This window comes from Ctenocephalides felis, unplaced genomic scaffold (assembly GCF_003426905.1).
Source record: "Ctenocephalides felis isolate EL2017-DRISC unplaced genomic scaffold, ASM342690v1 CF-g0.4_SCAFFOLD_01886, whole genome shotgun sequence".
In the NCBI taxonomy this organism is placed as follows: Eukaryota; Metazoa; Arthropoda; class Insecta; order Siphonaptera; family Pulicidae; genus Ctenocephalides; species Ctenocephalides felis.
The window spans coordinates 104,347,239-104,419,327 of NW_020538040.1; positions in this window are offsets into that span (position 1 = coordinate 104,347,239).

The following is a 72,089-nucleotide window of genomic DNA, read 5'->3' on the forward strand; positions in this document are numbered from 1 at the left end:
CCATTTTGATTTTTTTATAGACAGACTTTACAGGGCAACATAGTATTGTAATAGTTCTACCTTGAAAAAAATCTTAGTCCTCCTACTAGTAGTTGATTATGTGGACTTTGAATCGGAGATTTCACGCTCAATCAAACAATACTGACATTTCAAAGTAAAAATAGCCCTTTTCCGGCATTTCAGTATCAATATATTCATTATTTAGTGAGCTAAAGCGGGGCTTAAGAAGCCACCATCAATATCTCAAAAACAAGCAAAGTCAGAAAGTTTTTAACAACAATATTTGAAAGTAGATGAAATATGTTATGTAATCAGCCATATCGCCTCAAATCAAACAACGGCGCTATCAGAAGATAAATGGCAATGTTCGAAAATCTTTAAGAAAAGTATTTTCTTTCGTTGTTGATTTTTTTGGTTTTAAGCACTGCTGTTTGGTTTACAGGACCAAAATATAAATTTTAGTTTTATAAGATGTATTCTTAATTTTAAGTTTCATTAAACAGATGTTTTTATATAACCTCTATAATAGCTCACATATAAGTGGGGTAAAAAGGACCGACTAAATCTTTATCCTGACAAAGGCGTACACAATAAAAATAGTAAATAAAAACGTAATTTTGTTAGAAAAGGGATTTCAAAAATTGTAATAAAATAATAACAATACATTGGACCAGTTTGCCATCTAGTTGTCCCATTTTAATCCGTCTAGGAGTAAAAAGGACCGGATGACAAATAAAAAAAAACATGTTTCGACAATGATGAATTAGCTGGAAGTATTACTGAACACAGCCAAATGTTTGTTTGATATGTGGTATTTGTTGTATTGTAATTGGTTTGGTTTTCACAATATAATTGCTTCAAGTCAAATTCGAACTTTATGCCCCGCCCTACCCTATTACAGAAATGGTAGTAATTGTAGTAATAAAAGTAAAAATAGAGGAAGGACAACAGTTTGGATGGCTGTCTATAAAGTCACGCCATTTAAGAAGTCAGGACAATAGCTTATCATATCAAAGATCGACCAATCATTGATCAAATTTGCACAATTTCAGAATGTTATTTTTCCAGCTAACAATATTTTTGCAAGTGTACTAATTAGAGAAATATCGTCAAAGATTAATATGTTTTTTTAATTGGAATATAATTATAACATAGTATAGACAGTTTCTCACAGAACAAACAAGTATTTTTGTTATTAATTTTTTTTCAAAATATTAATTTTATTTGATACATGTTATAAATAATTATCCACACACTCAACATTGTTCGATAAACGCTCGATAGAACGCAATAAATATTTTAATTAAAATATACGAAAACATAGCGAGGTCATACTCAAAATATATAATTATTGTTTCTAGTTTTTTGTTAGTTTGCTTCGTATTTCTAATTACAAATCATCGTACTGCACATGAGTGCAATTGAAATTCAAATCGTTTACGTTAATTAAGTCACCTCATTTTTTTGTTTAGTTTATATTTTCGGTAATAAATCCAATATCCTAGTTGTATGCTCTACGTTTCAAGCCATTCTGAATTCTAAATCGTTTAATACCAAAATTAGAAATAACTAATGGTGTATGGCATTGTGCCTTAAAACAAATTGCTGGATCTTCCCGTGCCGTAATAAAATATTAAACAAATATTAAATATTTTCAAATATATTATTACATTATTATAAATAGTGTAACTTTCATTATTCGTATTTTATAGAAAAAATATGAAATTCTGTAAATCGGCGATGATATTTTATATATTTATAGCATTTTGGCATACCTTATAAAAAATAGATGTATGTGTGTGTGGGTAAGTGTGGATACAAATTTTTGTCGATGATTTCGGGAACACGGATCAATCGATTGAAATAATTTAAAAGAACATTCGATTCTAACTGTTTGAACTGTTTGAAGATACGGGGCAAAAAGAACCAAAAATGGTGATTCAGTTTTTGAAAGAACGAAGCGATTTGAATAATTCAAAAAAACATTTTATTTATATTGGCTAAACAAAGAATTGATCGAATTTTTGGAAAAGCACGTCCAGCGGTTGTGGACTCTCAATAGAAATAAGTTAAAAAGATGCCATTTGGCAGCCAAAAATGATCATTGGACATATGCAAACATCAAATTATCAGATATTTTATAGAGATTTTAATAATGTGTACACATTTTGTATCAATTTTTTTTGGGTTTTTCAGAGAACAGATCATCCGAATAAATTAATTCAAACACATAAGTTTTTTTGTAGAATACGCTCGTCACCCAATTTAACAAGCACTTAGAAGAGTACAGTATGTATTAATAATAATAATCTATTTGAAATTATTCAAAACAATTATTAATTATTTGCATTCCTCGATTATGTTACGGGAAGTTCCAGAAATTTGCCTTATGCCTCGATGCCATACACCCCACTAGTTTATTTTGTTTTCAACTAACGTGGGGTTATTATTTTAGACTCTCAACAACTTTAGTTTATATTTTTTTTATTTGGTTTTATGAATTACAATCTGTCGTTATAAACAGGAAACAACATTCATTAGTTTTGATGGTTAATTATATTAGGAAAAAAATTCGAAAGGCCAGTGGGTAAACCGTTTTGATGTTGATTATGTATAGCCTGAAATAATCTGAACGCATTCAAATATTATCTGAATATATATCAAGTGATATATGCAAGTATATATAAAGAAATAATAAATTCTAAAGATTCAATTATGGTTTAATGCACGACATGGCGTCCAAACGCTTGTGATTCCTTTAACGTCTCATTACAGAGGCTCCATTAATATACTTTTGTGTCCGATATTAATGCGACCTTGCCCGAATGCTGATGTTATATATTATCATAAATTTATTACTCCTATAGTATCGTTTTTCTTGGGTCGTAGGTTTACCAAGAGCTAACTACGAGCTTTTAGATAGATGAATATTCAACGCACATTTTATGTGCAACTCAACATGATTTTCAATGGCTGGTTGGTTTTGAACTACATTTTAAAACAAATGTACGTGATGAGTATAAAATATTTATATTAGTAATAATTTCATATTAAGTTCATATTAATAATAAATTTATAAATAATTTAAGTAATTACATAATTTTTAATTTTGTAAAGCAATTACGAAATTATATTTTGTAATTATAAAAGCTAAACTTTGTAATTCTAATAGCTAAATTTCGATTTAAAGGCTTCGGATATCTGATAATATTATATAAACCTAATATGCTTTCAAAACTCTGCATATATTTACGCTTGAGTGGTTTCTGAACATTTGTTTTGTATTGATATATGGATTAAATTTTTTGTCTGCGTTTTTGGGAGCATGGATCAATCGATTTGAGCTTTTTTTAAAGCATTCGATTCCTAATAATAAGAATACGTGCTGAATAGTTTTTGGCAAATGTTGGTCTGTTTAAAAAATACGGAGCAAGGAGTGTAGAAAATGGCAATGAAGTTTTTGAAAGAACGGAGCAACCGATTTGAATGATTCAAAAAGCAATTAACTTGTTTTGACGTAACAAACTATTGATTGAATGAAGGCAGTGGTTTTGGGAATCAAAGAAAAAAGTAATATGCAATGCCATTTGTCAGTCAAAAATTATCATGAGAGATATGCACAACAAATTATCAGACTTTTTATAGAGATTTTAACAATAAGTATAAATTTTATTTCCATTTATATGGATTCCGTATCAAGATTTTCAATGTTTATTGAAGTTACCTCAATAATTCAAACAAAGGTCCTCGACATTTTTGACAGTATGAATCAACCGATTTGAATGGGTATCAAAACATTTTAGGAATTTTCAAAAAAATCAAAGATTTCCAAAATTGTAAAATTTCCAAATATCAAAAAAAACATAACTGTTTTCAAATTTTTCAAAAAAATCAAATGTTTCCAAAATTTTCCAAAACATTCAAATTTTTTCTTTCTAAGCTTTGCAAAGTTTTAAATTACGGTACGGAAAGTTCCAGCAATTTGCTGAAGGCACGATGCAGCACCACTAGTTTATGCCTTTTGTTTTATAGCAAAATTTTTATGAATGCAACAAAAATGCTAATATCAACAAGTAGTGTATGACTACTCAAATATACAGATATAATTTCAAATGAAATGCTATTGTAAAAATATTCATATAAAAAATAAATGTGGTCATTCCTTAAAGCAGGGCTCTAAGTACCAAAATGATTGCTTTTTAATGATGGCTGGAACTGATTACTTTTTGATTATCCAAAATTCATCAATTATCTAATTATATTTTTATTATAATTACATTGAAAATACATTTCAGGCGATTGTTTAATAAAAATTTATCGTAAAATCTGTTCTCATGAGCAACTCCATGTAAATTAAATTGGCTCTATGAAGCTTTTGCCTCAATGTTTCTGATACATTTGTAAGAAGATTTGATATATACAATTTTACATGTCATACTAATTGAATAATTTTATTTGTTTCAGGTGAAAATTGAATATGATGGAAACGTACACGCAGCGATGCAGGAGCATTTTGGTAAGTGATTCTAAAATTTTATTTTATGATGTAGAATGATTATTCTACATTATGTCTAATTACAAGTATTATAGTTGCTTTTTCAGACAAATGACAGTAGTCAAATTTTTTATACAAAAATTACCTAATTATAAAAATGCGAGATTAGTACATCATACATATAGTAAAGTTATTATATGCATTTGATGTTTACAATTCAATTTTGTCGGTCGAAGTTGATTTAAAATAATATATTTAAAATTAATTATTGACAAAAACTAAGACAAATTTGCGTGGAAATGAAATTATGACATTAATTTAAGTAATGTCTACTTATTAATCATTTGATATCTATTCTGTACTTATAAGAAGTGTAATCGGTTTTTTGTAAAATTGAACTTCATTAAAAAAATATTTGAAACTGTCGATATTGTTATTTGTAATAAACGCAAAACTCTGGTAATATTTTGCTTTAAGTATTTATGATAAATATAAATTGGCGTTCTGTTAGATTAAACGTCATTAAGGGAAAAGTAATTGAAACTGTCAGTATTTTCATTCCTAACATACACACATCTATGGAATCAAGAAAATTGGCTTTTCTCTATAGATAAACGCGCAAAAAAATATAATACTAAAATTGCATACATCACTTATTCTTACCTTAATTTTATTTAAGACCATGTCTAGATAAAATATTTTACTGAATGCAAATAGTGTTTACAATTCATTTTGTGACGCCCTTGTTCATTCGTTCCAATGCGTTTTACATTAACTGCACCCGGAATGCAAAATAGTGCACAAGAGGTGGCATTTGGGCAATATTAGTTTTGCACCTCGATCAAAGCGTTGATTGAAGGTAATGAATGTGAATTCGTTCACATAAAATAATTAAACACCGAAATAATATAGTGCCCGATGTGCATTGTTTTATTTAAACTTAAATGATAGTTTGTATTGAAAATATACATATTTTTGATCAGTTTTATTTACCAAATTGAACGTTCGAAATAAAATTACGTTCATCAAAATTTATAATTTAACATTTCAGTCGTTTCTATTTTGTTAACCATATATAGCAATTATTTTGAACTCTGTAATTTATATTTTATATTGACGAACAAATTTCATAAGAATACAAGGCTGAATAACGTTTAATTTATCAAATAAAATTATCAAGTAACAAAATGAACTAGTGGTGTATAGCATCAATACTAATAATATCAAATGTTTTCAAATTAATTTTTATAAGAACTAATTCCTTCATCATACGTATTTCATAGAAAAAATAAAAGAGTTTATAAATAGTATGATGACGTTTATATAGATTTACATGAAAAGTAAATGAAAGGTACTTAATAAAGGATAGTTAGAATAAAGGATCTTATCTCATATTCCTAAGAATTCTATAAACTGAATTTTAAAGTTAAATTTATTTATTTCGAGTATACCGGTGAGCTTTAGCATTAGCATTTTAGCTAGAATTAAAATTAAAATCTAAATTATTTTTGATATTCAACAAAAAATTCTTTTTGAAAATAAATTGAAATATTTTTTTACTTTTCCCAATAACAATTTTCAAATCGTGGCTCCACTAGCCTCGTGCCTTAAGGCAAATTGCTGGAACTTTCCGTACCGTAATTAAACACTCGAGAAATTAAAATAATCAATAACTGTTTTGAATAATTTTAAATAGATTATTTATTATAAATACATACTGTGAATATATAACTGTTTTTTAAATTAGGAGACGAGCGTATTCTTTTTTTTAATAATTTTGTTCATTTTTTTAATTTGATTTTATTTTTGATAATTTAGAATTTTTTTCAAAATTTCAAAATTTTTTTTAGAAGTTTGAAATTTTTTGAATTTTTTTTTAAATAAAGTTTTTTTTAAATTTCTTGACAATTTGGCAATTTTTGAAAATATTAGGTTTTTATAAAAATTTCGAAATATTCTCAAATTTTTGTAAGAAATTTTTCAATTTTTTTTGAAAACAATGAAAATTTTCGAAAATTTGAGTTTTTTGACACTTTGAATTTCTTTGAAAACTTTGAATTTTTTGTTGAAAATTTTCAAAATTACGAAATTATCTGTAAAAGCACTTTTTGCACACCGTTTACTCAAGCCAAATGTTTACACATTATAAAAATCTCTATAAAATATCTGATAATTTGATGTGCATAAGTCCAATAAACATTTTTGACCGCCGAATGATATTATTAACTTCCCGTAGGGCAAGTTATAGCAATCGCTAAAAATTCGAAAATGAAAACTTTTATATATCTTTACGTTTCAAAGGTTTCTGAATATTTTGGCATGCCTTAGAAAAAATGGATGTGTGTGTGTGCGTGTGTGTGTGCGGATACAAATTTTCGTCGACGATTTTGGAAACCCCGATCAACCGATTTAAATAATTTAAAAAAAGTTTGATTTGTATTGATAAGAAGACGCGCTGCTTAGATTTTGGCGAAGGCAGGTCTAACCGTTCCGAAGATACGGGGCAAAAAGTGCCAAAAATGGTAAACCAGTTTTTAAGAGAACGAAGCGTCCGATTTGAATAATTCAAAAAACATTTTACTTTTATTGACAAGATGAAGAATTTTCATGAAGGCAGGTCTAGCGGTTTTGGAGATCTAATGAAAAAAATTGAAAAAAAATGCCATTTGGCGGTCAAAAATGATCTTTAATGATCAAATTATCAGATGCACACCAAATTATCAGATATTTTATAGAGATTTTAACAATAAGGTTTTGTTTACATTCCTATGGTTACCGTACCAATGCTTATTCGTTAGCCGCCGACGCGGCGCTTACGCGCTTTCACATATCGTCTCTATGCAGTTAAAGCAGTATAATTGCTTTGAAAAAAAGTCAGAATTTCCAAAATATGTCAAATTAAAGAAAACATTTTTTTTCAAAAATAGTATTTTTTTGTCAAATTTATAGTTTCTCAAAAATCTAATTTATTCGAAGTAATTTTTTTTCAAAAATGTTAATCGTTTTTTAAAAAATAATAATGTTTGGTACGGAAAGTTCCAGCAATTTGCCTTAAGGCACGATGCCATGCGCTCCACTAGTTTGAATTATTAAAATCGGACGCTCCGTTCTCTTAAAAACTAAGTTACCATTTTTGGCACTTTTTGCCCAGTATCTTTGGAACAGCTAATGTATGCCAAAATATTCAGAAACCTTTAAAACGTAAAGATATATAAACAAAATATTTTCGATTTTTTTGCGATTACTATAACTTGCCCTACGGGAAGTAAATTATTTACTCACTGTTGATAGTTATTAACTTTATATACGATATAATTACTTACTTACTCACTTTGTGTAAGTTATATATGTATTTATACGTTCTACATTATATTTTTGAACTTATAACAGGAATTTTTAAAAGCAATATGCATTACTTCATCGCTTATCTCCACTTTCTGATTTTTGGTCATTACGTCAGAATATCAAGCTAATCTGATATTGTTTTAGTGATGATGTTTTTGTTTTGATATTAATTTTAAAACCATCGTCATGTTTTCAAATATTACTGATATTATCTTATCCTTTTTTTATGATTGGGGTGTTTTACTTTTGATAATATGTCAGGGATGTTTCCTTCTTAATATGATATACGAGGTAAGTGAAATTCAAATACATTTATTAAAAAATAATTTTTAGACTGAGCATTGACAAATTCAATTATTTTTAACGTCTAAATTGACAAGATAAATTAATATTATACTATATTATACATACATTCAAAAGTCTTCTACGATACTACTAAAACTTTTTGCAATCTTTACTCGCAATAATAATATTAAATTAATTCAGAAAAACATTTGTTGAAACATCGAAAATCTTAGCAGCATCGTATTCGTTTAAAATTTAGTATGAAAATATTCGAAAACATTTTCACGGCCTTTTCCTATTATTTCTAGGTGACGCAGAGTGAATTAAATTGCATAAAATTAGCTAAAGCCCAGAAAGAGGAAGTAAAGGAAATACGAGCCATCTACTTACAAGTAAAACGCCACAAGAAAAATATTCGTAGGCAAAAAAAGATTATGAAGCGAGCACGAAAACTTCACAGTTTCTATTGCCAATTGCTTCAACGAATAACTAATTTGAATTTTATGCTTGATGCTGATGAGCAGAATTTGCTTCCTGGTTTATAGAAAATGTAACATAATAACATTTTTATTATAATAATAAAATTTATAGTAATATTATTTTTAACGATATTTATAAATAAAACTAATTGAATAATTACTAAACATTTTATATTGAAATGGGATATAAATAAATACGTAACTTTAATCTATAAATGGGATATAAATAAATACGTAACTTAATTTAAACAAATCGTATGTATTTTTATTCGAACAATATTTTGTTTATAAAATGTATGAACGTCATTTCTACTATATCGTCTATCTACCATACAGCTTTCTAATATACTGCGGCATTCTATACAAAAGGATTACATATATTAACATTATCATTTTGTTCTATATTGTTACGTATTTTATGTTCTTAAGCTTCGTTTAAATGATTATGCTGTGTTGTGTTACACAATAACTTTCTGTCTAACTATAAATTTATGTCAATAAAAGTCGTTATAAACCACTTTATAGTTCATGTTTTTAACTTCCCGTAGGGCAAGTTATAGTAATCGCAAAAAAATCGAAAACTAGCTGTAAGTGGAATTCTGTCTTAAGGCAATTAGGGCATCGTGCCTTAAGGCAAATTGCTGGAACTTCCCGTACCAAAAATTATTATTTTTTTTTAAAACGATTAACATTTTTGAAAAAAAATTACTTTGAAAAAATAAGATTTTTGAGAAACTATAAATTGGACAAAAAATTAGTTTTTTTTGAAAAAAAAAAAAATTAAAAAAAATTTTTTTTTTAAAATTTTTTTTTTTTTTTTGAAAAAAAATTTTTTTTTCTTTATTTTGACATATTGTGGAAGATCTGAACTTTTTTTTCAAAGCAATCGTACTGCTTTAACTACATAGGGACAAAATATAAAGCGCGTAAGCGCCGCGTCGCTGTCTAACGCATAAGCATTGGTACGGAACCGATAGGAATGTTAACAAAATGTATACTTATTGTTAAAATCTCTATAAAATGTCTGATAATTTGATGTGCATATGTCTAATGATCATTTTTGACCGCCAAATGGCTCATTTTTTTACTTTTTCCTCTATATCTCCGAAACCGCTGGACCTACCTTCATGAAAGTTATATCGATTCTTCATCTTGTCAATACAAATAAAATGTTTTTTGAATTATTAAAATCGGACGCTCCGTTCTCTTAAAAACTGAGTTACCGTTTTCGGAACTTTTTGCCCCGTATCTTCGGAACGGCTTGACCTGCCTTTGCCAAAAACTAATCAGCACGTCTCCTTATCAATACGGATCGAATGTTTTTTGAATTATTCAAATCGGTTGATCCGTGTTCCCGAAATCGTCGACGAAAATTTGTATCCGCACATACATACACACACATACATACATACATACACACACACACACACACACACACATACACACACACACACACACACATACATCCATTTTTTCTAAGGTATGCCAAAATGTTCAGAAACCTCTGAAACGTAAAGATATATAAAAATTTTCATTTTCGATTTTTTTGCGATTACTATAACTTGCCCTACGGGAAGTTAAAAAATTTTTATATATCTTTACGTTTCAGAGGTTTCTGAACATTTTGGCATACCTTAGAAAAAATGGATGTATGTGTGTGTGTGTGTGTGTGTATGTGTGTGTGTGTGTGTGTGTGTGTATGTATGTATGTATGTGTGTGTATGTATGTGCGGATACAAATTTTCGTCGACGATTTCGGGAACACGGATCAACCGATTTGAATAATTCAAAAAACATTCGATCCGTATTGATAAGGAGACGTGCTGATTAGTTTTTGGCAAAGGCAGGTCAAGCCGTTCCGAAGATACGGGGCAAAAAGTTCCGAAAACGGTAACTCAGTTTTTAAGAGAACGGAGCGTCCGATTTTAATAATTCAAAAAACATTTTATTTGTATTGACAAGATGAAGAATCGATATAACTTTCATGAAGGTAGGTCCAGCGGTTTCGGAGATATAGAGGAAAAAGTAAAAAAATGAGCCATTTGGCGGTCAAAAATGATCATTAGACATATGCACATCAAATTATCAGACATTTTATAGAGATTTTAACAATAAGTATACATTTTGTTAACATTCCTATCGGTTCCGTACCAATGCTTATGCGTTAGACAGCGACGCGGCGCTTACGCGCTTTATATTTTGTCCCTATGTAGTTAAAGCAGTACGATTGCTTTGAAAAAAAAGTTCAGATCTTCCACAATATGTCAAAATAAAGAAAAAAAAAATTTTTTTCAAAAAAAAAAAAATTTAAAAAAAAAATTTTTTTTAATTTTTTTTTTTTTCAAAAAAAACTAATTTTTTGTCCAATTTATAGTTTCTCAAAAATCTTATTTTTTCAAAGTAATTTTTTTTCAAAAATGTTAATCGTTTTAAAAAAAAATAATAATTTTTGGTACGGGAAGTTCCAGCAATTTGCCTTAAGGCACGATGCCCTAATTGCCTTAAGACAGAATTCCACTTACAGCTAGTTCAACCTATATTCATGCTCTTTTCACAGCTAACTTGGAAATTAGTAAAAGTATTGCTGTATTAAAAGTGGCAAAACCGTACCCAGCCTACCATAATTATACCAGTCTACCATAACTTTCCGTAGAGCATGTTATAGTAATCGCAAAAAATCGAAAATGGAAATTTTTATATATCTTTGCGTTTCAAAGGTTTCTGAACATTTTGGCATACCTTAAAAAAAATTAATGTGTGTGTGTCTGTGTGTGTGCGGATACAAATTTTCGTCGACGATTTCGGGAACACCGATCAACCGATTTGAATAATTAAAAAAACATTCGATTTGTATTGATAAGGAGACGTGCTGATTATTTCTTGGCGAAGGCAGGTCTGGCCGTTCCGAAGATAAGGGACAAAAAGTGCCAAAAACTGTAACTCAGTTTTTGAGAGAACGGAGCGTCCGATTTTAATAATTCAGAATACATTTTACTTGTATTGACAAGATGAAGAACTGATTAAATTTTTGGAAAAGCAGATCCAGCGGTTGTGTACTCTCAATAAAAATAAGTTAAACTAGTGGGGCGCATGGCCCGCTTAAGGCCCACAAATGGCTCGCTTAAGGCAAATTGCTAGAACTTCCTGTACCGTGTTTAAACATTCGACGAATGAAAATAATCAATAATTGTCTTGAAGATTTTCAAATACATTATTTGGTATAAATACATACTGTAAATGTATAAGGGCTTTTTAAATTGGGCGATGAGCGCGAACAACTTATGTGTATGTTTACAAGAGTCATTTTTTTTAATTTGATTTTTGTTGATAATTTAGATTTTTTACATTTTTCGAAATATTCTCAAATTTTTGTAAGAAATCAATTTTAATTTTAGTTTTTCAAAATTTAGTTTTTTTTTAAATGATGAAAAATTAGAATTTTTTGATAATTTGATTCAAAATTACTAAATTTTCCGTAAATGCATTTATTGCACACCATCTACTCAAGCAAAATGTTTTTTGAATTAATCTCATCGGTTAATCCGTTTTCTCAAAAACTGCTTTACCGTTTTTAGATCCTTTTGCGCTCCATACCTCCGAAACCGCAGAATTCTTTTGCAAAAAGCGCCTCGCGATCGAGTACAAACTGAATTATTTTTTAACCACATAAATCGGTTACTCCATACTGTCGAAAATGTCAAGGACATTTGTTTGAACCATATAAATAAACTTCAAAATTAAAAATCTTGGTACGGAAACCAAAAAAATTTACAGATAATGTGTACACAATATTAAAAATTCTATAAAGTATCTGATAATTTAATGTACATATGTCCAATAAACATTTTTGACCGCCAAATGACATTTCTTAAATTATTTTTATTAAGAGTCCATAACTGCTGGACCTGCCATCCCAAAAATTTTACCAGTTGTTCATTTCGTCAATACAATTAAAATGTTTTTTGAATTATCAAAATCGGACGCTCCGTTATCTTAAAAACTGAGTTACCGTTTTTGGCACTGTTTGCCCCATATCTATGGAACGGCTAGACCTGCCTTTGCCAAAAACTAATCGGCACGTCTCCTCATGAATACGAATCGAATGTTTTCTCAATTATTCAAATCGGATGATCAGTGTTCGCGAAATCGTCGACGAAAATTTGTATCCGTAATTTACCTTAAGGCATAATGCCATGCACCTCTAGTTTATATACATTAATCAATAAATAAATTATTGAAATTAAATAATAAAAAATAACCTTATTATTGTATGGCAATTTGACTGCACGCGGTATTTATATGGATACATGAATTGTCGGTAGGTTTAGTGTTAAATATAAATTTTATAATTTATTTTTAAATTTCTAATAAATAATGCTAAACGAAGTAATGTTGCCTTTTATCGTTATTTTTGTGTCAACCCTGTTTCACCTTTTCTAATGGGTTCTAATTACGTTATACCACGCGCCGCGAGTTTGTCTAAACTTTGAGTCAACAAGTGCGATGGCAATCAAAGTTCACCCTTCAGACTGTCCCTGTTTTTTGGCAACAAAACGGCACGTAAATTATAATTATACTAAGGTAACTTGTGAAGGAGACCGTTTCTTTTAGTTTTTGCTAATTACTATGTACAACCTTAACAATAATTTTCTTTATTATTATTATTGTATATCTTATATATATATATATATATATATATATATATATATATATATATCTTCTGTAATGATGTATGTAAGTATACTCTTCCTAAACGATTATTCAAATTTTTATAAATCTTTTTGAAGTTTGTTGAAAGATGTATGTGATTATAAAAATTTAATAATATTGTAGAAATAAACTGAAAAAAAAAATGCAAAAAACGACACGTTATTGTTTGACATTAAAAATATTTGTGACATTGTTTGGCATTGAAAACAAATGAAAAACGTCATCTGCCAAAAATTTAAATTTACTTATGAACCCGGACAATATTAGAATATGTATAATAAATTCATGATTATGACTAAGAAAAATGAAATGTCTACATTTTATTGCCAAAAAGCAGCTGAGATGTGTCAGAAATTAAAATAATATAATATACAGTATATGTATGGCAGATTGAATGATATACATGATACACAAGATTTGACAAATTAATTCACTTAAATTAAGAAATTAAATAATAATAAGGGCCGGTCATATCTTGAATGCCATGCATTCTTAAAATGCCCCAAATAAATAAGTAAAATGTTTTAAAAGCCAAATATTAAATAATGATAATAATTTTAATAAACTATCAAAACGGGTAAAATAATAGGGCGAAGGGCGCTAGAAAAAAATGGCATGCGGGCGCTGAGGACCTCAGAAGCGTCCCTGGCAATAATGTATATTAAATTATTACTAAAAATAATGTAATTTAGATATTATATACACTAAGATTCAGTTGAAATATGGTACGAGATCATAAAAATTACTGGCAACATTATTAAAAAAATTATTTTGAGTGGAAAAATCCAAGGAAATATTGTACTTTTACCGCGGATACTATATATTAATTTTTCCTGAATTTGTTATACCGTTTAAAAGACTTCAATTTTCTAATATAGTGTGGGAATTGAGACTCATCATTTTATTTAAAGCAGTTCTACATTCAAAATCGCTTATATTGATGTATATGTATTATCCTGTAAAGAGTTATTTTAAAAAAAACATAATTATTTTTTAGTTAAACGGTAAATATTAGTATAGAATATTGAAAATTGTAGGCGTGGGTACAGGACAACGTCTGTCGGGTTATCTAGTGTATATATATATATATATATATATATATATATATATAGTAGAATCCGATTAGTATGACGCCGGATATATTGACAACCGCTTATTATGACGCAATCGCACTAGGACGTTTGGTTTCCATATAAAATTCTTTAAAAAACAGCCGTCTAGTCGGATATATTGACATCGCTTACATTGACATGTCGCTTATAATGACCCATTTTTGCAGAAAAATTATGTCCAATTATAATGACCGACATGATTTTACATGATGTGGCCAAGTCTACGAAAGCAGTTGCTATGTCCTTTGTGCACAATAGCACCAGGGACTGTTTTCACAATAAAATTATGTAAAGAAATCAATCAAAAATCACTGATTAGACTAATTATTAATGGTCCACCACTAATATCTCATAAACAAATAAAATTAGATTTTTTTTAACAATAATATTTGATAGTAGAGGGCAAAAAATGTAAAAATGTATAACCAGTCATCACCTTTATACTTATGACTTTCTATCAGAACCTTTACTTTGGCAAAGGTGTAAGCAATAAAATAGTAAAGTTTTAAAAAAAAGCAATTTTACAAGAGATTAATTAAATAAATTGTTATTCCGGCTCTTCTGATGAATATTTCTAACCAATAGCAGATCAATGTAATATACTGTGTTATCTTTGTAACAAATGTACCTATAAAATTCATATTTTGCATTGGTTCAATAATGTAGCGTAAAATCCCTTTAAAATTTAATAGAAGAAATTGCTTCTATTTGCCCCCTGGTTGTCCCACTTGACCCCGTATATGGAGTAAAAAGGGCCAGATACCAAATTTTTAAAAAATAGTGAAAGAAATAATATTTATTTAATCAGGAAATGTGAATTTTTTTCTGAACATAGTGCGATAGAGGCTTGCTTGATGTGTGTTATGTGTTGCAAGATTCTTCATTGGGTTTAGACAGTATAATTACTGAAAGTCAAATTAGACCTTTGTGCCCCGCCCTACCCCATGTCAATTTTATTTTATATTAAATTTTAATATGTGTCATTTTTATTTCTAATTAAAATGTATGTATAGGCTTTTCTTTTAAATTACTGAAACATGCAACATATTTACATATTACAATAGTTTTACTTGCTTTGTATGACGACCGGTTAGTATGACGAGATTTCGGCGTCCCTTCGATGTCATACTAAGCGGATTCTACTATATATATATATATATATATATATATATATATATATATATGTATGTTATAGAGATTGATTGTTCAAGTGATGTATACATTATGTTTAGCTTATACGTTTAATAAAAAAAATAGCTAGTAGTGCATGGTATCGTGCCTTAAGGCTAGTTTATTTAGCAATCAGAAATATACGGCATTTCTATAAGCTAACCTGAAAGCCTTATATTGTAATGAAGATAATCTCCAATGAAATTATCTTTTTGTGTGGTCACCCTCCTTTTCTGTCCAGTTTGTAATAATTTGTGCGCTAATAGATTAGTGAAATATATAAGTGAGCTTGACAATTCTATCCAGAATTATTCGGTTTTCACAAAAACTATTTTTTAGAAATTAAAAAAAAAAATGAAATCGCCATTTATCATACATCGAATTTTGCCAAAAATTTATCGTTTTTTCACATCTGCAAAATATTTTTGAATCATTCAAATAAGATGCTTCTTTCACTCAAAAACTACCATTATTTGCACATTTAGCTCCTTATCCTTGAAACGCCTGGACCCATCTTTTCCAAAAACTAATCGATTTATAATAACTTATACTATGAGAAGTTAATAAACATGAGCAACGATATATTTATTATGGTTTGATACTAAATATGTGTTAATTAGTTTAACATTCAACTAAATTTGAAAATCCTAATGTATATCAAGATTAAGAAGCCGATTCTGATGTAAAATAGACCAATATTGTGCAAGGCTATGTTATGTAGTAGTTTTCATATAAAGTGGCTAAAAACTGTCAAATTCTTATGCAGTTGCTGTGATGTAGGCGTTTTAGGTAAAAAAAAACCTAACCTGAAAGATTCACAAACGTCTTATGCGAGTGAAGTTGCATTTTATGTGTAAAATGCCGGCATTTTGCTAGTATTAAGTAGCACTTTTTAACAAAACTGGAACGTAACATAGCATTATCATAACATTGGCCCATAAATTTACGAATACAAATTTATTTAAATAACTTTTTTTAGTTATAATTTTTGGTATTTTGAAGTTTTGAATTGAGCGTATTGACATTATAAGACAGACTTCCTGAATATCAGAACATTCTGCATTCCCTAAATATCGAAAACCATGTACAGATAATAAATATTGAAAATTCTTGAGAGTAAAAAAGCATATTAAATATATTCTTTAATATGCATTTGGAAAACGTGCTATCACTTATAGAAATATTTGTCATTCCTAACAAAATATGTATACGCATTTTTAAATTATATTAGGCTAAAAACTTTAAAATGTGCAATAGCCAATAGAATTATAAAGCACGAAATGAGATGAAAATATGCAATGCTACTGCACGATGACAAAAATACCTATCGTTTAATTTAATTTCGCGTATTGTTGAGTAATTTGGTATATACGCTATCAAACTCATCATATAAATAGTATCAACATAAAACGCCAATAGAAATTAACTTATTACCTCAATAACACATATATTCGTTACAGTCTATTTTTGCACTATCTAATTTAAAAACAGGAAAAATATACTAAGTCTATAATTAACTTCCCGTAAGGCAAGTTATAGTAATCACAAAAAAATCGAAAATGAAAATTTTTATATATCTTTGCGTTTCAAAACCTTCTGAACATTTTGGCATACCTTAAAAAAAATGGATGTATGTGTGTGTATGTGTGTGTGTGCGCGCGTGTATGTGTGTGTGTGCGGATACAAATTTTTGTCGACGATTTCGGGAACACGAATGAAGTGATTTGGATAATTCAAAAAACATTGGATTCGTATTTATAAGGAAACGTGCTGATTAGATTTTGGCGAAAGCAGGTCTAGCCGTTCCAAAGATATGGGGCAAAAAGTGCCAGAAAACGGTAACTCAGTTTTTAAGAGAACGGAGCGTCCGATTTGGATAATTCTGAAAACATGTATTAACAAGATAAAGAACTGGTCAAATTTTCATGAATGCAGGTCTAGCGGTTTCGGAGATCTAGTAAAAAAAGTAAAAAAAAAGCTATTTGGCGGTCAAAAATGATCATTAGACATATGCACATCAAATTATCAGATATTTTATAGAGATTTTAACAATAAGTATAAATTTTGTTTACATTCATATGGGTTCCCTACCAATGTTTATCCGCTAGACAGCGACGCGGCGCTTGCATGCGATGCAGCAATGTCTGCGAAAAGCGAATTTCCTTTTAATTTATATTTGAGATCTATAATCTCAAATCGGAATATCGAACTAAGCCTAAGTTGGGATCGAATCCGGGACAAGTTTGTGCTACTCCACGTTTTTATCGTTTACGCCACGGCTGGCTCATTTCGATACTTGTCATGATTTTCCGAAACTCCGAATAACAGAGGGATGTAGCAATATATTTTTTATCGTATAATCATATTATACACTTCAAATATCATCGAGATAAACGTATTTACTTGACTTGTCATAATCTCGAGTTTGTTTACGCAAAATTACATTTATAATGAAACCCGTAGACAAAAAGGTGGCGGTGCATCAGCCCGCGCAACATTCCAGCAATTGCTCGATCATGCCCGAAAAACATCAGACGGAGGTCGCTTGAAAATCACACAACAAATATAGGATTAAACATGTAGGCGTAACTAGTGGTGTATGATATCATGTCAAATTGTTAATACATTTTTTGTATTTTTTCATAATCATATCTGTAAAAATTTTTGAGTAAAACTTTGCGACTAGGGGGAAATTTATCAAAAATGCGTTACGCCACAAATACTAATTCGTCATTGGCTATTGATGTGATTATTCGAGGTATTATGATTGGTTGAGCAGTGGCGTACCCAGAACTTTTGCCGCCCGGGGCGATCTCCAGATTGCCGCCCTTTCAATTATAAGTCAGTCAAATAGTAGTTTTCGTGCCTTAAGGCAAATTACTGGCACTTTCCGTACCGAAACATAAAATTTTTAAAATGATTTAAATTTTTTTGCGATCTGAAAAAAATATATTTTTGAGAATTTAGAAAATTTTGAAATAAATTGACTTTTTTGAAAAATTTGTTTTTTCTATTTTGAAATTTTTTGAAAATTTGTAACTTTTTTTCAGATCAATCGCGCTGCGCAGCTGTTTTTGAATCGAAATATTGAAGCGCGTAAGCGTCGCGTTGCAATCCAACGAATAGACATTGATACGGAACTAATATAAATATAAATTAAATTTGTTCTTATTATCAAAATCTCTAGAAAATATTAGATAATTTGACGTGAATATGTCTAATAAACATTTTGGACCGCCAAATGTCATTTTTTTACTTTTTCTTATTGAATCTCTGTAACTGCTAGACCTATCATCCCAAAAAGAGTTCTTCGTTTGGTCAATACAAATAAAATGTTTTTTAAATTACTTAAATCGGACGCTTTGTTATCTCACGAACTAAATTACGAAGTCGAATGTCACGAACGAAAGTACGAATCAAATGTTTTGCTCTAATAGGTTGATGCGTGTTTCTACACACACACATTCATTTTTTCTAAAGTATGCCAAAATTCAGAAACCTCTGAAACATAAATATATAAACAAATTTTCACTTTCGATTTTTTTGCAATTAATATATATAACTTACCCTAATATTAATTAATGCACAGAGTAATTTTTTTAGACATATTTATATGCACTCGTTAGCATATTTATATAAAGCCCTAAGGCTTTGCAGACCTAGCACGCCGCCGTCCGCCAGCCCTGATTTTTTTTTAAAAAAATGATGATATATAAAAAAAAATATTGATATATCACTTCAAAGTAATCATATAAACTTTTGAAAGGAATGGACATTTATAGGCTGATATAAAAAAAAATTGGGAAGAATCGCTGAACGAAACCGTAAAGATGTTTATACGAGTTCAACTAATTTTAATGAATACAATAAAATAAAATTATTATCCTGTTCTTAAATTAGAATTCAAAATTATTTGTTTGTCGTTTTTGTTAAAAAAAAACAAACAAACAATTTTGAATTCAAAATTTACACTAATATACTTTTATATACACCGAGGAATAAAATTCTAAATCATATAGTTAATCATAATTTATATAAATCAAATGTTGACAATAATAACAATCATAATAATAATTTATAATTCAAAAAAGAAAATTAGTGGTGTATGGCATTGTAACTTAAGGCAAATTGCTGGAACTTCCTGTACCGTAATGATATACACCTAAGTCTGTTTTTACACGGAGATTGGTTCCAGAAGAATCCGTGCAAAAAAAAAACGTGTAAAAAAAGACATTGATCTTATACAAAAATGGGTGATTTGTTCCTAATCTCTAAAACCTATTAAAATTGGTGAAAAATAAGAATTTTTAAGAACAAGAATTAAATTAGTGCTATTCACATTTGCTTTGACCAGTAAAAATTGTTTGTACGCGCTAAAGGGGAATTCACTTAAATCTTTAAGCTAGTGTTTGCAAACTATCGATACTATAGATGGTTTCAGACATTTTTCTTTCATAAGTACTTTTTTGTGATATGAACATACATCGCAAAAATTAAATTTGACAAAAAAATTTAAGTACATAAAATTTCAAATCGTGCTAAATGGAATAAATTCGTGTAAAAAAATTAAAAATATTCAATTTTCAAATCGTGTTATATCAAAACCGTGTACAAAAAGACCGTGTAAAAACAGACTTAGGTGTATTCGAGGAAAATTAAATGTTTTCAAATAGATAATTATAAATACTGTAACTTATATATGTTCACAGAAAAGTAAATAAACAAAACTCAATCAATCAAATTTAAAATGAAGGACATTGTCTAATATTTATAAGAAATATATAAACAGAATTAAAAAGTTAAAATTATTTATTTCAAGTATATAAGTGAGCTTTTGAACTTTAGGCAGAATTCAAATTGAAATCCACGTAGAAAGTTTTTTGAATCATTCAAATCGAATGCTCAGTTCTTTCAAAAACAGATATTTTTTGCACATTTTGCTTGGTATCTCCGAAACGATTGGATCTGCCTTTGCCAAAAACTAATCACCACTTTTCTTCTTGATGTTTTATGGATCAATCAAATCGGATGTTCCATTCTCTCAAAAACTAGATTTCTATTTTCTGTACCCTTTGATTCGTATCTCCGCAATGGCTGGACTAATCAGCACATCTCCCTATCATTAGAAATCGAATGTTTTTTGAACCATTCAAATCGGTTGATCCGTGTACCCGAAAACGTAAACGAAAAAATGTGGACACACAAAACACACACACACACTTCCATTTTTTCTAAGGTATGCCAAAATGTTCAGAAACCTTCAAAACGTGAAGAAATGCAAAAAATTTCATTTTTGATTTTCGGACCATTACTATAACTTACCCTATGGAAGTTAATAAATATGAAATGAATAAGTTGCTTTTTACAACTATGTATAAGTAAACTAAAAAATGCCGCCCCAAAATAAGTGCCGCCCGGGCTTTAAGAAAACTTTAGGAACACTTTAAGAAGTTGTGGCTTTCATATAAAATTCTTGACCTTAAAAATGATTTTTTTTTTCTAAGAAATATAAAAATATGCTTTTAGAAATTACTATTAAATTGTGATCAAAACTTAAGTGAAACATGTAATAAAAGTTGAAATTCAAATTAATTTCATTACTGATTTTTCTACATTAAATTTAGTTCATTTCTTTTTATAACTTTTTAAAGAAGAGCTTTGTTTTTTTTCAGAAAATATGATCTGCTAATTTCATGATTTTTGAACGTTTTTTTACATTTCCTGCAAGTTTGCTCAAAAGCGGCTGCACGGTTTTAAAAGTTTGAAAGTGATTACACGTAAACTAATATGTATATTGATTTCTTATTGATTAACTCTATTTATTATATTTACATTAAATTGTACAAGTATAAATAAGTCATTGAATACATAATTTATCTCTATAAATACATTTATTTTTATATTAGTTGCATTTATTAACACCTATATCTATTTATTATGATATAAAGGTTTAAGACTCAATCTAATGATATGATAGATGATGTAACTATTGTCTATCATACTTTTATATTGCACTATACAATTATTTATCATAGATAATCTAACTATTATCTATAATACCGTGAGAAACCTATACCATTAACTCATATCCTTACAAATAATCTATTACCGATAGATTATTAATACTTGCTTTTTAATATATATGTATGTACATATACCCTGCATACCTTTTGTTCGTTATAAACCTAATTTTCTACTATTCATATGCTATATATTTACGTTTTATTTATTATCTCTACATTTACCCACTGCAACGCTAAAATACAAATATTAATTTTTGAATCATGTTGTGCTATATGCTTAGCGAATCGAGTGAGATTTAGATAACTCAGAAAAATTTCCAGTTTTCTCTCAAAATCATAAAAACAATTTTTTGAATAAAATTGAAGCTTTTTCATAAATTAAAAAATCTGACAAAATTAATAATATCTAGAAAAATAATCTGTAGTTGAGAAATGCTTGGCGGGCCGCAGAAAAATATCCGGTGGGCCGCTGGTTGCTCGTCCTTAGTCGGGTTAGGCATATACCTACACCAAGAGAAACTTGTAATGTAGGGGTTGTTGTATTAAAATCCAAAAATTATATAGATTTATTTTATTATAAATATTGTTTCTTTTATAGGACTATTTATCTTTAAATATCTAAAATAACGAAAATATCCACCATCATATTCAAATCACCCGAAGCGAATGCGTTAAAGTCGTGTAATTTTTTAATTTGACCCCCTGAATTTAAAAATTTTTCTGCGTGAAGCGTGCGCCTCACGTTTGGAATTACTGGTACAGTGGCTGGCATTAATAAATATATATAATACTAGTGTTACCATATTTCCAATGAAAGATATTTTAAATTTTTATGTGATAAATGTACAAAGTTTTATTTGTTATTTCGTACAATAGCAAATAAGTTGTATTTAAATCGCGCGTGTACTATGCGCAAACTCCTTTTTTTATTCTTCCAGTCTTTGGAGAACTGTTTATTTCATGAACAACTTATCTTTATTATGGTAAAACTCTTTTGTGTAGTTTTTTAATACAATTATTGTTGAAGAATGTGCGACAAAATTTTTGCTGTAGTTTCACGACACTTGCCCTTCTGATCATAACTACAATTGTATTAATATAGTCAACATAAATTATTTATTAGACAAACAAATTAGTTGATTAGTATTTAAGCAAAATTTTGGCACATTTTTTACTGCTTTCGTTAATGCATCGCATGATTTAAATGAGATTGAATCTCAGGTTCTATAATAAAACCTATTTGTTCGCTTTAATAACTTTTCAAGCTGCACGGCGAAATTGATTAATAAAAGTAAATATTAGGAATGGTGTAGACTAATATTATCTAGCAAACTAATTAAATGCTTTATAAAAATTATTCAGTTCTCCTGAGCTGATGTTGGTTTAGTATATTACGTTTTATATAAATAGGCTCTGTGTGTGCGTATTACTAAACCGGTCAAAAAGCTCTTTGAATCTTCGTTCACGTTTCACAAAATTTTACATTGAAAATTTTAAACGTAGTTGATTTTTTGTTATATATAAATCTTATGAAAACATGAGCTATTAGTATTAATATCGAAATGTTATATTTTTTGCAATTTTACCATGTTTTTATGCTTTTCTTGCATAAAATATATATATATATATATATATATATATATATATATATATATATATATATATATAAATATATATATATATATATATATATATATATTATTGTTCGTAGTATATTTTTAAACATTATTGTCATTGATTATTTATATATATTTAGCTTATTATTTTATTAGCAATTTTGTATATTTTTTTCAGTTTCTCTGTATTTATATTATGTTATAATCATGCGAATAGTATAATTGTCTTATTGACCTGCTGGACTTTATTGCTTCAAGTTTATTAAAATGTGTAATAAAAGATTTAATATTTAAAATAAACAAAAATTTACATTGGAATTCGGATAGATACAAAATTACATATTAAAATTGAACAACAATTTAGAACGAAACATTTAATCAAGTAAATGTGTATGCTTGTAATACGCACGCAAATTTGATTTTAAATGCTCAATACAAATCTTTTAGAAGCATGTATGATGGTAGCTGTACCTAATAGACAAATGGATTACATCATAAAATATAAATTTAAAGTCAATATTTGTCTACATAATCCAGTGCTCTCACAAGATCATACCCAGCATTAAATATGAAACGAGCACTTATTTCCATCAGGTGTCAAGTATACTAGATAAAATAGTGTCTAAAACTTTGCACGAATATTAGTCACAATTTTATCCGGATCTTGTTTTGCCAGGATGGCGACAAATCGTATTAAGTTTATCATAGTTTTTTAAAAAATACTATTTAAACTAATATTAATAGATAGAAACTGTACGAAAACAAATAAAAACCATGATCTTGGTTAGAATAGTATGGAAACAATACCAGTAGAATGACATAGTTTGTATAGTTTAACTGTAGCTCAACCTAGCCTGGCTTTCAATATATAAATAGACAATAAAAACAAAAAAATGAATACACATTTGATTTTTTGTCGTATTACCAATATTGCTTTGCGTGTCAAGGTTTTACCACAATGACTAAAGTAGAGATTGTAACAGAGTGACAGACAGACAGACGAATTAGGGCCAACAAATCAAAAACCATAAGATTCCGTTGGAACACTTCAGGAATGCATTCATTAAGTGTACACACGAGTGCCTCCAGAGCTGAAACAGAATCTAGCTCATCATTCCAAGCATAAAATTAGCGAACTAGCACTTGTTCCCAGCTCATGTCTAATAGACTCCAGACTTTGAACTGCACACATCTGGCAGTCTCTAAAACTTGTTATTTCTGCCATGCGTTACATACAAGCCGAGTTAATAATTAAACAGCGTTGTTTGAATCTCTTCGGTATATTTCCGGAGCGGCTGCTCGTGTTTCTCCCAAACTTGAGCGGTTTCTAACTATCAGCCGACGTTTAAATTCGGTCGGTCGTGTTTTACGCGAAATCTCATAATTGATACTGGTTAAGTGCTCAGCCTTCGGTAAATATTTACATCACAGCCAACAGCTAATTAATATATGTAAGTTTATCCTACCAAAACACGAACTTTGTGCGTGTTTATTGAAAGTTAGCACGAGAAGAAAATTGAGCCGTACATGGCCGTTTTGGAGTTACTGATATGTTTGACCAGCTAACATTGTATAATTACACCAATTAGATTGATGGATATTTAAATAAGATTAATTTCAGTTTATTTTTAATTCGGTTTACATTCGAATATTTAGGTCAAACATATATTTAGAGAATTAACTTATATTTAAGAACTGATACATTAGCATAGTTTTTGTTAAACTGTAACTTATGCATTGATAGGGAAGCTAGGGGCTATATGCTAAGGGCGTAAGTAGTGACAGGCGTTTTTCAATAGGATCTTAAAAGAAATTAAAATATTTTTTTGTCTTGATTGAACATGTTAACCGTCCTGCATAATATTGGCGCACAGGCCGATGGAATAAACAAAATTGTGCATATGTGTTATATTTAACAGGTAATATAAAATTAATCTGTCGCAAGATATCGGTTTGCGTTATTATTATCAACTAATTTTAAATTTCATATATCTTATTTTGTTTCAAATTTATTAATCTCTAATAATGTGCAATGTTTTTTTATAATTGTTAAATTGTTTAAACATTTACCTTGATTAATATAAAAAAACACATCTGGGGCTAGTTGTGTTACAGAAGACACTATCTTTTGTTTGTATTATAATAATAATTATAGTTAACGTTGATTTATGATAAAAATTCATATTGTAGGAGACATTATATATTTTATTTGCAGTTATTATAGTTTGCATTGATTTATGAAGAATTACTTAAAAACAAGTCAATTTTCCTAAACATAAATGAATTGCCAGAAGTATTAATATTGTTTTTTGTCGCTTTTTCTAGAAAAAAATTATTTGTAAAATAATGAATAACAGTAATGAAATTATTTGTGAAATAATGAATAACAGTTATGAAATTATTTTGTTTTGATTTGATATTGAAATAGTTTCCGCAACTATTCATCATTATTTCGTAGAAATTTAATCAGTATAATTAATTCGAGACATATTAGTTTAGAACAAACTAGCCTCGTTTTATCTAGGAAGCATATTTCTGCTATGTTTATTATTCACTATAAAAAAATATAAAAATAATACTTTATATATATATATAAATGTATATATATATAAATAATATATATAAATGTATATATATTGCTCTTTGCACCCAGGGGCTTAAATGCTTCCAAATCAATAGAAAAAAAAATCTCAAAGTTTTAGCTCTTCATATTAATTTTTAAAAAGTCCTCAAAAGTTTCGTATGTTATCCACATATGTCATTAAGTAAATTTTGGCGCCATGTGTGATAGCATTTTTAAAGCTAAAATATTAAGACACTTAAAAATATTGACCTCCTAAATTAAATCCATGTGGGTTGTTTAACAATATATTTATTTATCATGATACAAAAATTAATTTTACAGCAAATTATTTATTTAATAGGCAATTTTGATACTCAAATTATAAGTAATAAATTTCCATCCAAATTACAAGTGCTAAAAGTCTGCTATCACAGATGCCACAGTAATTGACTTAATGACATATGTTACTAATAAATATACGAAACTTTTAATTAAATTGCGGACTATATAAATGTTAATATTGAGAGCTAAATCTGCTAAAGATTTGTTTTTTATTATTTTGGAAACATTTGAGCCCTTGGAAGCAAAGAACTTTGACAATGTCTATATTAAGGGCCACCCTAACATACACACACATATATATATATATATATATATATATATATATATACATAATTGAAACACGATATTTGAGAACTATAAATTAGAAACTAAGTACTTAGATCACAAAATGCTAAATTTGGAAATGTTTAGGTATAAAACGCTCAATTTGTATATTTGAATTATATATTAGTAGATACAGTTTCCACGCATACAACGTTTAATTAATTATTTTCAACAATTAACTAATTATAAATGACGTTTACGGCGACATTCTTGTTCATTCATTTACTCAAAATATTTAAATATAAAACAAGTCTCTAAATTCAAAATTATATAAATCTAGTCACGTTTAAATGATATTACGTTTCTCATAATTAAATAATAACTTGGAACGCTTTTGTGACAGAAGAATAAATGCACGTACTAAAGTTACTTTAACTCACAAGAGAGAAATACGTGCAAAAATGCATTCCAACCGTTGCGAATAGAAAATGTTTTAAGCTGATTCTTACAAATGATATGGATAATTTATATAATATAAATTATCCAATGTAAAATTTAAGAAACAATTGAGATTTTGCAAATAAAATTAACAATACATCTTACAAAACAAATAAATAACGTATACTTAGACAATATATTAAGGTCTCGTAAACTAAACAACAGTGCTCACAACCAAACAAATAGTCTTTTTAGTAGTGTTGCTTATTTTACGAGACCTTAATATAATTTTTAAGAATAGGTTATTTAATTGTTTTATGAGATTTCAAGCTAAATTTAATATATTGTGTGGGGTTAGAAGGATCAACTGAACATTTATTCTGGCAAAAATATTGACAACAAAAAATAGTAGATAAAAAAGTTCATCAAGTTAAAATAAGCTATTTGAGAAGAGATACATAAAGAAATAGTTATTCCAACTTTGCTGATGCAAATGACGAAATGCGAGATTAAGGTTTTATACTGACAGTATTATATGTGTAAAACATGTTCGCATATGAGGTAAAAAATAAAAATTAAATAATTGGAATAAATTACGCAAATTCTCACAAAAATATCAATATGTTTACTGTCCGGCAATAAGGGACGACTTAGTGTCCGGTGCTAAGGGACAGACATTTCGTTCATTTCTTGGCACCTACTAAAATTGGCTAAAAGATCCAATAATATTCTACCATTTAAACAAGTAATATAGTTCTTACTATGTCGCGTATTAGGATATACTACCTAATATTTCGGCTCGAAGTTTAACACTATGCCCAGCAAATATAAGATGAATAGTCGCCTTTTACTATCCATAGTTGTATTTTCGCTTAACGACTAAATAGCTAAATTCCTATGCGGCGTTGAACAAAATATTGGAAACTATATGAAAAGTAACGAAATGGTCTGTTACACAAAGCAGATGTTATATTCCCGCTTTAGCTATTAGCCCCGTAACGGAACTTTGCCCCGAGAGTAGGTACGATTCGTACGATGCGTCGGCCGTATCATCTTCGGCACGACAATGGCGTTGTTCTACCGTAACCAGAGTAATCGAGCATGCTTTAATCCGGCACTAGGGCGGATCGTGACTGGCTTACCGCTGATTCTATTTACTATTGTTTGATGTGTAATAAAGACCTCCGCATGGCCAAGGCGGATTCCGGATGATTTGACGTGCGCCAGTTTAAAAGAAAAAAATAATACAGCCGATATCGCCATTTTCTACTTCTTCTTTGTGATGTTACTTACAGGCAGGTTCCATAGAGTTGCCTATTGTCGAGAAGTTTTGCGCATAGCTGGAGTGGTAATAATATTAAATCACATTGTCTATTATTGAAGTTGGCTATTATGTGGATATTGTTTAGTTTGCCATATGCGACATTTGGAATTTAGGAAAATTACGTTATGGACTGAAAATATGATATATATATATATATATATATATATATATAAACTAGTTGGTATTGGTATCTAGCCTTAAGGCAAGTTACATGAACTTTTCGATATGTGTAATTAGTTGACTTAATCAATAAAAAATAAATTAATTTATGAGTGATTAAAATATTCCGAGTGGAATTGTTACATATAATTGAAAGCGAACGAACACGTTAACTATGAGTAATTTCTAAAAGAACCTTTCCAAAAATCTATAGTTTTTATAATTGAACCAGTTTCCGTAGGACTTTAATGGTTTAGTATGTTCATTAAGACCAAGTACTCTATCGTTATACCAAAAAATAGTCTAATTTTAACTTTAACAAACGTCAAAAAAACTACTCATTTTCTCAAACTTTGATGAATTTTTGAAATTAAACTACTTGTTGTAAGGCCGTAATATTCCAATAAAAACTAGCTGTAAGTGGAATTCTGTCTTAAGGCAATTAAGGCATCGTGCCTTAAGGCAAATTGCTGAAACTTCCCGTACCAAAAATTATTATTTTTTTAAAAACGATTTACATTTTTGAAAAAAATTTACTTCGAAAAAATAAGATTTTTGACAAACAATTAGACAAAAAATTACTTTTTTTTGAAAAAAAAAAAAATTTAATTTTTTTTTTTGAAAAAAAAAAATGTTTTCTTTATTTTGACATATTTTGAAAGATCTAAACTTTTTTTTAAAGCAATTGTACTGCTTTAACTGCATAAAGACGAAATATCAAACCGCGTAAGCGCCGCGTCGAAGTCTAACGCGTAAACATTGGTACGGAATCCATAGTAATGTAAACCAAAATTATACTTATTGTTAAAATCTCTATAAAATATCTGATAACTTGATGTGCATATGTCTAATGATAATTTTTGACCGCCACATAGCATTTTTTTTTACTTTTTTCATTAGATCTCCGAAACCGCTAGACCTGCCTTTATGAAAATTTGATCGGTTCTTCACCTTGTCAATACAAGTAAAATGTTTTTTGAATTATTAAAATCGGACGCTCCGTTCTCTTAAAAACTGAGTTACCGTTGTTGGCACTTTTTGCCCCGTATCTTCGTAACGGCTAGACCTGACTTCGCCAAAAACTAATCAGCACGTCTCCTTATCAATACGAATCGAATGTTTTTTGAATTATTCAAATCGGTTGATCGGTGTTCCCGAAATCGTCGACGAAAATTTGTATCCGCACATACATACACACACGCACACACACACACACACACACACACACACACATACATCCATTTTTTCTAAGGTATGCCAAAATATTCAGAAACCTTTGAAACGTCGAGAAATGCAAAAATTTTCATTTTCGATTTTTTTGCGATTACTATAACTTGCCCTACGGGAAGTTAATAAATTGTATAGGATCATGATATTTTTTTTCAACAACGAATTACAAGAAAAAGGCTCGGTAGATTTTCACATTTTTACTAATCAGTATCATTCCCAACTAATGTCTTTCAAATAGTTTTTGAGTTTTTAAAATCGATTCGGTAGAATGAGCTTAAATGTGGACGAAATGTTTAACACTTTTTTCAAATTATAAAAAAAAACAGTTTGGCAGATTGTTGCACAAAACTGACAAACGATAATCCTCATTGAGATACATCAAATGGTTTCTACATTTTTGAAATCGGTTCAGGCGTTTTTGAAATTAAAATTCTAATTTTAACAAATGCTAAAAAAGCGATTATAATTTTTTCAAACCTTGACGAATTTTTAAAGCTAACCTAGTTGTCGTAGGCCCGTAAGATTGTATTATGATCTAGAAGACTATGGTATTTACCGCAAAAAAATAATAATAAAAATTGTGGAAAAAAAATTTTTCAACACTTTATTACAAGAAAAAGGCTAGGCCGGTCTCTACCAAAAACTCATCAGCACGATTCCCAACCAATGTCTTTCCAACGGTTTTTGAATTTTCAAAATCGATTTAGAACTGCGGGCTAAAACGTGGACAAAAAATTTTTCACTTTTCTCTTATTTACAAAGAAACGGCATGGCTGTTCGTCGCGCAAAATTGATAAATGCTAGACCTCATCGCGATACATCGAATGTTTTTTAATTTTTTGAAATCAGTTCAGCCATTTTTGAGAAAACGTTGATTTACTGCAAAAAATTTTTTCACATACACACACACACATACTTTTTCCAAATTTAGTCTCATTCGATTCACAATGGCTTGAAACGTCGAGTAAACATACAATTCGCGATTCGATTTTTTTCTATGAAAACATAAACTTCTCGGTCAATTCTCGTAAAATAAAACTCATGCTTAAATTTCAAATTACTTAAAATTATAAAATATAGAGAAAGGCTTGAAGCTTCGCGAGTAAAAGGTATACCACCGATATCTCATAAATAAGTAAAGTTAAAAAATTTTGACAACAATATTTGAAAGTATTTGAATGTATTTAAAAGTAGATGGAAAAAGATGTATAACACGCCATCGCCTTAATTCTTACGACGCTGCTATCGGAAGATAAATGGCAATATTTGAAAATGCAGAATAAAAATATTAGTTCTCATTGTTAGCTTTTTAGGTTGTAAGTCATTTAGTTTACGAAACCTAATATTATATTTAAGTATACGTATTTTAATTGTTTCATAAATGTATTGTTAATTTTAGGTAAGATCCAATAGTTTTTTTACGTTTAATCTTTACAAAAGCTTGTACGAGAGTGGCGTTAATAGGGCCAACGTTGACATAGGTTTAAACAATAAAAATTAGTAAACAGAAAAAAATAAGTTAAAAAAACGATTCCACGAGAGATAAATCAAAAAAATTGTTATTCTAATTCTGCTGCTGAATGTTTCTAGCAAAATACCAGATCAAAATTATGTACGGTTTTATCTCTGTAAAAAATATACTCTTTAAATTTATATTTTGCATTTATTGAATAATGTAGCTATTATTTCGTAAAATTCTTTTAAAAATTAATATATTTTATTTAAGTATTAATAAATATAAAAAAAAATTGACTCGGAATTTTCAGATCATATTTTATTTGTAAGATTTTGCATTTAATTTTGAAAGTGGTTTGCAGTGTATATATGTGTGTCAGTATGGGTATAACTGTATTCGTCTGTTCAATAACATTTAAAGCGTATCAGTAGAAGAATACGTTGCATTTAACTATTTAAATTGCTTTAACAAATTGCATTGTACAAAGTAATACGATTTCTTTTCTGAGTGTAAATCAATAGATATAAAAATAAAGACTGCTATCGCTCAAATAAACAGAACGGTGCAATTTAAATACCAACATTATTACAAAACTTTTGTATAATTTCATCAATATACAACTAATGAAAAATATATAGTTATATCTTTTAAAATTATTAAAATCATTTAAGTGCCAGGCAGAAATATTCTTTAAGACTTTACATTAGATTGACTAACCACATGAGTGTTAAAAACGGTTGACTCATAGTTTTAATAATTATAAGCATTGATACAATATTTTATTCGACAATTTTCAATAACTTTTCAAGATATTGGACTTTCGATTTATTCGACTTTCTTGAACATGGCACAGCTTTGACATAAATTATGGTACATAAAATATTTACAAATTATTTCTGGTATATAACACAGATAGGCATAATCATGTACAGCAAATAACGGGTTAATAAACTCAATTATAACATTCCATGTTTAACTAAAGTCTAAAGCCTAGAATCACTTTTTTTAACAAGTTTTGACAAATTATTTCTAAATACATACAATGGTGCAAAAACTTGTGATTCATCAAATGTTGAATAAAAATAACTTGATAAATTTGAATAAATTATTAAATTACTTTTAGTTCAGATTCTGAACGTATATAGTTCATTGATCGCATATACTTGAAAATACCCACAAGTTATATCAAAACTGTTTCATGTCAAAGTCTTTGAACGTCCGTGGAGAGAACAGACAATGCAAATTTCACGTTTGATGCGCTCACAATAATGTCCAACTAACGTCATAGCTTATTGTAATACCGCTAATAATCATATACTGACAGCAATCGTGCCATGATATGGGTTTGCATGCATTTTGAAATCCACGCTTTCAGGACATATAATGCTCCTTGAAAATGAGGGATTAAGTTTCATGCGCAGTTCTCTTTATACTACCCTTATTTGTTGGCATAATCCTCCACGTGTGCGGAGTCGGTAACTAGTAGCCTGTGGCTATAAACACTAGAAATGGTTCACCGGAAAAGAGATTCAATAATTGAGAGCATGGCACTCGATTGACGTATTTGTAGACAGCTTAAAACCATGCATGATATATAAATATATATACGACTCACATAAACACATCTATACATACGGACATACACACACACACTTACATTTTCCAAATTCGATTGAAAATGACTTGAAACGTCGAACAATCATAAAAATAGCAAATCGGATTTTTGGGAGAAAACATAAACTTTTTATGAAATGGAAATGCATTAATAAAAATATACAATTCAATTCAATTCAAAGACTATATATTTCAGTATATAAAAGTATGTACGTTGCATTTTATAACATGGGTTTTTTAATAAATTTTTAATAAAAATATACATCATGAACATATTTTCAAATATAAATAGTATTTAAAGTCATTTCTGCGAAGTTTCAAGTATGCAAAAATATAATCACGAAAAAACAACCGTTTTGTTGTCTTCTAATAGCCATTTACCAAAACTAATAAAACTATTACTTAGTAATTTTATATAATAGGCAGCTTGTAGTTCATATGTATATAAAAAAATTATATATAGTATGTAGTATATAATAGGTGTTATATTTACAAAATTTAATCTTGTTTAAATTAAAAACGATTTTAATATTTTTGTATTAAATTAATATTCATAAGACGTAAACTTATAAATTTAGTAAGAAATATGAATTCCCATGAGCTATTTAGTTTTCTTTTCTTTAAAATAATAATTATTTAATTCAACAGTATAATGATACATGTTAGTATAAAATTTAATTATTTATATCTACATTTATTAATATATACTTGTTGTTTGCACGCTGCTTAAGATCAAGTAGAGATAAATTAAGCCAAAACTAATACTGTAAATAAGTAAAGGTCTACTAAAGGTTCGGGTCATCGTTTCTTCTGATGGGAATAATCCGTTCGGCTCATGCAAACCTCTATAAACATATTGGCTTTACAACTATTGATAAAACGGCAAAGCTCGTGTTTGCTGTTCGTTTATAGTTGTCATACTTTGATCAAATATACGAATTAAAGTAGCTCTGCAAGTGAAATATTTCATGTGACAGAAAATTTTAAATAAAGAACTGCTCACAAATTATTTTTCACTTGGTTATTTTTGCAAAAAATGACTATTAGCTCTTATAATGCATAAAATCTATAAATGTTATACTTTTTATAAGTTACCTGAAATAATAGTCACCACGTCTATTAATATAAATATTAGTTTAGTATTTACAGTTATCATATATCTCAAATAAATTTTGTAATTTCATATTTATTAGTGATACGGTGGAGACGCCACGTAGTTTTTGATATTAAATTTATATCAACGAAATACCTTTTTCTTATATAGAAGTCATTAGCGTTAGGCAAATTTTGGCTTTTATAATATATATATATATATATATATATATATATATATTGAGTTGTTTGATAAAAATGAACTGCGTAGTTAAGATATTATTATAGTATTTATAACGTTACATAGTAGAACTTTTGAGTTCTTATTGTTGTATAATAATAAAACGAAATCTTCAAAACATGTTGGGTGAAAGAATAAACTATGAAAAAGTAAACAAAACTTTTACTTCGTACACAGTAGTCATAAATTTATTATTCACACAAATTAATTTTAATAGTCATCAAATTAGATTAAGCTACTCACGATGGATCATTAGTTTAATGATCATTGGATATATGCACATCAAATTATCAGATACTTGAAAGAGAATTTATTAATGAGTAAAAGTTTTGTTTGCATTTTATTGGGTTCTGTACCAAGATTTTTAACTTTTAAAGTACAGTTGTATGGTTCAAACAAATATCTTCGACGTTTTTGGACTGCATGAAATAATGCGATCCAGAAAACATTTGGTTCGTACTGACCTCTCGAGGTACTAGTCTAGCTAGTTTCGCAGATACGGAGCGCAAGAGGTGAATCCGATTAGAATGATTCGAAAAATATTTTGCTTGTGTCGGCAGTGTAAAGACATGTTTTATCAAAAAAAATTGAAATTTTCAAGACTTTGAATAAAATCGATATTTTCAATAAAAATTCAATATTTAAAAACAATCAATATTTCTAAAATTTTCAAAAATTAAAAAAAATATTATTTCTTAAAAAAAATCAAAATTCTGTAAAATTTTAAAAGACACCAAATTTAAAAAATAATGTTTTTTTTTCAAAAATATCCAAATCTGCAAAAAAAGTGAAATTTATGAAATTTCTTAGAATAAATTTCACTTTTTTTGTTTGTAGAATATGCTCGTAGCCATATTTAAATATTTATAGTATTTATAATAATCTATTTAGAAATATTTTAAACACCTGTTAATTATTGATCATTGAATCATTTTTATTGATTATTGATTATCTTCATTCTACGAATGTTTAATTACGGTATACAAAGTAAAAGCAAATTTCCTTAAAAAACAATGCCAACTAATATTTAACTTTTTACTGGATCTTCGAAACAGCGTTGAAAATTTTATCGTGACAATATAAAAAGTTGCAAAGTAACAATTGTTATTGATTGAGTTGATTACTTAACATTCGAGTTAGCTATGCAAACATGTATCAGTATGAGTCTATGCAATTCCTTAAGCTGTAGCAAAGAACATATACGTAGTGATCCTTTTGAATAGTTTACTATTTATCGACGCTGAGCGCGGTATGATTCGCTCCTTGTGTCAGCTGCAAGAATACACGTTCGCCTGATTGAATCTCATAGAGCTGCTTGATGCACAAATAACACAAGAGAATAACATCGTAACATTTAATATAGTTACAACACATGTCTGGATATATTATGGTGATTTAGCATTGTTGTGCTATGCATTACAAATGCACTGTTGTATCTAAAATATATTATTTTTTGAAATAGATAACTTATAGACAATTCGAGACAAAAGGAATATGAAGAGATGAGTAGATGATGATGATGAAGATGAAATGCGTAGATAGTAAAGAAGAAAAAGAAGTGTAAAGATGAGTGGGACAGTATATACGATAAGAAGAATAAGATTTAAATGAAGCATATAGTATGAAACTAACAACAAATATTGTACAGAATATGATTATATAGAAGTAATGTTGTAGGTAGCTAAATGCTCAAGTAAGCAAAGCCAAAAAAAATACATTTTGGCACGTAATTTTTGTACAATAAACAAAACTTATAAATTTATGTATTGGCTGTTCTGATCAAACTTCGTTTGTCATATTTCTGGTATTAGCATATTTCCGTGATCATAAATTTGTTGGTCGTTATATTTCTATTTGAGGTCATGAACTATTAAATTTGATAAATTTAAGTTCAATGAAATTTTATGTAGGGGGAAGACCCCAAGTGGCGGACACCTAAGGTTATTTAAAAATAAATCAAAAAATATTTTACCAAACGTTTATTAAATTATGACTTATGTTAGAAAACAAAGTTAGAAATCAAACTAAATTAACAAAAACGCAATCTTTGCTAAACAATAATTAATACTATCAATCAAACTTTGGTAACAAAAAATAGGATTTTACAAAGTAGCACCTAGTATCGGACATTTCAAAATAACCAGCATTGAACACATATGTAGCCATCTTCACACTGTGAAATGTCTGCACATTTGTGTTTAACGAATATTCTTAGATATTGTAAAAAATCATTAATTATCCACCCTTTTGGCTGGGCCACATCGATGATCACAGCTGGAGCATTCATCATAAGATTTTCATTCTTTGACTAGAAAATACGAAAAATGGGGGTATGTAGTGACCGTTAGCACTCATACAGAACAAAATTAAATAATTAGAATAAATTACATCAATTCTCACAAGAAATATCGATATGTTTTACTTTCGGCGCTAAGGGACGACTTAGTGTCCGGTGCTAAGGGACAGACATGTTTGTTCATTTAGTGGTACCTACTAAAATTGTTTAAAATATCTAATAATATTCTACCATTTTACGGATAACAATCAAGTACTACTTTTATTTCTGAATGCCACTAAAATATAAATGCAGAAATACACTAGAAATACTTCCATTGATATTTAGGAGACGCCGTATTTTTGCGCCTAAGACAACAAAGGGTTGCTCCCTCCATGGCCGTGTGCCTGACAGGTGAGTCTCGGCGCGTTATCCTGCACCTGTGTGCTGCTCGCGCCCCTTTCGCTCATATTTTGAAATGAAAAGATTTATACTCGCTTAAATAATACGTGTTACATAGAGTGTCCGGCTTTAGGTGCTGTCCGGCGTTACGGGACTTCTCCCTATTGGTTTTCGGCGGTTTGCATCAACCAATGCCTTTATCGCGACTTTAGCAGCATCAGCCGTACTTCTTGATCGTGGTGCATCTTGGACATCAAAATACCAAGAACGAAATTTAGCAAACCAGTTTTGGCATCGTTGTACTATGAACACATCATTTCAATTCACATCACAATTTTGTCTTGACTTGAACTGTATTTTTACCTTTTTTATAGCGAATGAGTAAACTATGTCGAAATAACGGCTTCATTCTAATCGTATTCAAAGTGGCACGCTTCAAAAACTACTGCGTGTAATTGATTAGAATTTTTCACACACAAATTTTAAAATATAAGTTTACAAATCATATAATAATTATACGGCTCAAGTATGATGTTCTGTGAAAAAAAACGAAGTGACTTTCCGAACAACCTTATATAAGACAATACTTTAATATATATTTTAATATTGTAATAATTAAAAGCACATATAATTGAAACATATATAAAATAATTGGCGTCTAATATATAAATAAATAAATAAAAGTTTTATCAAACAGCTATATATATATATATATATATATATATATATAATGTGTGTGTTTTTGTCTGTATATAGTCATATATAATGTACAATTTTGTAGTATTATATCCGTGAGTACGTGCGGGTGCTATTATCACCCGTGGGGTAGCGATTCAATTAATATGTTCTCGATTCTAGCTTGGCTATTAAGATAATGTGAGGAAAAGCTTCATATCAATCATTTTTTCTAGACGAGAGTTTTCTCACTTTTTCCCATATATTTCGTGAGCATTCGAGCCATATTTCATCAACACACAACCGAATTTCACCGTGATCTATCACGTGCTCGGTTCCGTCATTGTCCGTTACACACTTAGGCTATTGTGCCAAAATCGTCAACTAAAACACATTCCCAAGATTAATATGATGCTTTTATAATATTCTCGATTTTTGTAATTTTCATCAAATGATGATTTATTCTCACATCAAAATTTCGTATGAATTATGCGCTGCTTAACTTAAGCAAATGATTAAGTAAAATATATAACAAGATATCATTTTTGTCTCGGTTCGGCATATTGTTATTTTTACACAGGGGATCCCTTAGCATATAATTAAATTCGGCGGTCGTAAAATGAGTTATTACCTTTCTTACGCTTTATGGTTTACGATAACATAAAATTATTATTATCATTTCGCGCAAAATAATTTTAAGTGCACGGTGATACTTTAATAAAGTACGCGGCGGATTATAAATATTACATTGAGAGGATTGGTGATAAAAGATCGGAAGGAAACGTAACGAGTGATATAAGGTTTTATAGACATGCAATAAATTGATAATCATCGTAACTCTTTCATTTCATACTCAACTGAGATTTTTTTCTTGTTCTTGAACTCGTATTACACATTTTTTGGATGCGAAACTGCAATTCATCTTACTAACATATAGCTAAAATTATTTATTTTTTGAACAGCGATCGAAATTTAAGACTCCTATACGCTGTCGCGATGAATTCACTCATCTAATTTTGTTGGTTTTATAGATGGTAATCGTATAGTTGCCCTGCCTCTATAATATAAATTTTATTATTATAATTTCTGTAATTCTGGTAATTTTTTATTGACGCAGCAATGCCGGGTAAAGGCTTTTTTACTTGAAAATATTTTGCTATAAAGTAAAATAAAATGTAATTACTGCTTGACATCAGGCTGCCCGAAGCGGATATCTAACCTGGGATATCTATTTAAAATCCAATAGCTGTAACCAACTGTGGGAGAGCTCAGCCTATAAGATTTCATTTTTAAAATGTTATTTTATCAAATAAATGAAGAATAAAATAATTAACGTAATTTATAATATAACGAGCATTAAACCAATGAAGAATTATTTAATTAATTTAACGCTTATTCATTAATTTTTATTTTGATAATAAATTGAATCTAATTATCAGAATTTCCAAATTATTTTTGAATTAATTATGACCATAATGGAAAGATTTTTCTGTTTATAGCCTTCTGTGCATTCAATAAATAATAACGAGAGAAAGTATTTTTGTTAATTAAATACACGGAAAATTTGAAAGTTGTTTTATGTGATTAATTGCACTCATATATATTTATTTTATGTTTTATATATATATATATATATATATATATATATATATATATATATATATATATATATGAGTAAATAAATAAATATTTATATAAATAATAGGGCGACAAAAATTAATTACATATCAAGTATATCACAACAAATACAAATCAAATAAACCACTTTCTGGGTATGTTTAGTAAAACTCCCAGGTAATTCATACTTGTGTTTTTTTTGTGTTTTTTGAAAAAAATGTTCTTTTTTTCCTCATTGGCGTTGTAAATTGGAACGTTTAAATTGAATTTTTTATTTTAATTTTGAAAAAATTTTACAAAGTAATAGCTACATTTTCAACCAATAAAAACTATAAATTTATGGGTGCATTTTTACACAGATAACCATATAAATAACCTTGATTTGGTATTTCGTCAGAAATATTTATCAGCTGAGATAAAATAACTGTCAATTTCATTTAGGACTAACAAAATTGCTTTATTAAACTTAATTTACTTATTTATTTGCATTTTTTTATGTTTTACATCTATGACGTTGTAATGGTTCTGTTGGTCTTTTATACGCCATCCAGGTGTAAGCTTTTATATAAAGAAACGGTTGAATCTAACTTAGAAATAACAATACATCTTATAAAACAATTAAATAACGTATATTTAAAAAAATATATCAAAATCTTTTAAACTAAGTGCTCACAAATTAAAAAACTTGCAACGAAAGAAAATGCTTTTGTTGTTATAACATTCTCAACTTCACTAGTTTTTGAGATATGGACGGTGGACCTATTTACCCGCAAACTTTTAAGCCCCGGTGTATCATATAATTAAATAAATGAATTTATATATATATATATATATATATATATAATTAAATTATAGTAACGTTTTTCTTTATTTTGGTCCTGTAATTAGAATTTGAATCAAATATGTTTTTATTGATCAAATACATAAAAATAAAATCTGTACTTAGTTATACATATACCTAGGCTTACAATACCGGGATTTCGTGATCTTGTTAAAAAAAATACCGGTATTTCGGGATTACGAAAATCTTGTTAAAAATTTAACTTACACAATACACATACACGAGTTTTACACTTTATTTGTGTATTGCCGACTCGGCTCAGTCCAGTATGGCACATCTTGTCGATGCCGGTAAGATAAAGCGATTGTTTATATATTATATACGATCTAATGAATGAAACTCATTTATACAAATTATTAGTCGTCCACGTGCATTGTCCTCATATCTAATTCGTTATCAATGATATTTTAAACAAAATATACAGTCGACACGTTATAATGCTCTATATTGTACATCTTCCTTTCAATCATTCGTATTATCGTATTCATTATTTTTTTATAACTTATAAAAATTTACAAGTCAAATCATTGAGTGATAAATAGTTTGATAATCAATAATAATATTGGTCTCGTTGCAGATTCTTAGAAATCGTTCATATAGAATAATTTTATTTATTTATTAGGCAATCAGTAAATACAATAATTTTCTATAAGCCTTTGTGAAGTGTTGATGTCTATTTATGATTTGTTTATAAACTAAATACACTATACTAAGTACTAATTCATATCGACTAATCATGTACTCGTATTATTTCTTTATGACAATTGTGCCGACAAGTGTAGCATGAGGAAAGGCTTTTTCGGCTTGTTATATTTGTACTAAAATTCGGCCCTCAAAGATTAAGTAATTGATTGTTTATAATTTTTAGAAACATATTATAATAAACAAAGTATAAGTTATTAAATATATAATTCCATACGAGCCTATTATATGTAAAGTGTAACATAGAAGTTAATATATAATTGTTTACTTGCACGTTTTCTTTGTATTCATCTACTCTATGTGATAAAATAATTCATATGTACTCATTTTAAAACAATAATAATGTTAATATGTCAATATAAGAAATGCAGTAACTAAAAATATGACTAGTAAAATTTTCATTGATAATACCGGTATTAATACCGGGATCCCGGTGTAACAAATTTCAAATATCGAATACCGGTATTCAGATTTTAGTACGGTATTGAAAGCCCTACATATACCGCATGAACAATTTTTTTCTGGTGCATAAGCAATAAAATATGAGTATAATTTTTAATAAATTTACAAGTGTAAGTACGATACGAAAAATGCAAATTTTATCGTTACATTTTATTACGGCTCTAACTTCAAAACCATATTTTGATAAATGATGTCACGTTTGTAAATAAAAAAGAATATTTAAACTTTGTTTTTTATATCATTTCTCTCGTTAAATTTCTAATATTTTCCATTTATTAGTACACTTGATTCGCTTAATGTTTGTAAATATAAACCGAGCTTGCATAATTTATATATCGTATATATATGTATATTCCTTGAATTACCTTTGTTGTATCATTCTCTTTGGTGATTTTGTCAAAAGCATTAAGGCTAATTGGCTATAATTTATTCAAAATGATTGGAGCATGATTTTACTGGTTTTATATAATAGTTTAATTGACTGCGGCAAATCCGGCATTTATTAATCACTGAATGTTTGAAACGAATCGGTCGTTCAAACGAATTTTAACTACTGCCATTTGTACATGTCGCTTTGAGGTCTATGTATATTTGATCGAAATTTACCAATGTGAGGCAAACTGGGTGTAAAAATATTAATACTGTTTGGCTATTGCAATACATCCGCTGCTGAGCTAATCTGCTTATTTCATATTTTTTATACATTATTTTTTCATAAAAGGACTTTTTTATAGAGATAATAATATGTAGTATTTATTTTTAAAAAAGTGCATATTGCTTGATTTTAATAATATAATCAAACAATCAAAATTAAAATCATATACATTATTAACTACCAGCTTATATATATATATATATATATATATATATATATATATATAGATATAGACATATAAATGTATGCTGGTTGCTTGTGTGTGATAAATAATACGTCCAGTCGCCGTAGAAATTGGGAAATCGCTAGGAAAATCCCGATACAGGTTTTCGGATATATCGATAGGAGCCAAGTGATGGCGTTTGACCGTCCTTAAGACTTTTTCTTAACATTTTTACGCTCAATTTTTATTTCTTAATTTTTTTATAACGCGAATGTAAAAAACACACATAACCCTAAGTTTTCAAACATGTACCACCAACCCCTATTTTGTAAGAATTATCTGAAAGATTTAACAGAAATTATATCTTTTTTCTTAAACCCTACGTCCGATCGTCGTGATAATTTGGGAAATTGTTAGGCAAATCTCCGCACAGGTTATCAGATATTTTGATTTAAGCCACGTAATAGAGGTTGGCTGCCCCGAATAATTTTGGCCAATATTTATTTTTTTATATTTTTACAATACGTAATGAAAATTTTCTAATTCGTGTAAAAACACTTAAGCCTAAATTTTTAACCTTATACAACAAACCCCTATTGTGTTAGAATTATTGTAGTAATTATATTTTATTTAATTAATTAATAAATGGTAGGCTAGCAGACTGGTAGACAGGTAAACAGGCAGAGAGGTAAAGAAGTAAAATGATATATAGATATGTAGATATGTAGACTGATAAACAGGAAGACATGAAAATTGGTAGATAGGTCAACTGTATTTATGTGCTAAGCAGGTAATATGTTTGATTGATAAACAGGTTGATAGGTAAATTGATAGACATGTTACAGGTTGACAGGTATACTGGTGGGCAGGTGTATTAGTGGGCAGGTATACTGGTAAACTTGTAAATTGGTGGACTGGTAAATTAGTGGACTGATAAATCTATTGTCAGGTAAACTGGTACACAGGTAGAGAGGTAAACAGACAGTCATATAGACATGTAGACTGGAAGACAAGAAAACTGGTAGTAATGTAACTAATGTAAAAACAAGATGTAACAAATATCCATTTTTGTTCAAAATTTTAATTGAAAATAATACAGGGCAAGGCCTGAATTGGTACAGCTAGTATATTATACAAAAGTTCAGTTGAATTTCTCATCGCTCATACTTATATGTTACATTCATACCGAAACCAAATCCATAGTTTCAGAGGTGCAGATATGCGAAACAGACACGAAATGTCGTTGAATTTCTATCGTTCTATTTTATAACATTTGCATCTACATGCGCTATTTGTTCTATTCGACATGCATTCTTAGGACACAACAAGATATCCTTCAGATATAGTCGTTCTTCGCTTATATTTCAACGAAATACATATTTATTCGAGCATACCATATCGAAGTACATTTTTATTGCAAAACACAGAATACGTGAATTATAGAATTTGGGTAGATTTATATTTAAATCAGATTTGTGAATAAAAATTTAGGTATGTTTTATAAGGATTGCATTAAATAATTATCAACTTCCCTTATTGTAATCATGCAAAAATAAAACATTCAAGATGTTGCATATATCTTCACGTTTAGAGGGTTTTGAACATTCTGGCGTACCTTAAGAAAAATTGATGTATGTATGTGTGTATATGTTTTGTGCGGATGAAATTTTTTGTCAATATATATATATATATATATATATATATATATATATATATATTTTATGATTAAAAATTCCAAGTCACAATGTTTGTTACCGCACTTTGCCGAAACGGCTTTACCTACTTTTACCAAATATATTCGTATTTAGTCCACTATTTGTTTTTCATCAAGTAATAAGAATTGTACACCTTAATGTTTTTTTTTAATATTTGAACATTTTTTTGTTTTTATCATTTTATAAAGTGACAAAAAATACATATAACCCAAAATTTTTAGTTTTTATTACCAACTTCTATTTTTCATAGCCATTTTAGTAATTCACTTTTTATTCCGCGTTTAATCATTGAATATTTTTGGCATAATTTTAGTTAAGATTTTTTAGGCTTAAAAGAAAGGCTTGGATCTTTTTTTAAAAAACAATTAATCTTTGTTAAGGGTTGTCCAATTCTAATATTATTTTAAATTTTGGGATCGATTTTCTTTATTTTTTTAATGTGGAATAGAAAAATACGTACAACTTTTTGTACTTCAAAATACTTATTTTTATCAAGGGTTGTCTACCGCTAACACCTTTTTTAAATTTTGGAATCAAGTTTCTTTCAATTTAATTGTTCATTATTGCTGATTTAAAAAATACATATAACTCTTAATTTTTACCCTACTTCCACAAATTTCTATTTCATACTTCATTTTAGTAATCGAGTGGTTTTACTGATTTTTTTATGATAAGGTATAAATTTTACTTTAGGAATTTATTTTTGTTTTTTCCTCCCATTTTCCGATTAAACAAATATTTCCCGGAGCACATAAACAGTACATAGTTTATAAATAGTTTGCATAAAGAGCAATATTTGCGAAAAAATTAATATTTAATATTAAAATTTGAAGATACAACAGCGACAGACAACGTATATAGTAATATTGACAACCTTATATGTATACGTTTCAGAAACAAAGGCGTGTGAGCATTTTGCTAAAAATATAAAAACATATTGAAGGAATGAATAATAAATCAATAAAATAGAAAATATTGTCTACTTATCAGGAAAAAACATTCACATACAAAAATAATAGAAACGCAAAATCATTGTCAGATAATTTACAATTATATTAAGTTAATATATGAATTAGTTTGTTATTTATTCAATGGCTTTTATAATGTTTACCTAAATGATAAAATATAAGTATAAAAGAATAATTGTCAATATTTAATTAATATTTTTCAATTCGACTATTCGAATATATTTATTACTTTTGTGTCTTTTTGTCTATAACTAATAAATATAATTAGTAATAAATTTTTACGTTTTTATCATTACGTTTTGTTGACAACCAATAATAAATATATAGGATGTGCATAATATATTCACTGACTAACGTAATATATTTTTTCGTGTTAAACATATAATTTTGGAATTATTAAAAATTCCGTTATATCACTAAAATGCTAACACGTTTATACTATTTTTATCACGGATTGCTCTCACGAAAACCACTTTTCCCGTACTTACTTCTACCATTAGATTTTTTATTTTGTAACCAGAAGGTTCGTGCATAATATTCCCGAGGCTAATAAAATTTACAGCGCATCTTGCATTAGAATTTTCTCTCAGAAACGTGGAAGATATATCTAGATTTTATTATGATGTGCTTACCTAGTCGGTGCAAATTTCGGTGGCATTAGCAACTTTTCGCTAACTCACTTCTTATATGCCTATTTTGTTGTCACATACTTTTTTCCGAGAGGAAAGAGAAAAATTGTCCTAGAAGTACAGACACTGAGATTCGATCATAAAATATTTGTTAAATTAAATTATATATTATTCAGTATAATGTAACTTATTGAAGGATACTACAGGAAATTTTTAATTGATTGGAACTATTCATTGCATATAAAACTAGTGTGAATTTCGAATTGGGTTATATATAACGTTTTAAACAAAACGTTCAAATACAATTTTCAAAGTACAATTTATTTTTATCAAGTACAATCCTAATTTCAATTTTAGGGTCAATTTTTATTATTTAGATTTTTCTTAATGCAGAATTGACATAATACATAAGGGGAAGTCTCCGAGTGCCGGACACCTAAGGTTAATTATAAATAAATCAAAAAATATTTTACGAAATGTTTATTAAATTATGACTTATGTTAGATAACCAAGTTAGAAATCAAACTAAATTAACTAAAACGCAAAGGGTTGCTCCCGCCGTTGGCTGTGTGCCCCCCGCGCCCCATTCACTTGTATTTAGAAATATAAAGATTTATACTCGCTTAAATAATACGTGATAAATAAAGTGTCCGGCGGCAGGTGCCGTCCGGCGTTACGGGACTTCCCTCCACATCTTTTTTCCTTCATTATGCCATTCAAATTTTGAAACCATTTTTTTTATTTTAACTTTCTACAATTTAAAATTGAAAAATAGATAAAACTCTTTTTACTTCGAAAAACCTCTAACTTTTTTCTTCAATTTTGAAATCATTTTTTTTTTTAATTTTAGTTTTTATAGGGCAAAATTAACTCTCGTTCTACAAATCTCTATTTCATAATAGCCATTTTAGTAATAAAAAATTTTACACCACGCTTTCAGTTAGTGAATGTTTTTTTTATTAAAGTTTAATCCATATTTTCCTGACTTTATAATAGAGCATGAATTTTACTTAAAGGAATACAATTTATTTATATCAAGTATTGTCCATCCCTCCAATTTTCCCATTGTACAAATATTTTCCGATGCGCACAAACAGTACATAGTTGATAAATGATTTGTGTGAAGAGAAATTTTAGAAAAAAATAAATTGAATATTAAAATATGAAGATTGAATATTGAAATATGGAGATACATCAGTTTTTGATAGGGAACTAGGTACCATACAAATCTTTGGCAAAGCTGTAAAATTTTCCACTCTCTCAACTTTTTTCAATCTTAGTCAATTCGCTGGGAAGGCCACATAATGATGTACTTTGAATATGAGTTTTGCATTTTGCTTTGTAATTCAAAAACTAATGATTTAAGTAAAAGCGCGGTAATATATCAAAATATTGAATCTTCAAATGTGCCAATTTGATTTAAATATAATCAATTTCAGATCAGGTTCTCACTTTTTAACACCCATTACACAGAAACATATATCTATAGCAACTTTGCAGTGGGTTAACTACTCATATATTTTTCGATAGCTACCCCTTACCTGTTATACCACATTTGCGGTCATTTAGTTATTTTTATACTAAACACTTTGTACTAGAAATATCTTTCATGACAAAACAACGTTTGCCGGGTCAGTTAGTACATTTATATATATATATATATATATATATATATATTATTTTTTAATATAAATCTGTCTTAGACCCTCGGACTAAATCGAAGTTTCTTAACAATCTAAAAAGTAAGTGCACATCGCACACAAGTTATTCAGAACACCAAAGCGTAACGATGCTCTGTAGGGATTCCAGAGCTGAAAAACGCGATTACGAGACCATAATTTGAATATTACGTGTAAAGATTTCAGGTAGTTTATCCCAGATACTCACATATCGTTACCAAGAATTTTCGGATTTATTCGGAATGATTGAAAATGAGATTTTATCACTAGTAACTTTTATTTAAAGGGGGTATTGTAATAGTTTAAAAACCCACTTTATCATTATTAAATCTAAAAAACAAAAAAAGAGTGCGCGTAAGGATCACGCGCGATTGAAGTAAAACTTATTTGCTACTGTACAAAGTAGCAAATTTAAGTTGAGTAAAAATAAATACATCATATAACAATTTTGAATAATGTTTATTAGTAATATGGTAATACTCGCGATGCACACATAGTAGTGTCAACCATTATACATATTTATATAATGATAAATTATAGTCCAAGAGCCAGGTGCAAATTTGGTTAATTATTTCTTCTCGATAGATAATTGGCGATACGCATCAGACAACAGTATCATAAAGCCCTATGACCGTCAGCTGTGGCACAGTGGGGGGGATGAGTAATTGTAACCTCCCACGCTTGAAGAAAAAAAAAAAAATTCACTCATTTCCTCTCGGCTAAAAGTTTATCAAGTTATAGCTAACCAAATACCTCAACAAAAAAAAAGTCAGCTGGTTATAACATAGTGCATTGTACGTCAGCTGATGGCTAGATCATGGGAAAAAAAATTTTCGCGATCATTTTCTATTTATTTATTTCATAATTCTGGCAAAACAACAAACGATAGAAAATGCACGTGTAATTACAAAAAAAAACATTTTCTAGTTGTTGAATTATTCTTAAAGATTAAATAACATTGTCATTCGAATTGTAATTTGTCATAATTTTTTTATAATAAATATTTTTCATCAAGTAACTAGTTAAATTATACTAAGCAAATTAATTATTAAAATATTGATATAGAATATTTGTTTCATCTCAACACTCATATTGGAGTGCTATGCCGAATAATTAAAGAGACGTCATTTCCTCCCACACGAAAATTTGTGAGCTGATTTTAAATTTAATATTGTGATGAATAAAAAAAATCAGCTAGCAATAAGTCGAAGGAAACCTGGTCAGCTGATGCCTTTAAATAGTCAGTAAATGCTTCTGGCTAACTTCTACGTAACGACCTTCAAAGTATCAGCTGACGACCACCGAGATACAGCCAGCTGGCGTATATATTTATCAATTGTTACTTATAAGCTATCATCTGGTAAATTTCTAACCGAGAGGATATCACTGAAAGTGAAGATTTTTTTCCCATGATCTAGCCATCAGCTGACGTACAATGCACTATGTTATAACCAGCTGACTTTTTTTTTGTTGAGGTATTAGGTTAGCTATAACTTGATAAACTTTTAGCCGAGAGGAAATGAGTGAATTTTTTTTTTTTTCAAGCGTGGGAGGTTACAATTACTCATCTCCCCCACCGAGCCTCAGCTGACATTCACGAGGCTTTATAGTTCGATTTTCTGATGCGTTTTACCAATTATCACTTGAGAGGAACTTGGTCATATAAATATGTTACTGGCTCTCGGACTATTATAAATTATATATTTTTAATAGCATTCAAAATATTTATTATATTTAAAAACAATAATGTAATTAAAGTCATACAACAAATATGGCATGATTGGTTTGTCATTGTAATTAGCATTTAGAAATGAACATTCATTAGAGAAATGAAGTAATTGCTGATTAATAAATTCTTTAATATTTGTTCACACGGTGGATTATGTTAAACAACGCCTAAACAAATATTGTTTTTGCAACATCACTCATCATGTAATTGTGTTTGAAGAACTTCGTGTAATTAAAATTAACATACATTTATTGACTGCTTGTACTTTTTTTACTTTTTCGCTGGCGTTATAATCTCATTCTTTGAACAGCTGTAATATCTGTCTTGCCTAAAAATATTTTCATTTTAATAACTTCAAAGATCTATAGAAACTACGAATAATATAGAAATAATTTCTAATCAATAAACTAACGTTTAATTGTTTAATTAATTTTTTATTATTAATTTGTTTTTTATTTTCAAGGAACAGGGTAAAATATTCTTCTGATTCAAACATTTTTCATTAAATCAAGATTAGTACTACGATGTAACTTTAAAAGATTTATTTATCTATGTCGATTTCCTTGTTGGTATAGGTACGCATACAACGTCAATGCCGGTACGCATACAACAACAGATCTCTATTCACATTCACTGCTAATCACAATCGAGCCGTATAGAAATGATCTCATCGAGAGCGAATGACGAATCATTGGCACTCGATTCTTATCTGCTGTAACGCACTTCCGTTGCATTTGTACGGATTTACGAGAACTTTTACTTCGAAATATTATTTATTTATTGCGAATGTTTAATGCTTTTACATAATTAATCATTTTATCATATAATATATAAGTAGCTTCGACGTACGTGTGAATTATTTTAACATTAATATTAGTTTTTTAATTCACGCTTAAATATGATATACATTATATTGTAACTTATTAAATTAAACACTAAGCCACTTTTATACAAATTTTTATTCAAACCAATTTGGTGCTATGGTATACAATTGTGGGGCAGTGCTTATAATACTAATATAGAAATAATACAGAAATTTCAAAACAATTTTTTGAAAATTGCCTTAGGAGCTCCAAAATATATTCCCAACTGAAATGGAAAAGTGAACCATTTACAATTTTTAATAATTTAAGACTGAATATTAACAAACACTTATATAACCTTTAAGATAAATAAAGCTATCAACAATTTTTTATGCTTCTATTAACTTTTAATGCAATTTTTTTATTTATTTAAATTTTATTATATATATATGTATATATATATATATATATATATATATTGATTTTATTAAAAAAATATTTTTATTTTTCTATAGGATAAGCTCCACATAATGTGATTTGTTAATTTTAAGTTTCCTTAACTCTTTAGTTATTTAATATTCATTGACGCAAATAATCCTGAAATAAAATCAATTGTAATTAAATCAGATTTATATTAGTTAGTTAACTAAAAAATGCAGTTAATATAATATTAAAGTTTATAACATATAGCCGGCCGCTGTCCATAAGTAAAAACTTATAATAATTTGAAATATTATTGATTTGATTTTAATCATTGTATTTTTTTTGCAATACTAAATTTATTCGATCATGTTTCTCTGAATAAATTACAATTATTATAATTAAAGTTTATTAATATTTATGAAACTCAGCGAGATAGAATTTTATGGCAAATATAGCAAAGTTAATTAAAATGTATTATTTTATTATGCAATTATATAATAAATACATATGTGATTAAATAGCGCCTGATTTGCTTGAATAATTAATTATTTATATTACCATTCATTGTTTCCTAATATTATCTGATAAAACACCAGAAAGCAATTTATTTAAATGTGACACGTGCAATTGCATTTCTGCTTTGCACATTTCCCATTATATTTTAATTAATATTCAAAATATTTTTAATAATTTTAATCAAAAAATCATACATATGTATTATTAAGTTTTGCTGTTCTGCATATTATTCTAAGTAAATTTCAGCATATTGATAATTTTTTGATTATCTTAATATTTTTAGGTCATTCTCTAAAGATGAGTCCAATTCACAGTCAGGAGCAAAATTATCCCAATCATACATAAAAAAATTCATATTTCTTGTAAACATAAATAGAAAGTCAAATTTTATGTAATATTTGAAGACACCCTACAAAGTAAGAATATAAAAAAAATCGTAATACGCTTGGTTTGTGTTTTTGAACATTACAATACATAGATATACTTTTGCACCCTATGTAAAAAATGAACATCTACATGTTTTAATATTTAATTCGCAGCTTATTTGATATTCTAACTTCTACCAGTCATTTTGGCATACATTTCACAAGATTTGTGTAATTTTATCCCATTGTTCTAGAAGGCGATAAGAATTTGAGTGATAACGGTAGTCAATCATAATTCTTCAGAAGTGACCTTTTAAAAATAATCTTAAGTTATATATTAGATGGAAACACTGTAGATCACAAAAAAATTTTAAATTTTTTTTTTATTTATTTATTTTGTTTTGCTGACAAATTTGCAGTGTATTTTTAGTCGTTATGGTGCTAAAAGCTATTTCACTTTCAGCCACCGGTATATTTTCTATAATTTTGTTTCAATTTGTCAAGATATGTTTCTTTTTTTAAAATTTTGTCAATTTTTAAAATAGATTTATTGCCGTAAATAATTATATATCCCCAAACTATAACAATACTTTCTCTCTAACGATGAAATCCTTGAGTTTATCAAGAGGTATAAGTCATGAAGGATGGCGATTGAATTTGTATAATTTTACCCGATGAAATTGAAATTAATAAATACTCTTCAGATAGAAAACAATGCAGTTCAAAAAAAGACGAAAAAGGATAAATATAGGGTTATATGAATGAAGTTTGCATAAGAAGATCTATTCTAAAAATTATTTATATTTATTGTGGTATTGGTTTAGTTTTTACAATTTAATTGCTTAAAGTCAAATTGGACCTATGTGCCCCGCCCTACTGTATGCTAGTTTGATTGCATGATTTACGTCTATATTTAGAGTGTAATAGCGTCCATAATTTGTTAAATGCTTGAAGCTGTAAAAAGCAGATTAAGTAAATATGCAAATGAGACAAAGCCATAATAGAGTTTCTAATAACCTTTAAATCTTCGTACAGAATGATCTTTTACTAGTTTGAGTGTGGGATGTTATCCCTGAAGACAAAAACGGTTTTTAATTTGAAAAGTTAATATTTACATATTAAATATAAACAGAACGCAATATTTCATCTTCGACTTTTAGTTTTGTTAATAGCCTCGAAGGGAGCATACAAAACAGTTTACGTTTGTGTATACAAAATAAACTTGAGATAGACATTTCGGCCCCGGGGCCATTGTGTTATATTTCAAGGTTTGTTTATCCACCATTTCTATTTTGTTTTGTCTAGATATATTCTTTAGATCTCCCGCCTTCGTCTTCATGTGAATTGAATGTCTGTATCAAAGGTTTTTTCTTTCCACATGTCTTTTGTTTGATCCCGAATTCGTTTTGAAACAATCCTTATATAATCTAATCTATTGCGGGGTGCAGAGATTATAACTGTTAGAGATATATACCAGACAGAATGCTGTGCGTTTACTCTATTGTCATTTTCCATTCCGCGTCCTATATGCCTTTTTGCCTTGGAGGCACTGAGTCACGATCATTCTCAAATCTTTATTTTATTTTGTTTATTCATGTATTTTGTTATTATATTAACGAGCAATTATGCAGACCTATTAATAAAGTGGCTTCACATATGGTGATATCCAGTCTCTGTTTAATGAATACTATTAGGCTAGAGCTGACCTTAAAGATCCGTGAGTAAAAAGGTCTACCATCGACATCTCAAAAACAACTAAAGTTTAGAACTTTAACAACAATTTTTAAAAGTAGAGCGCAAAAGATTTATAACCAGTAATTGATAACCAGTAGCACCTTGATTTTTACGACGTTGCTATCGGAAGATGATCGGTAGGGGGAAGTCCCCGAGTGCCAGACACCTAAGGTTGTTTATAAATAAATCAAAAAATATTTTATGAAATGTTTATTAAATTATGATTTATGTTAGATAACAAAGTTAGAAATCAAACTAAATTCTAAAATCAAAAAATAACCAGCATTGAACACATATGTAGCCAAATCCACACTCTAGAAAATCACTAATTATCCACACTTTCGGCTGGACCACACCGATGCTCTCAGCTGGAGCACTAATCATAAAATTTTCATTCTTTGAGTAGGAAATAAGAAAAATGGGGGTATGTAGTGACCGTTAGCACTAATACAGAACAAAATTAAATAATTATAATAAATTACGTCAATTCTCACAAGAAATATTAATATGTTTAGTGTCCGGCGCTGAGGTACGACTTAGTGTCCGGTGCTAAGGAGCAGACATTTTCGTTCATTTGGTGGTACCTGCTAAAATTGTTTAAAATATCTAATAATGTTCTACCATTATACGAATAACAAACAAGTAACTGTTATCTTTGAATGCCACTCAAATATAAATGCATGAATACACTAGAATTACTTTCATTGATATTTTGGTAACGCCGTGATTTTGTGCCTAAAACAACAAAGGTTTACTCCCGCCGTGGCCGTGTGCGTCACAGGTGAGTCTTGGCGCGTGATCCTGCACCAGAGTGTCCACTGCGCCCTTTTCAATAGTATTTTAAAATAAAAAGATTTATACTCGCTTAAATAATACGTGTTAAATAGAGTGTTCGGCGTTAGGTGCCGTCCGGCGTTACGAGACTTTCCGCTAATGTTTGAAAATTCAAAGACGTAGATATCAAAAGATTTTTTTCCGTTGTTAATTGTTTTGGTTGCGAACATTGTTGCTTAATATACGAGACCTCAATATAATTTTTAGGTACACGTTATTTAATTGTTTCATAAGATGTATTATTAATTTAAAGTTAGATTCAACGGTTTTTTATGTAACCTCTATAAAAGCTCAAAAAATGCAATTTTGCAAGAGATAATTTAAAAAAATAGTTATTCAAATTTTGCTGATGAATATTCCTTGATCAAAATATAATACCAGAATCAAAGACATTTTCAGTGTTATCACTGTAAAAAATGTTAACCTATAAAATTTGTATTTTGCATTGGTTAAATAATGTAGCTATTATATGGTATAATATATTTGAAATTAAAATAAGACATTGGGCCTGTTTGCCTCTTGGCCATCTTAATTTACCCCGCCTATGGTGTAAAAAAGATCTGGTTAGAAATGTTTGAAAATTAACATGAAAAACACATTCTACAGTGTCGAAATATCTGAATATAGTCAGATAGTTGCTTTGTTTGATATGTGTTGTTTATTGTAATATGATTGATTTGGTTTTCAAAATATAATCATTTTCTAAATTCAAATTAGATCTTTGTGCCATATACTACCCTATTACATCTTCCGTAATACTGATATATATTATTGTTGCAGTCATGCCCCGAAAGGCTACTTTCATTTAAAAACATATCTATGTTTTTAAGTAAAAGCCAGCGTTACTACTTGATATCAGGCTGTTTGAGGTGGATATCAAACTTGACATTTCTGAATTGAAGTCTATAAAAACACTAAGCCACAAAGAATCCTACTCTTGAATTTTGAAGTAAATTTAGACATTTTCAAATCTATTAATGTTCATGAAACTAATTGTAAAAATAGCATTTTTTAAAAATCTCAAATAATTTTGAATTATTATATACGCATCAACTTTATTTATCTAAAAAAAGCATTAATGCAGCATAGGCAGATTTTGAAATTTTTCAGAAAAAATTATTTTTTTATATTTGGAAATATTTTGAATATTTTGATTTTTTTTAAAGCAATTGCATTGCGTAGCTGTTTTTGATACTAAATATACGGTACGGAACCCATGCACCTTTTAAATGAGTTTATTAGTAAAGCCTTTGCTTAATAAGTTTTCTATATTCATTATTCAGATCATTAGTTTTTATTGTTTATAAATATTTTGTTTAAAATATGGTCACATGTTAAATTCCTGAAAATAAATCAATCAAACACTCGTTCTGGTGTTAGTATTTTTAGGAGAATAATATCTATTGAATGCGTGCTCAAAAATAATAAAACTATTTTATGAATAATGATTTTGATAGAAACCTATTTCTTGAATAATGACTTTGCGAAGACATTACTATCAAAATCTTGATTTTAATCATATCGCTATGTGACTAAAAATGACTAGAAATTTGTCTATATACATATATATATATATATATATATATATATATATATATAAACATATAAAAAGAGGTATAGAATTATATATAAAATACATAAATTCTACTTTTTGTCAAATTCAATTCTTGATAATTATTCCCATTAGATATGTATGAATATGTTTTTTATTGTAAAATACTCTATAAGCATTATAGCTATAATCTGTGTAAATTGCTTATAATTCACACTAAATTTATGCTTAAACTAAACTAAATTGATGTACATTGCAATCGTATGGAATATTTTGGTTAAAAATACTTCTAAAATTAATTAGAATAAATATTAACCCTCTCCAGTCTCGCGTTGCAAAATTTGTATAAATTTTGTCACCAGAGCGGCGGCATCCATGTGGAAAGGGGTAAAAGCGTTTAAAAATACCTGATAAAATTTAATTTTTCTGAATTGAATATATAAAATATAAGTATAATATTACATAGAAAAACTTGTTTATGGATTGCATTTTACTTGCTATTTGTGCAACGCTCTATCTATATACTAGAACATGTGAAATTTAGTAATATACACAATTTCACCTCTTATACGTCTCTATGTATTATTTGGCGCATTGCCCAAAATTATCATAATAAATATCAGACTTTCTTAAAAAGGAAAAGAATTTTAGTTGCAGATCTGAGTTTTATAACATGTATTTGCCTAATTTCGTATTCGCAGGCCGCTTTATTCTGGGTTACTCTTATAGTCTATACTTGACGAAGATTTCTCGGTTCTTCTGGAGAAATTGAAACTGAAGTGGGTCCTATTAAGAAACTCATTTATATTTTTAATAAAGCCGACCGCTCTCCCAGAAATTTCGCTTGTAATTCAAGTAAAACTGTTTCAAGGCGGAGATATATGAGTTATATTGGTGGATGCTATCCTTTGATTTCCATGCTGCTAATTATAACTTGTTTATAACGTAGAACTGTGAGTTATTTTTGTTCTTGAAGGGGTGCTGAAATTAGGATTATTAGGCTGGAATTTTATTCGGACATTATTTAATTATAATACTAAAACATGTTATAAATTAATGCCTCACGTTTCAGGTAAATTATTTGATTTTTCCATTTGCAAAGTTATCTAGATTATTTGCCTGGTAAAATGGAGTAGTCTAAAATTAACAACGTTAATTGTAATAGGACATTCATTCAATAATTGTTTGTTTTTCATACAGGTATTATATTGCTGTAATCAAGTTTGTACACAAGAAATTTGTTTTAGATTAAATTAATATTTACAAATACTTATCGAAAGTTTTATAACTAAAATTAAAATCTGTAGATAAACCTACAAACACACACATATACAATATGAATATAGTATATGTATATACATATAACGATATTTAGGACTAAAGAGAAATTCTATTTTATCTTTATTGATAAAATTGATACCTATATATTAGTTTTATCTAATTTTTTATTTCTATTTCTAAATTTACTTAACAAAATTAAAAAATATATAATAATTGAAAACCAAACAAAAAAATATGTTTTCAAATAATGGTGTTAAAAAATATATGGAGTGTAATTATAGAAATTATAAATCAATTCCTAATCATAGAAATGTGTTTTTCACTATTTTTCTGAAAAAAATTATGTTGCTTTTTACCTCATAGGCAGAGTAAAATGAGACAGCTAGGCGGTCAACAGATTCAATGTCTTATATCTTATATTTTATATATTAACGAAATAATATATACCAATCAACCAATGCAAAATACAACATTCATGGTAAAGTTTTTGATAAATATAAGTTTGTATATAACCTTGATCTAGTGTCAAAGTCAGACAAAATGTCAGAAATATTCATCAGCAAAGAATAAGTGTCTAATTTTTTTTTCGGTCCTTTTTACCCCACCCATATTTATGCTTTTATAGAGGTTATATAAAAACATCTCTTGAATCTAAATTAAAATTAACAACACGTCTGATAAAACAATTCAATAACGTATACTTAAAAATTATGCTAAGTGAACTAAACAATAGTGCTTATAACCCAAAAAAAACTAACAACGAACGAAAATACTTTTGTTACAGAATTTTCAGCATGATCGTCTATATCGTTATAACGTTATAGCGACGTTTCTTGATATAATGTTATGACTGATTACACATCTTTTTGCCTCTACTTTTAAATATTGTGGTTAAAAAATTTCTAACTTTACTTGTAGATATTAGTGGTGGACCTTTTTACCCAGAGACTACTAAGCCGCTCTACCCTATATATATATATATATATATATATATATATATACAATATTTCGAACAACGTGTAATGGATAACACACAATGCTAATTTAGGTTTCCATATTTTAAATTTTAAATTATAACACACTGATGATGAGTCAAACCTAGTCTCGAAACGTTTGTGAAAATTATTATTTAATAAATTAGTGCAAAAAAGAGTGTTGTTTGTTCATATTTTCAAATTAATATCTATTATCCACTCAGAATACATTTGTTATATATATATATATATATATATATATATATATATATATATATATATATATATATATATATATACTGTGCGAGATCTTCAATCTCTTCATAGTCCCGAATTGAGTTATATAAAATTGAAACATTTTATTTGATTTTTAGTTCTATAAACTACCCAGATTTGAAAAAAATCTAACAGTACTCAGTTTCATTATGAAACAAAAAAAATACTTGATAGGATCCATATTTTTATAGGGTAGATTTTCACTATAATATCAAAGTCAAAGTAATTATTTTATCGTTTGTCACCAATAATACACGTGCCGAATATATATGTTGAATGAGTAAGCTCAGAAATCAATAATCAGTGCTCGTAAATTGCATTTAATGATCGCACAATGTATGATCGTCTACGTCTACACCTACATTTTCGTCTATTTCTAGGAATAAAGCAACGGCTATGTCTACTTCAGGTAGTAGAAAGGCTTTAACATGAGTCTTGATAATACCATGACGACAATTATACTTGATTAACGATTCGATTGCTCTCGAATACTCAAAATTGCCGTATGAATATCGAGCTGGCACAACGACATAATGAACTTACTGTCATTCACTAATGGAGTAGAAACTAGTGTGTGACATTTGTGCCTTAAGGCAAGCTTATTGACTAAGCAACTTTCTGCATATATTATATGATATAAACGAAACTCATATTTTCATTTTTAACTTTTTGTAGGGTAAGTTATAGTGATCACAAAAATCGAAAATGAAATTTTTTATGTATCTTTGCGTTTCAAAGGGATCTGAACATTTTTGCATACTTTAGAAAAAATTGATGTATGTGTGTTTGTATGTGTGTGCGGATAGAAATTTTCGTCGACAATTTTGTGAACACGGATCAACTGATTTGAATAATTCAGAAAACTTTCGATTCGTGATGATAAGGAGACGAGCTGATTAGTTTTTGACAAAGGCAGGTCTAGCTGTTTCGAAGATGCGGGAAAAAACTGCCAAAAATCGTAATTCAGCTTTTGAAAGAACGGAGCGTCCGGATTTGAATAATTTAAAAAACATTTAAACTGATTAAATTTTTGGGAAGGCAGGTCTAGCGGTTTCGGAGATTAAGAAAAAAAAGGAAAACAATGACATTTTGCGGTCAAAAGTAATCACATCGACACATCAATTTATCAGATTTTGTATAGACAATGTAATAATAAGTATAAATTTTGTTTGCATTTTTATGTGTTCCATACCAATGTTTAATGATTACACTGCAACGCGGCGCTTACGCGATGCCATGCACTACTAGTTTTTTCAAAATTATTAAGCTTGAAAATATTACTCAAAAATTATAATGATAAGGTTTTCCAAAGTTTAAAATTTTACCACAGAATTTTTTATCTACCGTCCTTTGAATACAAGGATCAAAATTATATTCATAGTTTTACAACCTGTCGCAAACATAATGAATATTTTATATGAAGTAGTTCAAAACTTTAGCTTTAAACTTAAAACTATTTCTAATCTAGTGAAGTTTATGTTTTCGCCAGAAAATCCGATTTGTTTATTTTGTTGTCTCGACGTTTGGAGTCATTGTAAATCGTTCGACACCGATAAACTATGCATTGGTATAAAAGTTCTATGATGGAACTCGATTAGAATTCGAACTTATTAGTTTTTGCGAGATATTCGGTCTAGCCGCGTCCTTATAATCTACGGTGTGGATATCTCATGGTCTAGAAAAAAATCTTCAACTTATTTTCAATTTTCTTAGTTTTAAAGTTCAAAAAACTGAATGACATTAGAGATTTTGAAAAGTATGTTTCTGATGGATTATTTTAACGAACATCCAAAAATAATATAAGCCTATGAAAAGGTAGTTCAATTATGGAAATTCGACAAAGTTAACAATAACAACAAACCCATAATCAACCAGATTGTCAATTGCAACAGAAATTCATATAAAAGGTTTATACTATATTTCTCCCGTTTACGTTTAAAGAGAGAGATCACCTATTTATTTTGTTTCTATTGAATAGATATAGTTATATTTACTATTAATTCAATTTGATATTGTTATTTTTGCTTTTATCATATTTTCTTTATCATAGTATGAAATCTAATTATAATTCAGTTATTTATATAAACTTAGTAAAACCCACACCCGGAAACGAGGTTTTTAATAATATTCATAGTATGTTGTACATGCGACTAAATAATTTCTTTGAAATATATAAACTCTGCATACATATGCATATGTATGAGCACATAAAAGAGAAAATAAAAATTGTGAAGTGGCTCTAACAAAGTAATGAAAGCGTCAAAGAATTTTCTATTTGGCATCCGGTTATTAGCTACCGCAAGAGTCGAGATGAACTTTATCTCAGGAATCAATATCTAACCAAAAATTAAAAATGTTCGAAGAAGCAGAATAATTATAATTTAATTCACTTAATAGAAATTTGAAATATCATAAGCTTTGTGGAAATACAATTGAAAAAACCACAAGATTCAAATTCAGGTCATGTGAGATCATGTTATTTGGCTTTTATTTAATTCCATAAAGCAATTATTTTTTAAGCATTTATTATTAACAAGACGTTCGATAACAATTTAAAATATTGTAAAAATAACTAGCTGTAAGTGGAATCCTGTCTTAAGGCAATTAAGGCATCGTGCCTTAAGGCAAATTGCTGGAACTTCCCGTACCAAAAATTATTATTTTTTTTTTTAAAACGATCAACATTTTTGAAAATATTTTACTTCGAAAAAATAAGATTTTTGAGAAACTATAAATTGGACAAAAAATTAAATTTTTTTGAAAAAAAAATTTTTTTTTTAGTTTTTTTTTAAAAAAATATGTTTTCTTTATTTTGACATATTTTGGAAGATCTAAACTTTTTTTTAAAGCAATCGTACTGCTTTAACTGCATAAAGACGAAATATCAAAGCGCGTAAGCGCCGCGTCGCCGTCTAACGCGTAAACATTGGTACGGAACCCATAGGAATGTAAACCAAATTTATACTTATTGTTAAAATCTCTATAAAATATTAGATAATTTGATGTGCATATGTCTAATGATTATTTTTGACCGCCAAATGGCTTTTTTTTTACTTTTTTTACTAGATCTCCGAAACCGCTAGATTTGCCTTCATAAAATTATCAATTCTTCATCTTGTCATTACAAGTAAAATGTTTTTTGAATTATTAAAATCGGACGCTCCGTTCTCTTAAAAACTGACTTACCGTTTTCGGCACTTTTTGCCCCGTATCTTCGGAACGGCTAGGCCTGCCTTCGCCAAAAACTAATCAGCACGTCTCCTTATCAATACGAATCAAATGTTTTTTGAATCATTGAAATCGGTTGATCGGTGTTCCCGAAATCGTCGACGAAAAATTGTATCCGCACATACATACACACACGCACACACACACACACATACACATACACATACACACACATACATCCATTTTTTCTAAGGTATGCCAAAATATTCAGAAACCTTTGAAACGTCGAGAAATGCAAAAATTTTCATTTTCGATTTTTTTGCGATTACTATAACTTGCCCTACGGGAAGTTAATTATTTATTATTATTATAGCAAGGCTTAAGTCTTATTATATAAATTCTTAATTCATAATTTATTAATGTTTACTTCTCAATCAATCTAACATTGAATCTTCTATTATGTGTTATTTGGTTAATACAGTAATATATGTATATATATATATATATATATATATATATATATATATATATACTCATTTGCAAAACCGAATCTAGATTTGATTAATATATGATATTGCATTATAACATTGCTAATTTACAGAGATCATAGTAGATCATTAGTTATGGGACGCAAAGGACATGTTATGCTCTAATTGCTAAACCTAAAACTAGAATACACCCACTAACACTCACACATGTACACACACATTATAATTTATATACATATATATATATATATATATATATATATATATATATATAATATAATTTTTATTTATTTATTTTAACTTCCCGTAGGGCAAGTTATAGTAATCGCAAAAAAATCGAAAATGAAACTTTTTATATATCTTTACGTTTCAAAGGTTTCTGAGTATTTTGGTATACCTTAGAAAAAATGGATGTATGTGTTTGTGTGTGTGCGTGTGTTAGGATACAAATTTTCGTCGACGATTTCGGGAACACGGATGAAGCGATTTAAATAATTCAAAAAACATTCGATTTGTATTGATAAGGAGACGTGCTGATCAGTTTTTGGCGGAGTCAGGTCTAGCCGTTCCGAAGATACGAGGCAAAAAGTGCCAAAAATGGTAACTCAGTTTTTAAGATAACGGAGCGTCAGATTTTAATAATTAAAAAAACATTTTACTTGTATTGACAAGATAAAGAATTGATCAAATTTTCATGAAGGCAGGTCTAGCGGTTTGGGAGATCTAGTAAAAAAAGTAAAAAAAAATGCCATTTGGCGGCCAAAAATAATCATTAGACATATGCACGTCAAATTATCAGATATTTTATAGAGATTTTAACAATAAGTATAATTTTTTTTTACATTTCTATGGGTTCCGTACCAATGCTTATCCGTTAGACGCCGGCGCGGCACTTAAGCGCTTTTGACATTTCGTCTCTATGCAGTACAAGCAGTACGATTACTTTGAAAACAAGTTCAGAATTTCCAAAATATGTCAAAATGAAGAAAACATTTTTTTTTTCAAAAAAAAAAATTGTTTTCAAAAAAAAAAAAATATTTAAAAAAAAAGTAATTTTTTGTCAAATTTATAGTTTCACAAAAATCTAATTTTTTGAAGTAAATTTTTTTCAAAAACGTTATTTGTTTTTAAAAAAATAATATTTTTTTGTACGGGAAGTTCCAGCAATTTGCCTCAAGGCACGATGCCCTAAGACAGAATTCCACTTACAGTTAATTTTCTATTTATTCTCTATAAAACCTTACATGTAGGTGGCGGATAAAGGACGAACTAAACCTTTGCATTGACAATGGTATAAACAATAAGGAGCAGTAGATTAAGTAGAAAAATGTAATTTTTTATGAGAAAAATTAGTTATTCTTAGTTAATTTAATTATACTGCTATTTATTAATATTTTTTCGAAATACCAGATCAAAGTATATACAATGTAATTTTTGTACAAAAGTTTCCATCAAATTAGTATTTTACATTGCTTGAATATTGTACCTATTATTTCGTGAAGCCGCCCTGAAATTATGAAATGGCCTTGGATGTATTTGCTCTTTGACTGTCCCTTCTTTCCCCTCTGAAAGGGGCTGATAATAAAATTCAAAAAATGCGAAAAAGATATTTCTATAATTAGGACTTAGCTGTGAACTTTACTAAGCCATAGTTTGTTAGTGGTTTGCTAGATATACGTTATGCGCTGTCATGTAGTTCATTTAGTTTGGCACACAGTATAATTATTGAATCTCCAGTTGAACCTTTGTGTCACCTCCTACCTTATATATCTATATATACAGTATGTAGAGCTTCCATGGTGTATCCGGTATAAACATATATTTACAACTTGCTGCAAAGGCATTATTTTAAATAATGGAAATAATAGCAATAGATTTTACCGGGTCATTCATTATTCATTAGTTTACTGTCTTATACGACGATACATTGCGTCATGTATGTCAGTTATTACTATTTATACACATTTTAAATACACTGTCGCAGACGATAAGCAACGGGTAGAATTTGTTCCAAAAATTGCTGCCGCTATCCCGTAGTTTATTGAATAGAAATCGAATCGGCCAATAACCACGTTATCGGGCGGCTTAGCGTCTTTACTCCGACCGACCGTCGAGTTGTGATGATTCGAAAGCACTGGAGCAGAATTTTTTGTATTAATATTTACAATGCTCTTATCGATATTAGTGCTTTTCAATATAGGTTTGCCGCAGAAAAATCACGTCCGGCCGAACGAACTCGACCCGGGATTGTCGGTCATCCTGCATACATCGATTATTTTAATGCTATTGCTTCATGACATTTATAGAATTCAATCCTTGTAGAATATTGCACTATAAAACATTAGATTATATTGAGAAATTTACGGATTAAATTTAGATATATAGGGCAGACCAGACACAAAGGTCAAATTTGATTTTAAACAAATATATTGTGAAAACCAAACCAAATATATCACAATAAATTATGCATATCAAACAATCAACGTTCCTACTATGTTCAGTAAAACATAGCGAAGCTAACTCAGAATTGTAGAAATGTGTTTTTATTGCTTTTTAAAAAAAATGTTACCAGGTCTTATTTACGCCATAGGCGGGGTAAAATAAGACGGTCACGGAGCCAATAGGTTCAATGTTTATTTTTAATTTTAATAGGATTATACGAAATAATAGCTACTTTATACAACCAATGCAACATATGAATTTTATGACATTTTTTACAGAGATAATAAATACTGTGTACTTATTATACTATGTGGTATTTTATCAAAAAAAGCATTATCAAGGTTGGAATAATCGTTCATTTAACTTATCTCTTGTAAAATTGTTTTTTTTCATTAATTTATATTTTAAATTATTATTTTTTATAGTTCACACCTTTGCCAGGATAAAGGTTCACTTGATCCTTCTTTCTCTACCCACGTGTTAGTTTTAATGAAGTTATATAAAATCTGTTGAATCATTAAATAACGAATACTTAAAAATAATATTGAGGTCTCATAAACTAAACAACAGTTTTCACAACCAAAAGAACTAACAGCCAAAGAGAAGACTCTCATTATGGATTTTCAAATATTGCCGTTTATCTCTAGATAGCAACGTCGTAAGAATCAAGGTGATGGCTGGTTTTACATCTTTTTCCCGCTTCTTTCAAATATTGTTGTTGAAAAAAATCTTAACAATACTTGTTTTGGAAATATTGGTGATGGACCTATTTACCCGCAAATTTTTAGGCCCCGTTCTACCCTATATATCAGTAAAAAGTGGTTTTAGAATTAGTCATACTTCAAATCACTATCTTGTTGTGTTCGTTCTCAAAAATTGAAAATATCTTAGTATTTGTAAAAAGTCTAGATAATGAGAATAAAATTTTTAATCTAACAGTAAATGATAATTATTTACACTCTAGTTACTAAAATCATAATAATAGTTGCTATAAAGCAAAGCCATATTCCTCACCCTAGAGGATCCTGTGTCGATATATATATACGTTCAGGGATGTGGAACAGTTTTGTCCAGTACAAGTACGTTTCGTATGTAAATAAATAAAATGCTTATATAATAATTATAATGAATATATACCTAATACTAATGTATTATATAATACAAATATATAAAAATATAACATACTGACAAAAATCACCTAGAACGTTTTGAGTAGATGCAGTATTGAAGAAGATAAAATGGACCAATAAGGTGACAAATAAGAAACAGCAGTATGATTTTTTTAATTTCTTTTAAATAATAATAATATAAATTGTAGTTACCCCGGTGGGTAATTACTCTTTGATACAAACTATTGGGTCAAGTTAATTTATGTCTTCGTAATTCTGGTGTATAGAGCAGTGAACGAGTGAATTGAGGAGATTTTCTAATTTGTGATGATTATTAGTGGATCTTATTTTTATAAAGTTTTAATTATATAGCACATTCAGATTATCATGCAGGGATTTATTGCTCACATAACTTTTTTTTTAATTTAATTTATTCTGCAATCTGTTTTACATATTCATTAACATTTAGCAGAGATTGCTAACAATAATTATCATATAATATAAACAAGAAGATAGTAGCAACACCCAGCGGCGTGTCTACTAGGTATGATAGCTCACATAACTATATATGAATAAGTGACTTCTAAACTCGATTATGCTGTAAAAAACTGTTTAAAACTCATATTGAAAAAATCGTGATACCTGTACAATATTATTAAAGGTAGAAAAGCAGGAATAGTGGGATGGAGATGATTGCCGTAAGAGAAAATGAAAACAATTCAAGTGCAATTTCAAAATGTGAGTAAAAAATGTGCCGTTTTAACTTAACGGACTTAGCATCGTGCAGATCACATGCAATGATAATTAAATATGTGATAGTGTTAAAGAGGTTGTTAATTTTACTAAATGGAACACATATAATTATGAAAATTTACTGTAGAGCTTTATATTGCTCCAATTAATACCTTTGAACATTGCCCTTGAGAATAAAATCCGAAGAGTTAAACTAAAATCGCTTGTAATAATTTGCATAAACGTTCGTCGTCGTAATGCATATCGATAGCAATATATCCGTTCAATGCTGGCTTCCAAAGTTGTTCGTAGATCTGCTCGACAATAATGCGAGCAGTTGAATTTTGTCTGTCGCTATTACATGTCGGATGTTAGGTTGCTGCCGACTCGTGCTGGGTAAATGTAATGGAACTACTGTGATAACGATGCCTTGCAGCGTTATCCTACTGATAGCAATTTGTTACGTGCCGAACAAGTGGATTACGGGGTGGGCGATGTCTTGCGAACCCGAATTTGGCAATGTACGCACGTGGATAAGATACAATGAGTAATAAAAATAGACTTGCTGTAGTTTCTGCAAGTTAGGATACTGTGCCAAAGTAAGTCATTCATGAGCTTCGGGACTGATTATATCTTCTATATTAGATCTATCTATATTAGATTTCCACATGTACCGATTTCAATACAAATAGTATTGATAATAATTTTCATAATAAAATGAACGATTATATCCATAGGTCAACGATGGGTCAACGGTGAGTGTTTTTTATTTATTATTATGAATTACAATCTGTCGTTATAAATAACATTAAGTAATTTCAAATGGTGTGTTAAATAAGGAAAAAAAGTCAAATAGTCACCCAGTGGTGATCCGATTCGAGGTTGGATATGTTTAGCTTATAGATATATTCCTGATGTGAAAAAATTTAAACTAGTTGGTATTGGTATTTAGCCTTGAGGCAAGTTACATGAATTTCCCGATATGTGTAAATAATCGACTTAATCAATAAAAAATAAATTAATTTATGAGTGGATTTATTACACATAATTGAAAACGAAAGAACACGTTAACTCGGAGTATTTTAAAAAAGCAACTTTTCAAAAATCAATAATTATTATATTTGAACCAGTTTCCGTATGATTATAATGGTTTAGTATGTTTATTAAGACCAAGTGCTATATTGTTATACCAAGTAAATCGTCAAATTTGAATTTTAGCTAACTTCAAAAAAACTACTCATTTACTCAAACTTTGATACATTTTTAAAATTAAACTGCTTGTCGTAAGGCCGTAATATTACAGTAAGTTCTATAAGACCATGATATATATCGCTAAAAAAAATTTCATGAAAATCGGCTTAAATTTTTTTCAACAGTTAATTACAAGAAAACAGCTCGATAGATTTTCACCTAAAACTAATCAGTATTATTTCCAAGTTTCGAACAGTTTTTGAATTTTTAAAATCGGTTCGGTAGGATGAGCTTAAATGTGGGCAAAAAATTTAACACTTTTTTTCAAATTACAAAGAAACGGCTCGGCAGATCGTTGCACAAAACTGACAAACGATAGTTATCGAAATACATAAAATGGCTTTTAAATTTCTGAAATCGGTTTAGGCGTATTTGAGGAAATTTCGATGAAAGGTCTAATTTTGACACATGCCAAAAAAACGATACCAATTTTTGCAAACTTCGACGAATTTTCAAAGTTAAACCAATTGTCGTAGGGCTGTAATATTTTAGTATGATCTAGAAGACTATAGTATCTACCGTCAAAAAAATAATAATAACAATCGTCGAAAAAATTTTTTTTAACACTTTATTACAAAAAAACGGCCCGGCCGACTTTTACCAAAAACTAATCAGCACGATTCCCAATCAATATCTTTCGAACGGTTTTTGAATTTTCATAATCGGTTCAGAATTGCGGGCTAAAAAGTGCACAATTTTTTTTTTCTTTTTCTGCTATTTATGAAAAAACGTCTCGGCCGATCGTCCCACAAAACTGGCAAACGATAGTCCTCGTCGAGATACATCAAATGGCTTTTAAATTTTTGAAATCGACCCAGCCGTTGTCGCGAAAACGTCGATTTACGGCAAAAAATCTGTTCACATACACACACACACACATACATTTTCCAAATTTGGTCTCATTCGATTCAGAATGGCTTGAAACGTCGAGAAAACATAAAATTAGCGAATCGGATTTTTTGATGAAAACATAAACTTTTCCTTCGGGAAGTTAATAAAGCCTTCGAGTAATTGTACATATTATAGGATTACTAAAGAATATCAAGAAGGGGCCGTTTACTTCTGAGCCTTTGAATGCCTTGGTTTTTTATTAAGTTTTTGGCCATGATGTTTGGGTGGTTCTGTATTCTATACTTGTATCTCAGACTAAATTTTGCTATTTCTTTCTTGATAGTATTTATGTTCAAATCAGTATGAATCAACCAATTTGGGACATACTTGGGTGCGTTTATAAAACGGTGAGATAATGGCACATTCTCGATCCAAATCGTAGCTCGGCATGTACTCTTCCTAATAAACGCGCATTTTATAAAAAATAAACTCAGGGTATATTAATCCATCAAACTATTCCTTGTAGGTCAATTATAAAAATTAAATTCATTTTTATGTTATTTGTTTTATTTGTTTGATGTTTCTAACAGTGATTTCAAATATATAACATTTGTTATTTATTAATAATAATAATAAACTTTTAATTAATATCTTTGCATCCGGTTTTACTCGAATGCATGTGTTATTCTTTTCAAAGCGAAGATTCAGTATTTGAGATATTAAATGTTTAAAGTACGTGTATTTCACAAAAAAAAAAAAAGTTGTACCAGATATTAGAAGTGACAGTCGCCATAACAGCTAAATTATTTTGAGATTGGATCTAAAGAGAGAAAGAAGAAGTATGTCTGTTCGAACAAGTTTACATTGTTGCCTTGAATCAGCGCCCTACATTAATACGTAAGTTTTTTCGTTTGATTCCAAATAATAATAACTGTTACGTGTATACAGATATTTTGCTTAGTTTTCTACTTTACTGTAAATTGAGAAAAAAAGCAATACAAGAAAAAAAAATCTGGTTTGTGGAAACTCATATTCTAAAAGTAGGGGTGACGTAAAACGTGAAATAAGCAAGTGATAGTCACTATTACGCTTGTCACCATTATAATAATGATTTTGACTTGATCTTACATATTGATTCATAGTTAATGTAATATTTTGACAAATTAGTTAACTAATGATTTTAAGTTAACATTTTTGAATGATTACAATAAAGAAATTAATAATAATACTAGTCGTGGTGGTGACTTAATAATTATAAAAAGAAAAGTGATCAGTTTGATTTAAGTTAAATAAATATGTTTTGTTATATATTATTGTATAATATTTATAGACATTGTGATTGTATATTGAAAAACTTAAATATGATATAAGATAATAATTTATTTTAACTCAATTTTAATTTATAATTTATTTTAATTTTAATCAACAACATAGAAATTGTAAAATTTTAGTCATCATTACATTATTTGCTCTAGAAATTGATATACATATAAATTTTGTTTGCACATTAATAATTAAATATTAATAAATTTTAAATTATAAACTGATAACCGAGTACACCAAAATTTAATTAAATCTTTAAATTGAAATTTAAATTATTTGTTGCATTAATGCTTATATAATTAAAACAGCGTTTGTTATTAACTGATATAATTCATAATATTCAATTTGGAACATTTTCGTGTTTTCAACTTTGTTCAATTACTACAATCAACAGATTGTAGTAAGTAAGAACATAGAAGCAAATAGTTTCATGCATGCAGTTTAAAACTTTATTTGTATCAGTTCAATACGGAAGCTAAAGAGCATTTATATCGTGCAACGTGTTATCTATCCTGAAGCAGTCAGATCTGTATAGACTATTCCTGTTATATGTAGATTTGTAAATATATGACGTACTTCAATATTCCGGTACATTGATTCATTTTGTATCGCTCGTACGTGACTCTGTGCATCGGCTGCAGAGTAAGTTGCAGCAGAGCAAGGATTCATCATGTCGCTTTATTCGCGAAATCTGATTCATCGCCTTTAAGCAGCGAGATTATTGCCGAATCGAAATTAATTGCTGTTGCGCAGCCATTTATTAATGGATTTCTACAAGATATTTACTTTGAAATGTTTGACTGGGTTCCACGTATTGCGCCGATATTTAGGTCATTTTTGATGCAGACTCTTTACTGGGTGTTACGTTCGAGTGGTTTGTTATTTTTTAATACAGACAATATGGGGAAAATGACACTGAAACCTTATTCAAAATTGGATAGTTTTAATAACGTTTTCGCTACTTTATAATATGAATAAAGCTATAAAAATAATACTGTCAGATGTTGTGCGTCATTGTTACAGTTTTGTCGAAGTATAAGTTCAAACGTGTATCGCATCTTCAAACGTTTACTTTTAGGATAGTTTTGACATATTTTTTTCGGAAATATTTAATGTTGTTTGTAATTATTTTTCTTTTAAATTGAATGAAATATTGTCAGTACTAGTGATTTCAATCAATTTTTTTGCAACTATCGGATGTATATTGTAATTTATATTATTAACTTCCCGTAGTAATCGCAAAAAAATCGGAAATAAAAATTTTTATATATCTTTACGTTTCAAAGAATTCTGAACATTTTGGCATACCTTAGAAAAAATGGATGTATGTGTGTGTGTGTGTGCGGATACAAATTTTCGTCGACAATTTCGGGAACACGAATAAAGCAATTTGAATAATTCAAAAAACATTCGATTCATATTGATAAGGAGACGTCCTGATTAGTTTTTGGCGGAGGTAGGTCTAGCCGTTCCGAAGAACGGAGCGTCCGATTTTAATAATTCAAAAAACATTTTACTTGTATTGACAATATGAAGAATTGATCAAATTTTCATGAAGGCAGGTCTAGTGGTTTCGGAGATCTAATAAAAAAAGTAAAAAAATGCCATTTGGCGTTCAAAAATGAACATTAAACATATGCACATCAAATTATCAGATATTTTATAGAGATTGTAACAATAAGTACAAATTTTGTTTACATTCCTATGGGTTCCGTACCAATGTTTATCCGTTAGACGGCGGCGCGGGGCTTACGCGCTTTGATATTTCGTCTCAATGCAGTTAAAGCAGTACGATTGCTTTGAAAAAAAGTTCAGAATTTCCAAAATATGTCAAAATAAAGAAAAAAAAGTTTTTTCAAAAAAAATTTATAGTTTTTCAAAAATGTAATTTTTTCGACGTAATATTCTTTCAAAAATGTTAATCGTTTTTAAAAAAATAATAATATTTGGTACGAGAAGTTCCAGCAATTCGCCTTAAAGCACGATGCCATGCGCCCCACTAGTTTGTACATTTTCGTTCACTTTCGGACAAAATAACATTTGCAAGCACTACAGGATAGTTTACTAAAGGCCAAAAAAAAATTTAAACCTCCCAAATGTGATCAGTTTTTAATTTTTCTCCAACTACTTCTACCGGTAAAAAGAAGACTGGCATTTATTGCATAGTACGACTTGTACACTTTAGTTCATGCCTCAGGTGCTAATGTCTCAAAATGAATGAAAAGATTTATTTGTGAACTGCTTTTAGAAAAATTAGCATCTCAGTATGTTATCAGGTTTTATATCATGTTGTCCGTACTATATGGGCAAAATGGTTTTTGTAATTAGTTACATTTTTATTTGATAAATATGTTATTATAGTTCCTACTTATTTAAAGGATAATATTTTTGGTAATCAATGAGCCAAATATAAGTACAAATTATTGAGGTTTTTTGTAATATCATTAAATGAATAAATATCATTAAATAACAAAACACAATATCATTTTGTCTGTACTTTTCTTATTCCAATGATGCCGCACCGGTAATTACATATTTTCAAAAACCGTTAGTTCTTAGAATATTGTAGGACCACATATTGATTGCGGTGTGGCTTTTTTAGTCTATATAGTATATACTATAATCGGCATTGGTTAGTTAGTTGCTGTTGTGACGATTTAAACAAACTAACTACGCTGGTTTTATGAATGGCAACCCAAACAGTTATGATTTAAATATTCAATGTTACCACTAAATTTACAGACCGAACCAATTTAAGTCAAAGCTATATACACTGGTACATACATACAAATACATCAACGCCATACAAGTATAGCGTTGATGTACTTGGCCAAATGGTAAAAAATGCATATTATGACTTTTTTTGTTATAAGCATTTCATTTAAATTACCTTGGATCTATTTTTTTTATTAAAAAAAAAACATTTTCTTATATGAGCCAAGTTGGCTCACTTCAGCGAAAATAGGCATATGATCGACATCCGTAAATCTAGTGTTAATCATATCTATATAAAATTTGTTAATATTTGATAATATAAAACTAATAGTTGATAATTAAAAATTTAGAATTCAAATATGAAATATTAAAATTTCATACATACATACAATGTTTGTTGAAAAAGTTTACATTATTCTCGTATTGTCATTATAGTGAAAGCTATAAAACAAATAATCCAATGACAAACATATCCGTCTGTTTTCACAAGATATATTTCTTACAAAATTGAATATGTATTCGTCTGAGGGTTAGAATAGAGAGAAAATTTCTCAATTTCAAAGTGAATTCGTAGATACATTCTTTTTGAGATTTCGGTGAGCTCGAGCGATTTAAATAAATGAGGTGTCAAGAAACATTGGGAAAGAATCGCTGGAACCGCAGATACTTTTCTGGTAATAAATTGTTGTGGTTTAAATTTTTGGTTATATACACAATTTTGGAATGAAAATTACACTACAAATCAATCAATAGTGCAATTCAGATAGTACAAGCAAAAACATTTTTTCGAGCAATTTTTTTA